Here is a 72,089-nt window from a genome sequence, read left to right on the forward strand (position 1 = left end):
AAAGTACTCGAGCGATCACCTAAATGCAGGAATAGTGATGATCCAAGATGCATTGAACAAAGAATTTAGATGGCCAAAATCATAAACGCAATCGATTATCGAGTTCAAGGAGATTGCGATGCTGCCTGGTGAAACCCCATGGGATCTAGATCAGAGATTGAAGAGTACAATCCGCGAGGCTAACATGACACTGACGGATGCATAGCACTGCACATGGTTTGTGGCATATTTAGCACCACATCTAAGGACGATGTTATCACAGCAAAGGATCTCAACCCACGCTGAAGCATTAGAGACAACAATGAGGTTGCATGAAACTCCAATACAGAATCCGGGGTTGGGAGTTTAGTAAATCCACACACAACTACAAAACCTATGCTTATAAATGCAAAGTTTGAAGCAAGAAAGGGCGTCTCGACCAGAGGCACGTACAGAAGTAGGGTGTGTCAAATGCAAAAGTCATGATCACGACAAGGACCACTGCCCTGTATTCACGAACTATCTCGTGGGAGGGGGGCCAGTGCCATTAAGGCTAGAGGTACAAGCAAGGCCAAGTGCGGCGCCCACACTCTGGTGTGCGATTTGTTAGGTAGGAGGAAAGCATGCCACAAACAACTGTCACCTGTTGCAGAAGTATACCTAGACTCCGTAGTAGTTGTATTGCAACTTCTATAGATCAGTGGGTCACAACGAGCGAACGTGTCAGAGCTACGAGCTAATGATGGAGAGGACCCCAGCCTATTGAATGCAGACTGAGGCACGGGGTTTCGACCCAGCTGCAAGGCCATATGGTGGATTCCAAGGGTGTGGGCAAGGAAGAGGAGGAATGGGGCCGGGACGAGGGCACGGATAGCTGATCTGTTATAATTGTGGAGGGTCGGGACACTACGGTCGTGACTATACTAACCCAATGAGAATATCTTGTCCATACTGTGATTAATTTGACCATGAAATGGTAGATTGTCTGGCATTGATTGCCCAAATGCGTGAAAAAGGGGTATTACAGTCGAATCCAGCCAAAAATATCCAAATGATGAGGTCTGAACCGCACGAAGAGGACCCCAATGTAAACATGGTACTGAGGAGTCGTGCAACTACAGGGGGAGATGTTAGGGAACAACCTGGGGAAACTGGGAAGGGTCACGATGGTCTTACAAAGGAACCTGACTTTAAGATGGAACAGGTGAAGGGGACATCTAAGGAAGCTTAGAAGAGCTTCACGGAGGTCTCTACTCCAGGTAGTAGGGATCCAACTGAGCCGGGAATGGATCCCTCTATGCTTACTACCTTTCTAGAGACATGTATGAAGTTGCTACATGAAAATAAGGCAGTTAAAGGACTGCAAGAGCTGATCACTAGGTGCGCAGGATCAGGGGAGCCGCACATAGTCCAGAAATTAGGAAAACATGCTCTATGCACTGGCGGGAGATGAAAATGACGGTGCAAATCAGCGAGTATGAGATGGATTAGGTCATCCTGGATTTATGATCGGATGCGAATGTGTTGCCTAAGAAAACTTGGGAACGCATGGGCAGGACTGCACTACAGTGGTCTCCTATTCAACTACAAATGGCCAACCAAAAAAGATCGTACCCATGGGAAGATTGCAAGGGGTGACAGTGGACATTGAAGGTGTAAGTACACAGACAGACTTTGAAGTAATAGAAATTGTTGATGACAGTAACCCATACCCTGTGTTGCTAGGAATAGATTGGGCCACGGACATGAATGGGGTCATCAATTTAAAAAGACGAAAGATGAAATTTGAGAAAAAGTCACTATGTGTTGTAGTTCCACTAGATCCAACCGAAGGAGCACGCTACACCAAACCAGTGCGCGACGAGGATAGTGACGAGGAACTAGACTGCATCTACCAGATAATAGCGCAAGACCAGGATTGGGTGAATCCCACAGCAGATGGGAGAATCTCATGGGAGTGCGATAGTTCCTGCACATTGGATTCAGATGAGGAAATCAAACGATGGCATAACCGATTGCACGAAGTCACAACACTCAACTGTAACATGATCATTAGATCACTGTGACGCGTGACAACTCAGGTACGGCAACGGCCAGTGGGCAATGGCACAACAAATTAGGAGGACTTCGTCAACCCCTGCGGAACTTCAATCATAGAGCAGATGCAATGAAAGAAGCGTTGTGCACGACAATCACCCCAGTGTGGCATGCACATAGGAAGATAAGGAGGAACAAGCATGAAGGTAGAAGGTGGTTGCGGGTACGAGTTGGAGGGCTTCCACGGCGAAAGCAGTCAGGGCAGCCATGACAAAGTAGTTCGGGCACCTATCTACATCGGAGGGCACAACTGTATGTTGTACAACCATCGACCCAACTGAATCCACGTGTAACAGGGGTTCATTGGGCCGATAAGACCATAAACAAAGCAGGGTGTGCGAAGATAACTCTATCCATGGTTGGACGCAATGAAATCAGAGAAGTGAAGAGAATTTCCTCGACCACTACCCCTACAATTCGACCTGAATGAGAAGATCTAGACAAGGGGATCCGACAGTTGCAGGAATCCATTCGGCGCGGCAGCGTGTGACTTCACCAATTAGAGGAAGTAGGGGCAAGGCTAAGGAGGAAAAGCGCGAAGCTGGACGAAGAAATTGACAAAATAAACTTAGAAGTCACACAAACGGGCCACGCGAATGTGCGAATAAGGGGACCAGACATGGCCGGCCCTCCTACGATACTAGAATGAGTTGTGACCCTGCTATCACGGTTGTGACTGCACCCTACTACACAAGGGAGCCCAGGTCGTGATGCGCTACTTGATTCAAGGGTATGCGAAGGGTGCCCGCAGCCTAGGCTAGTAGGGAAGAGGAAGGCTCGCACGAGGGGTGCGACCACCTGACTATATGTAGGAGGCCCAGTCCCAGTGCTCCACACAGTTGAAAGAGGGCCCGGGACTATAAAAAAATCTGCAAGAAGGCTGCATGATTCTGTTGTGGCACGCAGGGCCAGTCACAAGCATCGAACGCATCTGCGTAACAGGGACTCCGCTGCTGCGTGGGACGAATGGAGGGTGATCGTTGCAACTACTGTTCATGACAAGATGTCCCATTTAAGACACTAAGGAGTGAGTGGTGGACCATTAAGACACAGGGCCGAATGGATTTACTGCCAAAATCACATTAATACGCCACAAACGAGGAGCACGACTGAATTTAAAATTGAAAGGGTATATAAAGCACAGGTGGCTTGTTACCACACATCTATTAGCTCCTTGCATAGTAAGTTGTTCAGGCTTCAAATAAAGCGGCACATGATGAATGAGGCAGTCTTGAAAGGAAGCCCATGGTTTAAAGACCTACCGAAGGTAATACAGGAGTCCCTACTCAGGTCGATATCCAAAGCCAAGGAAATTATAGCCGAAATACTTAAATCACCAAGACGTCGCGGACCAAGAAGAACCCACAAGCAGCAGGACTGGTCTGGATGTCTCCTCAAAATCCACGATTCGAAAAATTATCGACGGAGGAAGAAAGCAAAACCGTTACTATTGAGAGCAATGAAGAGGACAAAGATCCTCTGACCTATGTAGAAGAAACAAAACCCAAAGAAGAAACGGAAGAAGATATCCAGCCAATAAAGCGACCCAAGCATGTTCCTCCAAGGAAAGGGAAGGCCAAGGTACCTGAAGATTTGGATGCCATTGACAACATACTCATCACCCCGTCTCTCCGTAAAGGGGTTCCATTCGAAGGAATGGTGTGTAGAAATTTTGAATAATATGACGCTTATTCACAGAGATTAACCCGATTATACACTATTGTGGAATGCATGCATAATACATAACCTCCTCTACATTGATCATCAATTTTGCAGAATTAAAAACAATGAAACATCAATCGCATGTGCACATTAACATAGTATGTAACTCGGGGAAAGCATAAAGCTGAAAACCCCACACTATCTGTATATTATATTGATTGAGAACATGTAACAATACTAGTACAATACTCCTCACAAGTACTAAGTACTATCCCCACCCGTTACACACAAACTAGCTCAGATCTGAATCAATCACAGGTTCAAATCTCCTCCGCCGCTTGCCTGCCTCCACTGCGCAATCCTGCATGAGAATGGATCACTCTATGAAATCGAATTCCTTTGGTTATACTACGCAAGCCTCATGGGAAATCTCCATCCATTGATTGTGCAAGATCTTATGCACAACTATAGTCACAACTGATAGCAATCTCAACCTCTAACACCTGTCTCCACTGAACTGTCCATGCACTGAGTTAATTGATGTATTCTTTAGTTGCTTTATGAGTTAATAACTAGTGAATTAATTTAACAATTACTTCACATCACTCATCACTAGTGTATTTTGCAGTTAGACTAAATACAACTAGTTTAACCAAGTCAAACTGAACACAACTCCTCAATCAACTCCACCAAACTCAACCACTTGAGTTCTAACTGAAGTCCATCATGCAATAGCTCAAGTGACCCATAAGAAAATCGTATTTCCTTCTGACAACTGCATGTACCACATCTGTAGCTCGAACTGAAGTGCTCCAAGAGGATAAGATAATGTTTATAGTCCAAATATTATTAAGAGCTAATAATATTTGACTGTTCTATATTTAGACTAGCAGTCTAAAAATAGACTCCGCCCATATGTCTAAAAATAGAAGTCCATCTATTTTTACCAACATGACCAATCATCCACAAATAGCATCCTGCAACTCATAGACCATGATCCATATGTCTAAAAATAGACATAGTATAAAAATAGACTTTGCACCAAAAATAGCCTGCGAGCCCACTTAGTGAAGGCGACCCCTTTTCACTAAGCTCCATCATCTTGTTGCATTTTCAACACTCCCTCTCAACAAGATATGGATTATCTGCAACCCCTATCCTGCAACTCTGGAATGTTCTGCATGCAACACATTTGCCCAGTCCACTTGCTCCAACAACACTTGGAACAAAAATACTCCCAACTGACCACTTTGTTGGGCTAGGAACATACTCTGATGCTGAAGCTCTACCTGCTACTGACAAGTGCTCCCTCTCTGACATCTGCGCTACTGCAACATCTCCATGCATCTCGCACCATTGCACACTTCTCTGTGCCACCTAGCACTGTGCAAAACACTTGTGCCTCTTGCATTGTTGTAGCCTGCTAGCTATGTGTTGTCCTGGGATTCCCTACACGGTCGCTCTCTCTGCCACTCCATCCGCATCTGTCTCTACCCAATTAGTCAGTTCCTGCTACTCCACATCGGGGCTCCCATAGCAAGGTCTCATCCAAGAGGTTGGGTACCTCAAGGATCCTGCCCCTCCTCCTTGAGACGATCACTCTATATCGCCCCACCTCCTATCTGGAGGTATGGCTGCATGTGATCCCTTAGCCCACCTGGCTCGAAGTTTCCCCCTACTGGAGGTCTCTGCATGAGTAGATGTCTCTACTCGATCTCCTCTCAGCTTCCCTTGTTGTGGTTGCTCCACAACCTCCTGAAGCTGCTGCACCAATAATGGCTCCTCCACAATCGTCTGAGACTTCTTCTGGCTCTGCATGTTGAGGGGTAATATACGCTCCCTCTCAACCACCAAGTCTCCATCAGCTGCCTTGCTGCTCAAGGCTTTGCATGCATCTTGAACCTCAAGAGCATACAGGTTCTTAACCCGTGAACCAATCTGCTTCACCTATCTAGTGATGATGTGTTAAATGAAAACCTTTCCCTTACTGAAGACTACATCATAGCCTCCGTCTTTTAGCATCGCCATCGACACCAAGTTTCTCTTCAGTCCTGGTACATACTTGACATCGGTCAAGGTAAGGCGAGCTCCATGCTCCCTCTGAAAAATAACTGTGCCTACACCTAAGACACTATACTTCTCATCATTACCCATCGCTATGAGTATCTGGAGATCTTTCTCCTCCAAAGTACTGAACAAACTTTTGTCACTGGTCATGTGGAAAGAAGCTCCACTGTCAAGAAACCAACCACTTCCCACCATGGATGAAACCATGCATGCGAAGAGTGTGAAATCCAACTCAAACTGTGAAGCAAGTGCCTCACCTTCAGATCCTTCCCTGGATCCCTTCTTGGATTTCCTCCGTGGACAATTTGTGGCATAATGGCCCACTTTTGATTTGTCAACCTTCTTCCCATCATTGGAAGAACTGGATTCAGAAAGAGAACCCTTCTCCTTCCCCTTCTTTGCTTTGGTAGCCAAAGCGCAATTTTCTTCATCAGATGCCTTTGATGAAGATCCATCCCTGGTATTCTGCCTGATCTCCTCTTGCACAAGATCCGACCAAAGTCTCTCCCATCTTGGCAATTTCTCCCGACCATTGATAGAGTCCTGATAGGAATGCCAACTCTTCGGAAGACCAAGGAGAGGTAAGCTCACCAAGTCCTCATCATCAACAGTTACCCCCACAGTTCCCAGCTCATCCCGGCATTGGGTGAACCTCGTGAGATACTTGGGCATACTGTCTCCATTCTCACACTTAATGTTTCTGAGTTTATACTTGAGTGCCAAATTCCTCTAGTCGCTCTTGCTTTGGAATAGATTTGTCAACGCTTTCCACATCAAGTATGGAGAAGCCTTTCCATGTAGGCTAGACACAATGTGATCCTTCACGCCGTCCAACAGAATCCTTCAACACTTTGCTGTCTTCTTTTTCCAAACCACAGCTTCAACAGCATCAGTAGGTTTTGGGACTTCAGCATCTATGAAATCCTTCAACCCATTTTCATCTAACACCGCCTCCATCATGTCTTTCCATGCAATATAATTTGAGCTGCTTTCAAGAGCATACTCCAATTGCAATCCATTGAAAGACATTTCAACTTTGACACCAAGAAAACACTGCTGCAAATTCGAATTCCACCAGCTCAAAATTGAACCGCTTCTGATCTAAAATTCGTGAGAACAGAGTATTTCTCGTATAGAGATTGACTGTATGGGCTTTTACTGGATATCTCACCTTCCAAAAGAAGGATGAATCTATAGGCTACCTGGCCTGATTACAGACTCTGCCTGAAGAAATAAAATGTAAACACTTTCTGAATAATAGATCTGATGATCAACTCTGCTCTGATACCATGTAGAAATTTTGAATAATATGACACTTATTCACAGAGATTATCCCGATTATACACTATTGCGGAATGCATGCATAATACATAACCTCCTCTATGTTGATCATCAATTTTTCGGAATTAAAAACAATGAAACATCAATCGCATGCGCACATTAACACAGTATGTAACCTGGGGAAAGCATACAACTGAAAACCCCACACTATCTGTATATTACATTGATTGAGAACATGTAACAATACATAGTACAATACTCCTCACAAGTACTCAATACTATCTCCACCTGTTACACACAAACTAGCTCAGATCTGAATCAATCACAGGTTCAAATCTCCTCCGCTGCTTGCCTGCCTCCACCGTGCAATCCTACATGAGAATGGATCACTCTTTGAAATCAAATTCCTTTGGTTATACTACGCAAGCCTCATGGGCAATCTCCATCCATTGATTGTGCAAGATCTCATGCACAACTATAGTCACAACTGATAGCAATCTCAACCTCTAACACCTGTCTCCACTGAACTGTCCATGCACTGAGTTAACTGATGTATTCTTTAGTTGCTTTATGAGTTAATAATTAGTGAATTAATTTAACAATTAATTCACATCACTCATCACTAGTGTATTCTGCAGTTAGACTAAATACAACTAGTTTAACCAAGTCAAACTGAACACAACTCCATCAACTCCTCAATCAACTCCACCAAACTCAACCACTTGAGTTCTAACTGAAGTCCATCATGCAATAGCTCAACTGACCCATAAGAAAAACGTATTTCCTTCTGACAGCTGCATGTGCCACATCTGTAGCTCGAACTGAAGTGCTCCAAGAGGATAAGATAATGTTTATAGTCCAAATATTATTAAGAGCTAATAATATTCGACTGTTCTATATTTAGACTGGTAGTCTAAAAATAGACTCCGCCCATATGTCTAAAAGTAGAAGTCCATCTATTTTTACCAACATGACCAATCATCCACAAATAGCATCCTGCAACTCATAGACCATGATCCATATGTCTAAAAATAGACATAGTCTAAAAATAGACTTTGCACCAAAAATAGCCTGCGGGCCCACTTAGTGAAGGCGACCCCTTTTCACTAAGCTCCATCATCTTGTTGCATTTTCAACACGGTGATCGACCGCATCTCTACTATGAAATTTGAAGACTGGGACCTTGTGAATACTGAGAAGTTTCCCCATTTTGAAACAAGAAAATTAATGGAGAAAAGCATGGAGGGGGTTGTTACGACCCTACAACTCCAAGAATGGCTGCGAAAGGTAAAAGAGGTTGGGCTACTCTGCCTCCTGTCAATTCCACACTTTCATCGCCCCCCCATTACAATATTGGTCATCAGGTAACTACTCTGCCTGGTACTCGATGGGTACTTATAGACAGACAAACCCATCCCCATCATGGTGAAGCTCATTCATAGGATCTCTCAGCTTCCCTATGAAGGCGGGGACTCCACGAAAATCGTTGATATGAGTGGCGATTTGTCGATGATGGAATCCCTGAAAAAGAAATAAAATTAGAGAACAAGCAGAGAGGGTATGCTATTGACAGTATTCCAGACAAAGTGGTCTGCATTGATACCCAGTTGTTGGTGGGAAAAGTGATGAGGAAATGCCGAGGCAACAAGGTCCCAGCAATAGTCGTCGCGCTAACTGAGGAATGCGTCGAAGGGGAACAATTTAATTGGGCACAGTTACTTTGTGACGAATTCCTGAGCAACTACAGGGAGGCCCAAGAGGAGGGTAAGACCTTCCACTATGTGTGGTTGTTGTTATCCATCCTTTTGGTTACAAGTGAATTACCCGAAGATAGTCAGTTTCCTTCTCTGGACCAGGATTGGCCAGAGGCTGCAAAATACGCATCGCTCTGGGTGACGAAGGATGCCGTAAGAATCCCGGAAGTCAAGATTTTCTGGATACTGATGGAAGCAAACATCCGACAGTGGATCAACCAGCAACCCTGTCTATCTACCGAGATCTATGACAGTGTGAAGAACATAGACAATTTTAAGTCGGATATGCACCATGTATACATCTGGATGCGCAAGGATCCATAACAGAAATGGACCACACTTCCCTTCATTGCCATTGACGAGGCTATTTTTGCAGTATTGGATACCTAGCCACCGGAGTGGCACAAACCTGATGCGGTAGGGCGCGATGAGACCACCATCCAAAAACATAAGGCTGAGACCAAGCGCTTAGCATAACAAAATCGGAACGAACAACACACTGCGGAAGTACGGGTGGCCCGAGAGGCAACACAGGCTTCTACAGGGAAGGTACCAGCAGGAGAGCCTGCTACAACAGAGGATGAAAGCGGCCTAAATGTGACCACAGAGCTGACCGCGGCCTAAATGTGACCACAGGGCTGACCGCGGATACAAGGACGGAAGGTATGGCGCCAACCACCACTGGTTTTCCCTTAAAATGACCACGGATGATGGAACAGTTAAAGCCATGGAAGAAGACCAAGGCATCTAAGTTGGATGGGGAACTTGTCACATTAACCAAAGGTGACCTGGGTGACATCGAGGATACAGGTCACGAAGTCACCTGGGAGGTGCTCAACGAGGCCATGACGGAGCAAAAAACTATGTTAGGGGCACTCCGTGCGCAGTCGTAGGAATTTGGAGCACAGGCCTCACAGTTGGGAACCATTGCTACCCATGGAGCTACAGGTATGTCAGCGACTGAGCAGCTGCTACAAACCAAAATGTCTAATACTATCATACTACCAGCAAGAGCAGTGACAGTAGAAAATGTGGTGGACAGAGCTGTGGTAGGCTGGCTTATGGGGCTTGGCTTAAATTTGGCTGCCCTCCCACGCGAGAGCTTATACCAGCTCTAGGACGACGCAACGATGGAGCTCCGCACTAGGTAAGGACATGCGGTACAGGTACTTAGTGAGCAGCAAATTAACATAGAATAGTTGAGCCTCCAACGTGATGAAGCAGTAGCTCAAAATCAATAGTTGGAGCAAATTGTGGAGGAAGCATGTTGTTGTACCTCTGAGCTAGAGATTGCAGCAGATTTACCTATCCGCATACAAATCCACAAGTTGGCCAGTGGGTTCCATGAAGCAAAGGAAGAAGCCGTGAGGATCCAGTTGGCCCTCAACTTGTAGCTCTCCAAACTGAAACTAAAATTACAGCCCTCTACACCACCGGAGGTCACAGAGCAGCGGAGAGGCATCATTCAATCTGGGCGGGAAATAATAGCACGAGCCATGTAGGTGTGTGCCGGCTTGTTGGATCAGTCACTTATAATGCTCACTTCACTACTAGAAGACCTCACCTTACAGTGCCTGGAAACAGAGGCAAGGGAACTACAACAAGCCTATGATAATGTCAGGGGGACCACGCAGACGGTTGCCATTACGCAGTGCTTGGCCAATATGAGGGAGGCCCAGGCTCTTAAGACACAAGCTGACGCCGCTCAGCAGAAGGAAGCAATGATTAAAGAACGTATCCAAACTTGGCTTGATGAGGCATTCATGATGTCCACCACCATTGAGCAAAATATGGCACACATGTAGCAGTATATGAACCCGGACAAGCAACTGAAACTGATATTGATGCCTCGGTGGCTCGAGTAGAATAGGTACAACAGATGGTAGAAGATTTTGTTGCAAGTGTAAGCGAAGCACAGAAGTTGTTGAATGACCTCCACGCGAAGATTGCTGCACCAGTCGAGTGACTCAGGACGAGTCACGATGATTGTGTTGGGGCCTGTTGGGTAGCGAAGGCCCTGCATAACAGTTTTGGGGCTCAAGGCCCACAATTTTGGGTAAAATTATGGTAAAGACTCCGCAAAGTACGTGGAGTGAAAATTGTAATGAGTCAAGTCAAAGGGTTGTCCGCCCGAAAATAATGTAAGGAAATAGAAAGTGAGTCGGTCTGCCCATGGTTCGCGGACCATGGAAATGTATAAATAGAGCAAGGCTCTATGGTGAGAAATCATTTTTGTTTTGGATCTTGAATGTTATGGGTTTAGGAAAGCAATAATTTCTCTGCGTCTGTAAGTCCGAGTCAAGGGTGTTGGTAGAAAGATAGAGGCTCTGCAGCTGTGTGCGTAGAGGCCTGGTAGAGTCTGCAACTGTGTGCGTGGACCCCTGCAGCTAAGTGCGCAGAGCAGATCTGGTTGTATTGATAGAAGATAAATAAAGATAAGAAGTTCTGAATATTGTGTGCTTTATTGGAATCTATCTGTTGCTTATGTTCTAAATTTATGCACTGTCTTATTTTTGTTAATGATGATTGTGCGCATTGGGTTTTATTGTTAAATGTTTGCTTAAAGACTGTAAGAAGAATAGAACTGTAACAAATTCATTAATAAAAAAGTGCATTTGTACATATCTATGCAATAGTAGTATAGAGTGGCGCAAGGCTGCAAAATGGTTGACGACCTCTCCAGACCACATCAAGACACCCTAAGGGTGCAGAAACATGGTTCCAGCACCCTCCCCTAACTTCAGTGAGCGCTCCGCGGATTGTTGCCGAAAGGGCTGGTAGTGGGATTTGTTTGGCTAATAACTCTTTCGAACCTGAGTCAGGCCCCAACAAGCCAACAATCCCTAACTTATCTTTCACCGTGCAATTTTCTTTCAGTAAATTAATATGATTTCTTTATCTTTTACCATGCAATTTTCTTTCAAGAAAGTAAAATTAATTTCTTTATATTTACCAATGTTCACATGCATTCTATGAAAACTAGTATGACTTCTTAAATCTTTTTGTTTGCAGGATTCACATGAATTCTCTTTTCAAGAATAACAACATCCGTGCAATATATTTTGTTAATAAAACAACATGTTTATTTGTTTTTAATATTTTTGTTTGTAGGATTCACATGCATTCTCTTTTCAAGAGTAACAACATCCTTGCAATATATTCTTTTTAATAAAACAACATGGTTTCTTTGTTTTTAATATGTAAATTTCTCATGCATGTTTTTAGAAAATTATTGCATAGAAGCCATGCAAAACCTTCCAATAAAATAATTAATTCTTTTACACAAAAATCCTTGCAACTTTCAAGAGTCTAGAGCAATATTTCCAATTAATAAAATAAGCTATCATTATTTGCAATAACCATGAAGCCCCATGTACATACCTCATGTTCAGGAATAGGAGCCACAACATTTCTCAGCAAAGTTGTGATGATGAATTCCTAGATACTTCACCTCATGAAATCTCCAGTTGATGAACATGAAAGTAGTTTTTCTAGTTTACTAATGAAATAAATAAAGAACATGTAAAACTTTTCTTTCTTCTTCTTCTTCTTCTTTTCTTTTTTGAATGGGTTATCATTTTCTTTATTTGATTCAAATTAGTTGTCAACTAAATCATAACGGTTTTCATTTTCAACCATTTCGTTAGACATGGTAAACATAATCTTTTCCATTGTGAATATTAATGTAAATGCAATTTATATAGATGCATTTATAGAGATATTACATCATTGTAGAATGCTTCCCTAAGCACAATAAATGGATCTGATATGTGTATGTTTTTTATTATTTATCTTTTTAAAATTAATATAAAATTATCTTATTTTACATGAATATCAAAATATTTTTTTTATATCTCTTTCCTCCTATTTTTGACATAATAAAAAAATATGATATTTCTATATGTGATATATTCATAATTAAATCATTCAAAATTAATTAATTATTAAATCAATATTTTAACTCATTTCCTTTTTAAAAAATATTTCATTTCCTTTTTAAAAAATATTTTATTTTATATATGTAAAATTTACCAATACAAATTTTTTTTTAAATGGTAAATAAATATTAAAACAAAATTTTATTCATATTTTCTTTTTCAGATTTTAAACCCTAAATTTAAATAATCATGATAGATAATTTGTTTATGTAAACAAATTCAGCTTTGAGATTTTATTTTTTTAATAAATATTTTAACGTCGTAGAAACATTTCGTAAATCCTTGACCTGAAATTATGATATAACAAATATTTTACCGCTGATATGGGAAAGTCTTTACCTAGAACCTTGCAGATATTGATATAACAAATACTTTACCGCTGATATAACAAAGTTTTCACCTAAAACCTTGCAAAAATTCAGCTATAGCCTTCCCAAACATGAAGTGACTTTCTACCTAAAATCTTACAAACATTCATCTGTTACCTTCCCAAACATCAAAATTGCAAACCATAATTATCAGAAGCCCGCAGGGCCTCTCAAAACAACTGGTCAACTAATATTTTTATTAATAAAATCTCTCTTTATATAAATTTTCAAGGATCAGTACTGGACAATGCGATGGAGCTGGGATCTGAATAAAACAAGTAAGATGGGAAATCAGAGGAAAAGGACAAGTATGTGAAGGGATATCAGTTGAGTTCAACTGGATCTTATATATATTCTAATAATAACGCCACACTAATTCCAACAAACACAGTAAAGAGAGAAACAGTATTTTAAATGCATGATGAGAGGAAGTGACAGTGCAGCTAGAAGAGGTGGTGATGCTTTTTGCCCTCCGCTTCTTTTTCTTCTTTTCTGGAAGCCTTCTTCTCGTGATGTTCGTGGAAGACGTAACCCCCTGCTCCCACCGCAGCTGCCGCAGCTATCTCCTCCTCAATCTTGTGCCTGTGAGCGTTCTCTGGATCTTTCTTGGCTTTGTGTTTTTCATGCTGCTCATCATTACATATATTTTAATAATAATTAAGTAGATTTGACAATTTCAGTAAAAGTGAATAATATTATTTCCAATAAATTTATGCTGATTACATATTTTAAAAATATTCTAAAATCTTATAAACAATAACAAAATCAAAATCAACCATCTAAAAAATAAAAAAGTTACCAATGCAAAAGCTCCAACAGCCACAGCTCCTAATCCACCCAATTCCTCCCTCTGCTTGTGATGCTTCTCCTCCTTCCTTGCCTTCTCATACTCATCAACATTACCAGCAGCATAGACATCTGTGCTCTCAATCACCTGCTCACCCCCATCTTCCTTGTGGTGGTGGTGTTTCTCCTCTGACATCTTACCCAAAGGAGAGACAATAATTCTTCTCAGGGTTGTTATAAAAAATGAATAGAAATGGCTTGATTGTGCAAATGAGATAGGTAGGTGCGGATTATATAACCGGCGCTGGATGCTGAAGAAGCGTTAATAGCGCGTGCAAAGCGCGCCTACGCGGTACGCTATGAGTGGCACCCCTCACACATCAACTCTCAAACCTTTCAGCATCTCTTTTCTCCGCCGTGGGAAGAGAAGGGTAGGTTTGACAAAGATGCCATAGTTATAAATATATATATATATATAATTTTTTTAATATTTTAATTTAATTGTTAAGGAGATAATAGAGATTTAATATAATAAAATATTTTTAATAATTTTTATAAGAGATTGAGATTTATGTTTTTTAATTTTCAATTTAATTAAAAACAATATTATATTTACAAATGTCATTGAAATATTTTTATTGCTTAGTGATTTTTCATTATATTTTTTCTTTTTACATATTATTTAAATATATATATATATAAAACTTGTATATTAATTTTTTTTTACGGTAATAATAATTTGAAATATATTATAATTTATTTATTTTTTATGTTTATTATTATAAAATAAATATCTCGATATGTATTATAAATTAATGTCTATTTACACTCATCAACTATTTTATTAAAATAAAATTTATATATATATTGTTTTCATGATGATGTTCCACATTGTCATTCACATCGTTTTCTTTTAATTTTTGGTGGTGAGTTTCGTCATTTTATCCGCGTTTTTTTTGGTTTGTTTAATTACGGTGTAATTCAAAGATAGATATGGATATAGATATTCATCATGAAAACAATATTCATATATATCTGGATAACCCATATACAACGGCATCATGATAGCGATATCCACATGTACCACATTAATTAAAGGTTAATTTTGTAAAAGTCGTGGGTGCACATCATCTGTTCATCAAGTCAATCGCTTAACAATAAAGCAACTAACTGCTTTTTATCGGGTGACGAAAACAATCGAAAGAACGTTGATCATGTAATGTTATGGGATCACTTCCTTCCAACAAATGAGTATGAATTAGGAATTTATTTATTTATTTATTTTATTTTTCTTTTTTTAAGGTGGCAAAACCTATTAAACCTAGGGGTCAAACCAACATGAGGGCAGCTATCTCTGGCTGCGAATGTTGGTTTACTCATCACTGTTATCAAGGAAAACCACACCACCTATAATAATCCGCTAGTGGTCTGTAAGGGAGCAGGCTTTCACTCTTGCCAGATGCCTATTAACCTGTTTCCTTACATCGGAGGAAGACGAGCTTTTAGCCAAGCAAAAACAATTTTACGGCATACTCCAGGCCGAATTAGGACTTTGTTTCCTTACATCGGAGGAAGACGAGCTCTTAGCCAAGAAAAAACAATTTTACGACATACTCCAGACCAAATTAGGACTTTTTAGTTACAAACTCAAGCATATAAAATTATTTGCCATTTTACTATTTTGGAAAAAAATAAAGTAATTTAAAAATTTGAAGATTATCCCACTCTTCCACGTTTTATGGTGCTCTTCACATTAGAGTCATGGTACAAACGATAAATGCAATGCTAAGTGGTTTGAAATTCTTCAAATCATTGACCTAATTGTATTAAAAGGTGCATATATTTGTAAGCCACTGCTTCTTTACCGAATGTTTGCTTTTGAAAATTAATGTGAAAAGTGGTGACAAAAAAAAAAAAAAATGTGAGTGCTTCTTCAGCGCAATAGATGTGAGAGGGTTCCCAAACCGTTGTATACACCAATGTCTTGGTATGTGAAGTAATGGTTTCTATGTAAAACTTTTTTTCTTTTCTTTTCTTTTTTTTTTGTGTAAAAATGTAAAGCTTTAGTGTAAGGGCTTTTATTAGAAAGGTATGTGACATTTTTGTCCAATTAGAATGGATGTCGTGGTAAGAAGACACCTGCAATTAGAATGGATGTCATGGTAAGAAGGCACCTGCCATTAGATAGGCTGTGCAATGAAACTATTAAGTTGGATGCGAGGGGAAGTCTTCGTTAAACAACCTAAGGAGGGGAACCAAGAGTGATATGGATGAGTACTCCACACTTGGAAATCAAAACAGATGAGCAAAGTTCCTTAAGGCATATGTCACCACAGATCCTGACTAATGGACACACCTACCATACATATGTCTTAGTCGCGTTATCCTTGGGCATATAGTGTATATGACTTGGGACATGGATGCATGAGGTTGACTTTCACATGGACAAGTTGGGGGTATGGAAAACCCAACAATAGGTGAGTTGGTGGACTTACCACAACTTGAGTAAGCTACAAGTAGAATAATGTGTGAGTTAGTAGAGCCATCACAACTTGAGTAAACCACATAGTGGAATGGTGGGTGAGTTGGTGGATTCATCACAACTTGAGTAAACCACAAGATGGAAGGACGGGTTGGCTTTGATTCAATTCCAAAGGGGTGCAACATTTCATCATATATTGGCACGAGTTCGATGAATTAATGAGGCACACAACACAACATCAAGCAAAAGGCACAAGGAGACAAGACACTCAACCAAACAAGGATTGAATAGCATGACTGAATATAATCGAGATATGTAATAGCTTTGATTAGGGTTGTGGACACCACATGTCAATGGATCGGGTTGGTATAACAACTAGGCATGCAGGAACAAAATGCATCAAGGGGTCATACAAAGACATGCACGTAAGTCGAGGAGACAACTTGGTCAAGATCTTGTATATCATTTTAATGAGCTATGACTCCCCTTTTGTAATTTTATTGTATTTGTAACATCATGTATCAATATTATTGTGTAGGTGTTAAGCAAGTCTTGATGCTACCGAAACATATAAGTTGTGCCATTATTTATGTGTTGTGTGTTTTATGTATACTTGTGTTTAATTTTATGCATGAACTGCTAAAACTTTTTAAGTATTGTTGCAAGGTAGGGCATGGATAGTCGTGCACCAAGATCACTTGACATAAAGTTGGAATGCATGACTCATCTTAGTTGTAGCTCAGGGATGAGTTTTGGTAACACCCTAAGTGAAAAGGCATAGTCCAAATGAAGTAATATCGTGTTGGTCTAGCCACTAAGTTTAAAACACTAGATGTTGCACGACCATAGGAATCGAACAACTTGGGCACTCCAAGTCAAGTGAAAAATATTAGAAAAGGGATCTTACAAGTGTAATATGGGTGATAGCCATTGAAAGAACATTTGAAAAAAAGACTAGGAAAAATCTTTCAAGTAATAGTAAGAGGAGAATTACAGTTAGTGAGATGAATGGTCTAAAGGGATGTTACATTATAGTGGGTAGTTCCATAGAGGGATGTTGGAAGTCCAGTGCACTTACAAGGACAACTGGTGAGAGGCTAGTCATAACTTTGAAGGTATGTGTCTGTATATTATTGTTCTTGAAAATATTAAAGGGTATTTCATATAAAAGATAAGTAACCATGCCTTTCAAGGGTATTTCTAGAGAAATATAAAGAGATCATACTAATGTATTGAAATAAACTTGTCTAGTAAAAGCTAAAGAAATCATATAACTTTCTTGAAAGAAAATTCCATGGTAGAAGACAAAGAAATCATATCTTTATTGAAAGAAAAAATTGCATGGTAAACGATAAAGAAATCATATTATTTTATTGAAAATATTGCAGGTAGTTGTGTGTGAAATGATAGGAAATCCATTTTGGATTTTCTTGAAACAATAGATCATATATATGCATGCATAAATATTAGTTAGTGAGTTAGTTTTCTTGTGAGGAAAGAAGTACATGTTTGCATGCAAAGAAATAGTTGTGCATTTAATTTCTTGGAAAAGAAAAATATATGTTTGCATGTAGGAGAAATAGAAGAATACATGAAACCCTGCATACAAGAAGATAAAAATGTTATGAACAACTCGCTATTGGTCAAATTTCTTGGAAAGTACAAGAATTTGTGCACATAACTAATAACTGTTATATTAATTTCTTGGAAAAGAATTTTTCACATAAATAATAACTAATTTATTATCTCTTGAAAAAGGAACATGTGTTTATTTATTTTAATTGTGTTAGAAATTCTTGGAAAATTGTCATGGTTCTTGTGTACTTGAGCATAGGTTAAATATATTTGTTTTCTTGAAAAGATTTGTTGTGCATTTCCTCGAAAAGTTTTCATGGCTTTTGTGTGGGAGAGAATTAAATTATCTAAGTCATTCCTTGAAAAGGGTTACATGTGAACCTTGCACAACAAAAGAATAACTAATTTTCTAGAGCTTTGGAAAAAGAAATGTGTATTTACATACACAAAAGATTAGTTGATTTTGGTAAATCTCTTTATGCACAAAACACTATAGCTAATGTGAAAGAAAGAATAAGAATATTTGTGCATAGAGACATTAGTTGTTGTGTTAGTTTCTTTTTGGAAAATATGTATTTGTTTACACAAAAGAATAGCTAATGATGGTAGGATTATGGAAAAAGAAATATGTGTTGCATGAAGAAAATAATAGTTTATTGAGATAGATTTCTTGAAAATAAATGCACTTTACATGCATGGAAAGGAAAAATTAAGATAGATTTCTTGGGAAGAAATTTAGTTTTAATGCATAGAAAAGATGGCTATCATGTTAAATTATTTTGGAAAAAAAATATGTTATATTAGTCCTTTTGGGAAAATATTAGGCAATTGCATGTATAAGAATAACACCTATTGTATTAATTCTTTTGGAAGAGATTACATAATTGCATATAAAAAAATCCACCAGGCATGGAAATATGCTCATCAACTAAACCTTCCCAGAAGATGGCACCCAGCTTGGCGGGAATACAGAGAGGCCCTGATTGAATCACATATAAGAATCATAGAGGGACCGGACGAGCTCATTTTGAACCAGGCTGAAAGTGGATATTACACACCCAAGGCAGGTTACAACCAGCTAATCATTCAAAAGAAACCTGAAGCCCTAGCTAGCTGGTGGCAGAGTATATGGAAACACTCCGCTTCGCCACGCTCCAAGCTCTTCACCTGGTGCATCTTGAGAAATAAAATACCCACAGGAGAACATCTAATGCATAGGGCACAGTATGGACCTACCTGGTGCGTATTATGCAAAGATGCCTCAGAATCAACAGAGCATATATTCATGAGATGTTGTACCACTCAGAACTTATGGAAAAATCTTAAGAATTTCACAAATTACACTGGAGAATGGAATGGAACAGACCTCATTAGTGCCTGGACCGAATGGGAAAGGAGACATAAAGGTTCGAAGAATATCAATCTGCCTATTATTGTTAACTGGTCCATATGGAAATCAAGGAATCGTTTAATCTTTGAGGACAAGCCGATACACTGGCCACTGATTGAGGCAGGTATCATCACTGCTTTAAGAGAGCTTCCGGACCCGCCCCCTCCAAAAACTCGACATCCAATTCCTCCCCCTCACATCGATCAAGGCACACCTTGGGCCTTCTTCGATGGAGCCGCAAACATGCAGAGCTGTGGGGGCGGCATCATCATCCATATATCAGAGCATCATATATTCAAAATAAAGGCGGGACTGGGTGCTGGAACCAACAATTATGCTGAACTTATCACACTGCGCCACTTACTTCATTTTGCATTGAGTCACCACTGCACTAGTATCAACATTTTCGGGGATTCTCAGATCATCATAAATTGGTTCAATGGCATATCCACCTGTCACATACACACACTCAGCATTATATTGAATGAAGTTCTCGAACTCAAAGCGGCATTTAACAATATCACTGTTTCTCACATCTACAAGGAATATAACAAAGGCGCTGATAAATTATCCAAGGAGGCCGCGCTGATGGACAAAGGCATCTGGGAGATCACTGAGGTCCAAGATCAACAGGAACGAAAATTTTATCACCGTCCATACATAGACCCGGGTTATCCAACAGCGGGTCATCTAACAGTTTAAATGAACTTGCATGTATATGACAGCAGTATATATTTTGACAAACTTTTATCTTTGTCTTCAGTTAGATAGATGTCGTAAAGGCACACTGTAAGCTGCTCAAACAGTAATACCCTGCGTGGTAAATCTGTACAGCAACTCATACCGATCTTTTTGCAAAAAGCACAGATGTACAAAATGACTACGGCGTATGCTTCAATGCATCTACACATGTAATTTTTCATATTAATGAAAGTTACGGATTTTTCCAGTGGAAAAAAATAATTGCATATAAAAATAAATAGCTAAGGAGCTAGTTTCACATGAATAAAGTTTATATAATTGCATGCATTAACTATGGAACTAGTTTTTCCTTTTTGAAAGGAGTATTTGTTTACACACTCTAAGTTGTTCGATTACTTCTCTTGAAATATTTTTATGCATTTTTCGTGCATAAGAATAGTATCTCTTTGTTAGCTTTCTTTTGGAAAAAATTATGCATTTACATACAAGATTATGTTCTTCTGGAAAGATTATGTTAGTTTCCTGTGAGAAAAGATTATGTATTTGTACGAAAGATTAACAACTATCGTGAAAATTTTATGCATTCACATGAAAAACCATAGCTCATGTGTAATTTTTCTTTTAGATTGATAAGGACAGTTGTGGCAATTTTCTTCGGAAAAGAATGTGGAATTATGTGCGATGCAAATAATAGTTAATGTGGTATTTATTTAAAGAGATGCTTTAATAGTTATATGTTTAAAATTAAAGCATGTACAGTGTTGTTAAAGAAAGCATGTCACAATATTTTATTTACAAATAATGTAAATTGTCAAACAAGAAATGTAAACTCAAAATAAGAACTCTAGACAAAAAATCTCAAAAAAACATGAAAAACAAACCGAAAACGAAAAATGGCGCTGGAATAACCTCCTCCTCCTCCTCCTCGTTCTTTTGTTTTTTTTACGGGGTAAATTTTTAATAATTTTTAAAAATGACAACAAAATCCAATAAAACCAATTTTTTTGTGCAAAAAACACTCTAAAAACAAAAAGTGTTAAAGGTTAAATAACATCTTTTTTCAGGGTAAATTTTCAACATTTTTTAAAAATGAAACTAAAAGCCAATAAAAAACAACCTTTTTCCTGCAAAAAACACCTTGAAAATAAAAAATGTTGATGCTGGAATAAAGCCTTTTTTTTTGAGGTAAATTTTCAGCATTTTTTAATAAAGAAAATAAAGAAAATGTTAAAAAATAAATAAAACATACAATAATAATAATAATAATAACAACAACGATATCCTTGAATATATATATATATATATAAGCCCCAAGGGTTAGCTCAGTTGGTCAAAATTAGTTTCTCGTCATCAGGAGGTCACAGGGTCCATTCTCCCCAAATCCCTTGGGGCTAGGTCTTGCAGTAGGCCGGGGGGTCAACCCAGATTTTTCTGTGGACGTAGCGTCACCTGTTGACCAGGGTGTCCGTGAATCACTCTCAAATATATATATATATATATCGAGAGAGAGAGAGAGAAAGAATAATGTTGAAAATTAAAAACATTAAAAAAAAATAAAAAATAAAAATAAAAACATACATTTAAAAAAATCAATTAACCAAAAAAAATATTAAAAAAAAAATTGTGGCCCCACAGGCCCTCGGTTGAAATCTAATTCCCAGAATGGGATTTCCTTGCCCAGAGCCCATGGGGCTAAACGAGGGGAGGGGAGCCCATATATATATATATATATATATATATATATATATATATATATATATATATATATATATATATATATATATATATATATATATATATATATATATTAAATTAAGTTGAAAAAAATATTATAATAAAATAAAAATAAAAACAAAGAAACATTACAAAAATAATTAAATTAAAAAAATTAAAAATAAATAAAACATTTTAAATTATAAAACAAAAAAGTGTCCCCACAAGCCCTCAGCGGGGAAATCTGATTCTAGGAATCATATTTCCCTACCCAGGGCCCCTAGGGTCGTGGAGTTGGGCGGGGGAAAGTCTGTGTGGCCTTACCTCGCCCAACCTCATGGCCCCTCGGGCCCTGGGTAGGGAAATATGATTACGGGAATCATATTTCCCTGCCTAGCCTCCACGCCCCATGACCCTGGGTGGGGAAGTCCAATTATGACCCCTATCGAATCCCACCACCCCACAGTCCTCGGCGGGGAAGTTTGATTCTTAGAATAAGACATCCTCGCCCAGGCTCGTGGAACGACAAGGTTGGGTGGGGTTGCTGCCATCCCTGCTGCCCCACGGACTTGGGAATCAGATTTCCCCACCAACGGCCCGTGGGGCCACAATTTTTATTTTTTTCAATTTTAATTTTTTTCTTATTTTTTATTTTTAATTTGGTTTTCTTATATTTTTAATTTATTTAATTTGTTTATTTAATTTATTTATTTAATTCTTTTAAATGTTTTTATTCATTTTAAACTTTGTTTTAATACATTATTTTGTTTAATTTTAATTTTAAATTTTTTAAATGTGTGTTTTTCTCTCAAATATTTATTTAATTATTTTTTATTTTTTATTTTTATTTTAATGTTTTTTTCTTAAATTATTTTAGTATACTTTTTTCAATTTTAATGTAATTTTTTATCATATTATTATTTTATATATTTTTAATTTTCAATGTTTTTTTTTTTTAATTTAATTGCATTTTGTTTTCAAGAATTTTGTTTTTTAAGTGTATGTTTTATTTATTTAAATTTTTTTTCGTTATTTTTATTTAAAATTTTATCCGAATCATTTTTTTTTTTTGAAAAAAAACTTCAAATATCATCATTTTTCAATATAAATTTCATAAAATTTTCAATTTTTCCAACTTCTTTTATTAATTTTTTTTATTTAACATGTCATTTTTAGCGAAAAGATCCTAAAATATGTATTTTCTTAATTGTATCTATATGTAGAATGTATATTTTTTGTTCACTGTTTAAAATTATTATTTTTAGTGACAATTATTTTATGTGTATTAAGGTATTAATTAACGATATATAAAAATAATATAAAGCCTTTGCCATGGTCTACCTCTTCATCTGGTCCTAATGATGAATGACACTTGTTGGTTCAAAATGCGTCGGCCAAATATTTCTCTTAAAAATAATATAAAGCCTTTGCCATGGTCTACCTCTTCATCTGGTCCTAATGATGAATGACACTTGTTGGTTCGAAATGCGTCGGCCAAATATTTCTCTTATGTGATTTCTACTGAAAGACTTTTCTTAATATTCGAGTTATTAATTTTTTAAATTTTTGCAAAAAAAAAATATTAAAAAAAATATTGCAAAGAAAAACAAAAAAAATGTGTTTGGAAAACCCTTAGAAAGCAAACATCTTAATATGAAAACAAAAACAAGAATAAAACAACTTGAAAAATGGTTAAATAATCCACATTTAAAAAAAAAAATGTGCATATTTAGCACATAAGGAAATTTGAAGTGTAAAAAATATGCCTTTAAACAAAATGTTGATGTTTTTCAAAATCCAGATGAAAATCACCAACATTTAAAAAAATTATTCACACTTAATACATTAGAAAATTTAAAGTGTCAAAAATAAACCCTATAAAAAAAAGGAGTTGATGTTGCATCAACACTTTTCAAAATCAATATGAAAATCACTAACATTTAAAAAAAAATGTTCATACTTGATACATAAAACAATTTTAAGTATCAAAAATATGCTCCAAAAAGAAAGTGTATTCTAAATCAACTCTTTTCAAAATCGGATTATTTTTTGCTACCTTAAAAAAACGGGTACTCGGTGGAAGCGTATAATTTGAACGTTGTTTCTTTAAACTTCAGTAAATCAAAACATAATTTAACTTATGTAAGTAATATATCTATTATTGAAAATGAATTGATGATTACAAGGCTACGGCGGTGCTCCATAAATAGGAGTTGACTGGCCATGCCTATTCAGAGAGACATGTCTGTTGGGGTTGTTGTCTCTTCATTTAGAACAACTAATTTAATGATTCAAAATTATTCATTTATTATTGCATTAATTAAAATAATATTAAAATATTTAATTGTTGTGAATTCTAAATTCATAACATTGCCTTCCCCTTAAAAATGTTTTGTCCTCAAAGCATGGGTAATGCCAAGTGTTGTTGAAGAAGGCGTTCTGACTCCCAGGAAGAATCTTCCTCTAGAAACTTATTCCATTTGACGAGGTACTCCTTTATTGTCTTGGACCATAGTACCTTCTCTCGAGTAGCGAGTATACCTTTTGGTTATAGGACAATTCTTCCTTGTTCATCAGTCTCTGATATTTTTGTTTGAGCTACCTGGTTTTCCCTAGTACTCTCTTCAGATTTGATACATGAAAGGTGTTATGGATTCGACAGTTGTCAGGTAACTTCAACTCATAATCCACGCTACTTATTTTTTTGATTATTTGATATGGACCATAATATTTAGGTGATAGTATATTCTTTCCTTGTTGTTTTAATGATAACTGCTTATATGGTTGAAGTCTAACAAAGACCCACTCTCATTCTTCAAACTCCCTTTCAGTACGATGTCTGTCAGCTTGTTGTTTCATTCTATTATGTGCCATCGTTACATTCTCTTTTAATAAGTTAACGATCCTTTGGTTCTCTTCTAGGTGGTTTTTGACTGCTGGAACCCTAGAATCGAGTAGTGCAAAATCCTTCCATTTAGGTGGTTCATAACCATAGAGAGCTTGGAAAGGTGTCATTTTAGATGACGTATGGTAGGTGGTGTTATACCACAATTCCGCCAAGTGTAGCCATTGATTCCACTTATTTTTTTTATCAGTGACGAAGTAACAAAGATATGTTTTCAAGCAATTTTTCACGACCTCAGTTTGACCATCTGTCTGGGCATGATATGTTGAACTCATGTTCAGGGATATTCCTGCTTGGTGGCATAATTCCTTCCAAAAATTTCCCTTGAACGTTGCATCTCTATCACTCATTATGACTTTGGGGAACCCATGCAAGTTGTAGTTGTTTTTACAAAACATATCCACAATTTGCTTAGTTGTGTCCGTTTTTTTTATGGCCATAAAATGGGCATATTTAGTGAGTATGTCAACTACAAAAAATATCTTGTCCTTACCGTCAGAAGCAGGTAGTCCTTCTATGAAATCCATCAAAATCTCTTCCAATTTCTGGTTGGGAATGTGTAGCGGGTGTAACAACCCTAGGGTTGGAATATTTTCACACTTATTCCTTTGACGAATATCACATTCTACAGCATATCTCTGAATTTACCTGCTCATGCCCTTCCAATAGAATGGTTGTCGAATGTTGTATTAAGTCTTGTAGAACCCGACATGTCCGACTGCAAGTGAATTGTGAGATTCTTTAAGAATTTTCAACTTAAATTTGGATGTTGGTGTTAGGTAAATTCTACCTTTGTACCACATTATGTCATTCTTCCACTCGAAATTGGTATGTTGATTGATATTCTTAATCATGGAATCACAATCCTCATCCTTGGAATACTCGGCTCGTATTTCATCCAACCATTCGGAACAACTATCATGGCAGCACATGTTGTGTTGTCGTCACCCTTACATGAGAGCGCATCAGCTACGACATTCTCCTTTGCTTTCTTGTGAAATATTTATAGGTCGAAAGCTGACAACTTCTCCATCCACTTCTGTTGTTTTGTTGATAATGTCTTTTGTTGAAGTAAGAGTTGAAGATTGTTGTGGTAAGTTCGAATTGAAAATTTACTCCCAAGCAAGTATTGATGCCACTTCGTTAAAGCATGTATGATGGCGAGCATCTCCTTTTGATATGTTGATTTTAAGTCTTCTCGTTTATTAAGTTTCCTGCTTTCAAATGTTATATGGTGGTTGTCCTACATTAATACAGATCCAATTCCGAATCCTGAAGCATCACATTCGACTACGAACAGTTTGGAGAAGTCAAGAGTCACTAGCACTGGTATGGTTTACATTACTTCTTTTAAATTCTCGAAACACTTGTCTGCTTGGTCATTCCACTGAAAAGCATTTTTCTTTAACAAATTGGTCAGGGGTTTTGTCATATGTGCATAATTTTTTATAAATATTTTGTAGTACCCAGTTATACCTAAAAATCCTCTTAGCTTGGATACATTCTTGTGTTTGGGCCATTCTTTGATTGCTTTGATTTTTTTGGGATCCACTTGGACTCCTTCCCTGGATATAACATGTCCTAGGTATTCAACTTCCTTTTGCCCAAATGTACACTTTGATAGCTTGGCGTAGAACTGGTTCTTCTCCAATACAAACAAGACTTCTTCCAGATGCTCGAGATGTTCCTTCCACGTCTTACTGTAAACCAGAATATCATCAAAGAAAACTAATACAAACTTCCACAAATATGGGTGAAAATGTTCATTCATGGTTGCTTGGAAGGTAGCTAATGCATTTGTTAATCCAAATGGCATAACTTTAAACTTGTAGTACCCTTCATGAGCTCTAAATGTTGTCTTTTCGACATCTTCTAGTCTTACTCGTATTTGGTAGTAACTTGATCTTAGATCTAATTTAGAGAAGTATTATGCACCGTGTAATTCATCTAGCATTTCATCAATGAACGAAATCGGAAACTTATGTTTGATAGTGATTTTGTTTAACCCTTTGTAATCTATACATAATTAGAAGGATCCATCCTTCTTCCTTACCAATACTACAGGTGCAACATAAGGACTTCTACTTTTCATAATGATTCCATGCTTCAACAAATCTTGTATTGATTTTTTTATTTATGTCTTGTGGTGATGGGGATAATGATACAGTTTAATGTTTATTGTCTAGTTTGACTTCGATGTTGTGCTCAATTTGCCTTTTAGGGGGTAATTTAATTAGAAGATCTTGAAAAACCTTCTCGTATTTCTGGATCAGGGATGAAATTTTTTATGGCTGGTGAGCCTCTTCTATCAATAAAAACTCCAACCTCTGACATTGTGCAACAAATTTTGGTGCTCCCTTGCAAATAAGTTTCTTCATCTGCCGAGGAGAGATGACTTGAGTTGGTGGAGCTTGAAACCCAAACAACTTATTGTTACACAGTAATTTGTCACTGCCTTCACCCCGGTCCTTCTACTGTGTCATGTATCTAGTAAAACATGCTCATATTGAACAAGTGCTCTCTTATGTTACCAATTGACCCACTTTTCCTAAGTTTTCTACCTCATCGCGATAATTAGCTAAATATACGTGATGGACAGCGGTCATAATCAGTACAGTTGCGCTTCCATCGCGAAAGTACATCTGATTCCCGCGACAATCGGATTTCATGCTCTAGCGCGAGTCTATTGGATATCTTTATCAACCTTTTGACTTATTACATTGCCTACTAGCGATGTCAGCACTAAATCTTAGTTATAAACTCGCGACGATCTAGATTGGGTGAATTCGTTCCAACAGTCGGCCTTTTGGATGTCTCTGGATCTGGTTGTTGGGTCAGTTTGGGTCGCCCTCTTCCCTCTGGTGTGGTAGTTCCATCTTTTTTGTTGCTTGTCTTGAGGATAAGCTCCCTCTCCCTCATTTCATGGAGACTCCTTGTCCTATAAAATCACTCACCATTGCTATCATCTGCTAGTTCTTTTGGTTGCATAGTGCTGCTGCTGTTTTTGAGTTTGATAGATAGTTGGTGCGAGTGTGACAAGTGTGGGATTGCTTTATAATTTTCAAGAAGGTGTGGAGTGCCCTTAATCTTGTGTAAAGCTTGTGAATGAGAGAGAGAGAGATATTGCTATTTGGGAGACCCATCTTTGAGAGTGCATGCTTGAAGAAACACATTGATTGGACCCTCTGAGAAGGCTTTCGACGTCAAGACTCAGTTGTAAGCTTACTCTTGCTTCATAATTAATACAATCAATGATGATTTCCTATGTCTTGTATGCAATTTACTTGATAGCTCATGAATTCTTGACTTTGTGAGTAAATAGATCATTTTTATTTCCTGGTCATGTGCTTTGTCATTGTCTTGTGTTGTTTCGGGTCAATTACTCTCTAAGGAGAAGGAAACGGAAGCTAGAGCAGCGCAACGGAACTTCATCAACCACCGGTTTGAGGTAGGCCTCCAACGATGACTATTTAAGGGAATCAATTGTTGTTTTGTCCTTGCTGTGACTAGACCCACTCTAGGGTTATAGGGGTTGCCTTTGTCCGTAGAGGGAACACTTTCCTGCATCACAAGTTGGTGACTCCACTGGGGAGTCCTTTGTATGTTGCTTCTCTTGTTTTCTCTTGATTTGATTTTGATTTGGTGTCTTTTGAATTTTGGGGATACACTATAAGTCTTTTGGGTTACCTGGGTTGATCTGGGAGATCCCTACATTGATTGAAGGATTGACTGGTTTTTGTTTGGGAGTTTTTGTTCGTTTATCATTGTTTTTTAGTATCATCGTGGAAAATAGCTTAATAGTCATGCCGACGTCGCCTTTACTCTTTTGTAAAGTCTTGTGCGTCGCTGAATCCCATCGCACAGTCGCAATGACTCTGAAATCGGTCTGTCACAGAAGAGACGTGTACTCTCGTGACAACGTCGCTCTGTTGCTACAGACATTGGCTTATCGCCGCTAGTTGCTTGTGTAGTACCCACGATGATTCCTGTAGAATTGTTTTTTCAATTCTACCTCCTCAATTTACCAGTCTTGTTGATCCCTCGCCTTCTTTCTCTTGCTCAGTAGATTGTTTTTGACTGTTTATGGTTAAGGCACTCTTTCTTTGGCTTTATTGAATGAATCTTTCATTTTTGCCCGTGTGACCTAGTTTGTTCTTTCAATCTCTTGAATCAATTGGCTTGGTTGCTGGTTTGCCCAAGGTTCATTTGCAACTTTCTTGTTGGTTTGTTTGAGCCTTCTCCATTGCTTGTTGCTGGTTGATTTTTTAGTGACAATTATTGAACCAATCTTTAGCATTGATTCAATTTCTTTTCACTATCGAACATAGATCACAACTATTTGGATCAACCAGTTTTTCCACACTTGCTTGTTTACTTGTTTGTTGCTCTTAAACTTAAAGTGATCAAAATCAAAAGACTGCATCCATTTAGTATATGAAAGTGAAAGTAAATTTGCATTTCTAGTTTGCATATTGGAAAGCAAATGCTAAAATCTATCATTAGTAGAATTCGTGCACTGTAGGGTTGATGTGTTTTTGCATTGTGTCTCTTGGTTTATCTTGGTTTTCTTGGTTTGGGAATGATCTCTCTACCCTCCTGTAAGTAGGTTTTCATTGAAGAAAAATGATATTTCATTCATTCTAGCTGCATCCTAGGTTTTGTTGTATACATATGGTAAGGCCTGAAAAGTGAAACATAATTCAAGATCAACTCTAAAATGAACTGAATGAACTTAACAACACATTGGAACATAACGCACATTATTTAGAGGTCTAGGCTAGAGACGTGCTCCGATGTCGTTAAACCTAGTCACTATTGTTTTCACTCAAGGTGGGGTGATTCCTCCTTCTGTGACTTAGTAGTGGTCTAGCATGGAATTGTGCTCCTAGTACCGTCGAGTATATGTTGGAAGACCCTAGTAGGTTATCATCCTATATCCCTAGGAAGCTGTGTCTACCGCCTTGCAAACCATAACACACTGAACACAACATTCGAGAAGATTGACTGTCATATGGAAAGTCCTTGGTTTTCATATGATCGCCAAGGTGTATATGCAGTTTTACAGGATGTTTGGTAAACCTTTCGCCTAGTTTCTCCAGAGCAGTCACTTTCGTTCCTTTTCGGACTCCTTAAAAGAAAAGCTCCATTTGAGCACTTGCCACTTCAGGCTCATTAAATACTCGAAGGTGACCAAAGTCATATTTTCGTCCTTTTCTCGACTCTTTAAAGATGAAAAGGTCAAGTTCTATTCGTGTGTCTTAAAATTTATTCGACCACGTTCACACTTACCTAGTTAGATCTTGCTGCATTTTAGTTTGTGTAGGGTTATTTCCCCTTAATTGATTAGTTATCCCTAGGGCTTTTGAGTTAAATCATCCTGGAGGAATCACCGATCCCGTCTCCCATTCCAAGCGACCAAGGATCCCCATCTTCTATCGCTCCTGAGGTACTAGTTGTTAGTGATACTCTCCCTGTTATTCTGAGTATCCAACCGCTTAACTCTCGTGCTCCAGAAGATGAGTCCTACGATATTCGTTGGAACCCCATTTGGGAGTCTTTCAAAGAATATTTTCCCCTTACTCCTCCTGGTGTTTTAGTCCCAATGTCTTCTTCTAACATGGAATACACATCCCCCATCACGAGTGAAGAGTCCTTGGTGGCGAGCGGTGAAATTCCTATCCCGACGGAACTTCACCCTTCCATGTCACCTCCCTTGGTATCATGTTGCCGTTACATTATAATGCTCTGGCTGATATCATGGGTTCTAGGTATCCCCTTACAAGTTCCATGTGGTCTCGTACTGTCACTCCGACTTCGGGATCTTTTACTCCCCAGATTCACAATGTGACGTCTGTCCTAACTATGCCAACCGTTTGTGTGGCCTCCACAGCCCCCGTTGTTAGTGCCGCCACTGCATCTTTAGTGGTGACCACTGTTGCTAGGCCTTTGGCAGGTCCTTCACACAGTGGCCCTGCAGCACCCATATTCGGGGTTGTTGACCCTAGCCTAAGTGCCCCACCTTCTTCTAGTTCCATTCCAGCAGGAGGGCATATGATCAATCTCCTCAAATTCCTTAGAGTCTGGATCCTCAAAATCCGTTTAATTATTATGATTCTTGGGCTCCAGACCCAATCCAGTCTTCAAATTCAGGTTGGATCCCAATCCCAACCTACTTATCAGATGCAACCTGGCTCCTAGGCTCAATTTGGGGCCCAGCCGCCTTATGGTTTTTAGCAATCCCAAGGGAAAACCCAATTTGCCCCATACCAAAATTATCAACAAATGCAGGTGAGTCCTTACCAGAGTTACAAGCAACCATATGTTTCTCCTGCAGGCCAAGTTGGTAATCAATGGAATGTTGGGGGACAGATCTAGGGTCAGCTGTCCAGTTACAGTTATAACCCCTATGGACAAAATCCCTACAGACAAAACCCTTATAGGCCAAATCCGTCTAGACAAAATCAGTGGGGGCAACAAGAAACTGGGTGGAATTCTGTTTCTACCTCCTACCCATGCCCTAAGATGTCCTTTAATCCTCAATTACCCTTTTTAGCAGAGTTGGAGTTACCGGAAGTGTCCAAACTGACAAATGATCCCATTCTTCATAATCCGTATTGGCTGCCGGTTCCAACTAAAATTCTCGATGATTGTCCCAACTTTGATGATAAAGCTGGAGAAGATCCCCAAGCCCATGTTATGACTTATCATCTATGGTTTTCGTCAAATTCATGTCTTGATGATTCAATCCGACTCCGTCTTTTTCAACAGACCCTCACTGGCTCTGCTGCTAAATGGTATATTGAGCTAGCTCGCGAATCTTTTTAGGACTTTAACTCATTGGCAATGGCATTTTTATCTCATTTTCAGTTGCTGATTCGATATGAGACGGGCACACATCTCCTGACATCCTTAAAACAAACCACGACCATTCACATCTTCGATCATATCCATGAATGGAGACGGCGTCGCCGTTTGATTAAGTTTTGGATTCCTGATCAACTTCTGACTGACTGGTTCACAACCTCGTTTGTTGGTCCAATAGCCTGGAACATTGCTATGGGGGCATGTGTAACTGAAGAGCAGGCTATTACGTGTGCTCAATACCTTGACTTGGTTTACTCCCAATCTAGTACACTATATGATTATTTTCCTGATGCTCTGAGGCTCAGAACTTCCAAAGCCCCGCCAACACCATCTATTGACGACGTCATTGGTTCTGTTAATACATCCTCTAATAAATCTTCCGCGAACCTTGGGAAGCAAAAGTCGAATGCTTCAAATGAAAACACTTCTCAGGCTGTATCCAATTATGTAACACTTCCGAGGTTAACGTCGTTCAGTCGACCACAGCGGACAAAGCCTCGAAAGGGAAAAAGAAGGGAAAAGGGAAGAATAAGGCTGATTAACCAAAGTAGGATTCCCCTAAACCTCCACCCAAGGAAGGTACCAAATGCAAGCCTAAGTATCCTTGCCTTATCTATGACAAGGATCACTATACCAAAGATTGCCCGAGGTGGTCTGAAGTTAGTCATTTGTTGAAAGGTGCCCCTGGGACTCCTACCATACTCAAAGAGCCTTTTCCCTCACAACAAATGCAAATGGTGGCCGATCCATCTCCTCTTCTCCCTTTGGCTCTCAAGAATTTATGGCTGGGACAATTCCCGTCCACATTAGTACTCGGGCAAAGGAGTATCCGTCGCCTACCAGGAAGGGGACTGAGGTCCCCTCTAGTGCTCCTCCATCCAGTTCTGGTCCCCTTCATATTGAGCGACCTAGCACTGAAGCGGTCATCTGGCCTCCTCCTAAGGGCATGGACCAGAAGTCTTCTTACAACCCTAATTCCCGTGTTGCTCAGCACTACAACATCATTGAGGACATAGCCCAGGCTCCATCAGCTATGCCCGCATTAGAAGTCCCCCGAGCTGCCCCTCTCAGAGGAAGTCCTTGCTATCAGCTATCGGTGGCATTGACCCGGTCGACTCAAACCTGATCACTTTTGACCTAGACAGTCATATACCGAGACTGCCTCACCAAATTGCCTTCCTTATCTAGGTCATCATCAATTCTAAGGCAATTCATTGTACAACCAGTGATGAAGGTGCTTCTACTTGCATCATGTCTATTGCCTGTTGGAAGGCTATTGGTTCTCCGACCCTGAGCTAGTCTCCTATGACCTTGGAAGCCTTTGATGGGAGAGAGTCTCGTCCTTATGGTATCCTCCAACGCTTGCCTATTATGCTGGAAGGGAAGATGGTCGAAGTGGAGGTCGAAGTTGTTGATGCCAATTTAACTTACAACCTCCTTTTAGGATGAAGTTGGACATATGCCATGCGAGTAGTGGCTTCATCTCTATTTCGTGTTATTCATTTTCCTCATCAGGGGAAGATCGTCATAGTAGACCAGCTGTCCTTATTCACCTCTTCCTCCTCTGATGGCAACGTGCCTTTTGTGGAGCATACCTCCATTCCGTGTGAGAGTGTGGGTGCTGGTCTCTTTAAAGATCCTACCATTATGGGTGTTTTTTCACTCCCAGCTCCCAACATTGCCCCCATTAATATGATTTATGTTCGCTCTGATCCTTGGGTTCTTCCCCCTGCTGATCAGATAGAATCCTAGGGCGATGAGATGCCGTTGAGTCCTGCCGAGCTCAACTATGTCGAAATTGTTTCTGCATCGGCTCCATCCTCTGAATCTGCTCCTTCGAGTAGAGCTCTTGAATCGTTCATTCAATCCCCTTGGCTTGGAGATGGCTCTTCTTCAGACCCTTTAAAGGAAATTTTTCCTTTTGATGAAGCGATTATTGAGACCATGTCTTTCGAGGAACCCCCTTGGTCTGATCATCACCATCGTTCCTCGTTTCTCCCTGTCCATTAGGAAATGCTTACTTGTCTCGAGCGGTTTGCTCCTTGTATCCCATCTCAACCCCTTCAGACACCCATCCAAGTTCATTAAGTATCTTCCGAAGGGAATATGGGAAACATTACGCAAACTCAGCCAATCAACATTTATGTTAAACCAGGGATTGTCGAGCACATCCATGTTGGAGTAACTTGTACTCCAGAAGAGATTCAGCTTTATACTGATCTTTTTCACGAATTTCGTGATGTGTTTGCTTGGTCTTACGAAGAGATGCCCGGCATTGATCCTAGCATCGTGGTGCATGAGATACCTACATATCAGGGTGCCAAACCTGTTCGACAATGTTTATGCCCCATGCACCCCCGAAAGGCTGCAACTATTAAAGTGGAAGTTGAAAATCTTCTTAAAGCACGCTTCATTTACCCCATCCCACTTACAAATTGGGTTTCTAACATTGTCCCTATGGCTAAAAAATAGGGCACTATTAGGGTATGTGTTGATTATCATGATATTAACCGTGCCTGTCCCAAAGATAACTACCCTACACCCTTCATTGACCAGCTCATTGATGAGTGTTCCAGGAGTGAGATATATTCATTTATGGACGGCTTTTCTGGTTATAACCAGATTAATATTTTGCTTGTGGATCAACACAAGACCGCCTTTATCTGTCCGTGGGGCACTTTCGCTTATAAAAATCTCCCCTTCGATTTAAAAAATGTTGGTGCCATCTTCCAGCATGCAATGTCTTATGTGTTTCATGATATTCGACACATTGTGTAGCCTTACCTGGATGATCTTCCGGTTCATTCAGCAAAGCGCCGGACCATCCAACTCACCTTCGCGAAATTTTCCTCTACTGTCGACACTATCGTATCCAGCTTAATCTGCATAAGTGTGTCTTTTGCTTTGAGTCAGGCAGACTTCTCGGGTTCATCGTCTCCCTGGAGGGTATCCGTATCTATCCCCTTAAAGTTGAAGCCATCCTGAATCTCCCTCCCCCTGCTTCTTTGCAGCAATTGCAGAGTTTGCAGGGTAAAGAAATTTTTTTACGACGATTCATCCCAAATTATGCCGAAGTGGCCAAAGGCTATACGTGGTTATTAAAGCGGGATACCCATTTTCTTTGGTATGCTACTGCACAAGAGTCATTCGAGCGCCTCAAGGCCCTCCTTGTTTCTGCTCTGTTGTTGTGTCCCCCTTATTATCACCGTGACTACACTCTGTATTTAGTCATTGCTGATACCACTATTGGCATGGTTCTAGTTCAAGATCATGATGATGGCACTGAGCATGTAGTTTACTATCTCAGCTGCCATTTACTAGATACGGAAACTTGATACACCTATGTTGAGAAGTTGGCTTTGGCCGCTGTTTGCACCGTCCAACGTTTCCACCACTATATATTATTGCGTACCACGACAGTGATTTCTGATTGCAACCCAATGACATACATCCTATCACGTCAGTTACTGGGGGGCACATACTCAAAGTGGATTGTCATCCTCCAAGAGTTCGACTTGGAGTTCACCACTGCCAAGTCTAAGAAGTCCCTCATCTTTGTTGAGTTGCTTTGCTCTCTGCCATCTATTACCACGCCCTCTCGGTTAGAGGACCATATTCTAGATGAAACTCTATTCTTGATCAACACCCTCGATTCTTGTTATGGAGATATTATTGTCTATCTTCAGACATCCTTCTTTCATCCTGTTTTGTCCAAGGATGCTCGGCGACGGATTCGCCATCATTCTCAACCTTATCGAATTATTGGGGACACCCTGTACCATCTTAGCACCGACTCTAATCTCTACCGATGCTTAACATTCGAGGAAGCCGAATGAGTTCTAAATGACTGCCATTCTGGCGCCTGTGGTGGTCATATGTCCGAGTATGCTACTGCTTAGAAGATCCTTCATGTTGGTTAGTTTTGGCCCTATATCTTCAAGGATTGCATTCTTTCCGTTCGTTCTTGTCATGAGTGCCAAATCTACCAACAGAAGATGCGTGCGCCCCCCGTTCCATTGCACCCTGTCATTATCGTCGGCCCTTTTGCCAAATGGGGCATTGATTATATGACTTGTAACCCTCAATCGGCTGAAGGGCATGGGTATATCATCGTTTCTGTTGATTATTTCACAAAATGGGCCGAGGCGATGCCTACACTATCTGAAGACGGTCACACAGCGGTGCAATTTTTATTTAATCATGTCATCTCACGGTTCAGAGTCCCTCAGGCTATCATCACTGATCACGACAAACATTTTCGTAATCATATGATGACTGAGTTAATGACCCAGCTAGGCTTGCGGCATGATAGCTCGACACCATACTATCCCCAGGCCAATGGCCAAGTGGAAGCCATCAACAAAGTTCTAGTTACGATGCTTCAACGCACCATCGGCATGCACAAGTCCAACTGACACTTGATGTTGTTCTCCACATTATGGGCCTACCAAACTTCAGTAAAGGATGCCACCAGGTTCACTATGTTCCAATTGGTTTACGGTTTGGAGGCTACCCTTCCCATTGAATGTGAGATCCCTTCTCTGAAATTAGCCATCGAATTACTCCCCAACACTACTCCGGTAGAAGAACGTCTTCTCTACCTAGAGCGGCTGGACGAGACTCGTCGACTAGCCTCTCTAGCTATTGAAGCACAAAAGAAGAGAGTGAAAACTCACTTCGATCATACTGTCCATCCCCATTCTTTCGTTGAAGGAGATTTATTCCTGCTTTATGATCAAGCAAATGATAAGCTGTGAGCAAGCAAATTTGAGCCTATGTGGCATGGGCCATATTGTAAAACGAGTTTTACAAAAAGGGGCCTATGAGCTGATTGATTATGGAGGGAACCCTCTAGATAAGCCTTGAAATGGGCTTTATTTGAAAAAATATTATGCATGAACCCCATGCATTTTTTATTTGTACATACGTGTGTTTTCAGCAGATGTGTTGTGTGCTTGTTTTCATGTCTGGCTTGGTGTGTAGGCGTAATTGCCGCTTATTGTGTCTTTTTGCTTCATGTGCAGATGTCTGATACACCCTACGTTGGTTTCGCTGATGGTGCCTACCGCAGTACTCGGAATCTTTCTTCTGCGGCATGGGTGATCTATGATCCTCACAGTGAGTTAGTAGACCTTCAAGGTGTTTGTCTAGGTTGCACCACAAACAATGTCACTGAATATAGTGTTGTTATTGAATTATTGACCAAGGATATCAACCTTGGTATTCGTACATTGGTTGTGAATCTGGATTCTCAGCTTGTTGTCCACCAGCTTAATGGGCGTTATTCCGTCAGAGACCATCAGATTTTAAGGTTGTATTTACGTGTTAAATTGTTAGAAAGAGATTTTGATTTTATTACATATCAAAACATTCCAAGAAGATTAAACACGTTAACTGATGCATTAGCAAACCAAGTATTAAACAGACATTTGCGCAACATGTAATTAAAACAACATATAGAAGCATCCAAAACACAATAATAAACCATAGAGTTTGTGCTCTCCATACATCCGAGACACATGTCTCTCAAAAAATCAGCAGGAAATAAAACCTAGGCGTCTACTATAGTCGGTTATGCTCCCTATAGCACACCACCGCTCGTGCAACTCGCCTCAAAAGTCGGTGTACCCTAGGTATCACCCCTACTGTATGTATATGGTACTCTATGGGGACCTCCTCGATCCCCCTGTAATCAGGGATCCCCTCTGTCAGGCCCTCAAGATTTTGGGCCACCGTCTTCACTGAACTGCCAACTGGGGGAGCCAAGGCCAGCTCTATGATGCCCTGTGGATCCCTCCGTGCCTCTGGAGCTAGCCCCACAGGCCTCTATAGTCCCACGTCTGTAAGTACCATAGAATACATCATTATGACATATGCATAAAAAAAAAATCTAAAAAACATCATAAAAGACAAAATACAAAATAGTGTGATCAAGTGTTTTGCCGCCATCATCCCACTACTCAACAGCGGGCAGCTGCATGTCGGGGTCTCCACAAAAGTCCATACCAGCATATGGCCAGTCCTCGATGAAGATCGTCTGGCGATCCATCCACTCACGGAATAGTGTCCCACATGATACTGGTCATCTGCCACCCCCTCGTGGCATAACATGCGCCCACCATGTGATCCTGGTCTCTTGCGGTCTGGGCTTGTCCAAGTCCATATCCTGCAACTAGAGTATTGGCACCCTCTCCAGCATGAGCAGGTCAAGATAGACCCATAGCCAAACTGCTTCACCTCTCCGCGATGACCGAGAGGCAGATTCAGATTTGAAAATCTGCCTACTCCCACCTACCTAGCACTAAATTACATGAAAAAACTACTAAAATGTAGCGCAAGGGGAAATGTACTTACTTGGCAAAGGTTTCAAGATGAACCGTGGACAGATGAGGCCGGAATCAGCTTGAGAAGATTTCTCAAGTTAGTGCTCCAAATGCTCAAAGGTAAAATGAACAGTACAAATGGTAAAAACAAATGAATTACCCCCCCCCCCCCCCCCCCCCTTATAGTAATTTTTTGAAAAATTAAAAAATCATGCCTTAAAATGTGGGTTTTCTCATTTTCATTGCATGGTTAATAAGGGGTTTTGTATTTTTAACTGTATTTCCACATATATTAATCATTTATGTCAAATGGGTTTTACGTTTGACGTGTTTTTGTGCAGAGCTACAGGTGGCGAGGCTATGACATACTTTGTACGCACTTGATCCATAAATTCTTCCTTAACACTCCTTTCCGACTTAAAAGACGAAAAGATAGCCGAGTTATTCCTTTTGACTCGTTAAATGAAATAAGAGGCGGTCTGCTTTAAGCTCTTTTCCAACTGTATAAACACGAAAAGATTGCCGAGCTTTTGTCGTTTCGGGTTCGTTATTGGTTACGAAATGACGTGGTTTCGATCGCTTTTCTACTTTTTCGGATCGAGGTCACTAATCACGAAAAGTACTCCTTGATCGTAATGGTCAAGCGGTTCTCTCGGGTATTGTTTTATACTTTTTCGAGCTCGAGAGACACAAATCTACGAAAAAGGCCCCCCCTGGAGTTTTCTTTTTCATGTCTTTTTCAAACTCTCTAAACATGAAAAAGACTCCAAGTTTTTCCTATGTCAAACTTGTTAAACACTGACGACATTGGACTCGTCACCATGACGAGACTCGAGCTTCTACTCCCTAGGGCTCCTTAAACTATTACTAGGTTGGATTTAGCCTAAGGTCGAACTTATATTACAAGCATATGCTATCCCTTTCAAGATTGTTTACAAAAATAATTGGGGTACTCGCAAGCAATGGTGGGGGAAAATTTGAAAGTTGTCATTGATTACCAGTGGTAGCTAGTCACTCTTGAACATCGACACTTTTGCTTCTTGTCAGGTTGGGATATCCATACATCGTCATTTGGCCTTTTGGGGTTTTGGGTTGTCATTTAGCCTTATTCCATCTAATCTACGATGTCTCCATCAAGCCTTCGATCCCTTGGTACCTGAATGCTGCCACCCTCTGGAGTCGTGTCGCCAACATGTTCAAGATTATAATCCTTATGTAGTTCACATCCTTACCTCTTCTTCTAACACTCTATTTTTCCATCTACCACTTGTTCCTTATCTCGTTTCATTGATGGGGGAAACATTATGGCCCTCCTGTGATGGATCGTCTCTTGTCGACATCAACTCATTATCCAGGAGACTGATCTAGAGATCCCCTTTGGTACCTTGGAGCTTGCATGCCTCAATGGCAAGTTCTTCGTGCCTGACGATCGACTTTCATCATTGGTCGTCGATTGGGTGATTCCACGAGTGTTCAACTTCAACTCATTCTTCACACTTCGTGGATTGTACTGGACAGTACCTTGAGAGCCATTGGCATTATTGGTGGTTTCTCTCGCGCTTGTTAACGGTTTTCCTCATTGACCGGTAATCAAGCAACTTTCTATCATGCTCGACTTCAGCACATCTATTCGCATGCTAGAATTTGTACTATGATTGGTTGGGTTTCAAGACCCCGAACTAAGATTACGCATGTTCAGGATGTGTAGATTGGTTCGTGATTAAATGACTCATTGATGGATTGTTGTGACCATACCTGAGTCTTCATGGATGATTGCAACCATACCTTTATCATTATTATGGTCTTACTAGCTGGATGGCTACATCCATACCACAAACCTAGTTCGTATGTCTTTTGGATGGTTGTTCCCATGCCTAGACTACATGTATTTCAATACCAGAGATCTTAGTGGTACTTACGTCTGCAGGTACTTCATGATGGTGTTCCAACTCAGACAGTTTTGTAAAGCATTTCACCCCTCCCACTCTCTCGGGCTTCATACTTTAGGGGGCACCTGTTACACAGTAATTTGTCACTACCTTCACCCCAGTCCTTCTACTCTGTCATGTATCCAATAAAACATGCTCATATTGAACAAGTGCTCTCTTATGTTTCCAATTGACCCACTTTTCCCAAGTTTTCTGCCTCATCGTGATAATTAGCTAAATATGCACGATGGACAACGGTCATAATCAGTACAGTCGTGCTTCCATCGCGGGAGTACATCTGATTCCCACGACGATCGGATTTCATGCTCCAGCGCGAGTCTATTTGATATCTTTATTGATGTTTTGACTGATTACATTGCCTACTAGTGATGTCAGCTGTAAATCTTGGGCGAATTCGTTCCAACAGTCGCCCTTCTAGATGTCTTTGGATCTGGTTGTTGGGTTAGTTTGGGTCGCCCTCCTCCCTCTGGCATGGTAGTTCCATCTTTCGTGTTGCTTGTCTTGAGGATAAGCTCCCTCTCCCTCATTTCATGGAGACTCCTTCTCCTATAAAATCACTCACCATTGCTATCATCTGCTAGTTCTTTTGGTTGCACAGTGCTGCTGCTATTTTGGAGTTTGATAGATAGTTGGTGTGAGTGTGACAAGTGTGGGATTGATTTATAGTTTGCAAGAAGGTGTGGAGTGCCCTTAATCTTATGTAAAGCTTGTGAATGTGAGAGAGAGAGAGATATTGCTATTTGGGAGACCCATATTTGAGAGTGAATGCTTCAAGAAACACACTGGTTGGACCCTCTGAGAAGGCTTGCGACGTCAAGACTCGGTTGTAAGCTTACTCTTGTTTCATTATTAATACAATCAATGATGATTTCCTATGTCTTGTATGCAATTTACTTGATAGCTCATGACTTCTTAACTTTGTGAGTAAATAGATCATTGTTGTTTCCTGGTTATGTGCTTTTTCATTGTCTTGTGTTGTTTCAGGTCAATTACTCTCTAAGGAGAAGGAAATGGATGCTGGAGTAGCGCAACGGAACTTCATCAACCACCAGTTTGAGGTAGGCCTCCAACGATGACTATTTAAGGGAATCAATTGTTGTTTTGTCCTTTTTGTGACTAGACCCACTCTAGGGCTAGAGGGGTTGCCTCTATCTACAGAGGGAACACTTTTCTTCATCACACTTATATTTCCTTTGAACTAATTTGAATTTAATGAACTACTTTTTGTGATTTGTTGAATACGTGCCTAGTGTTTGTAACCATTGTATCCTTAAAACAACATTTACTCCTCCTAGAGGGACTGTATAAAAACTAGATTCCATTTCACATTCACTTAGTTGTGACTTGACTTCATGGCACTTTCCTACTCCATCTATACGTTTTCCATTTGCTACCATAACTTTTAAATCTACTACAAGGTAAGAAAAAATGTGCAGTCTTTTTGCAACATTGACATCTACAGAGTTGTGTGTACTCCCTGAGACTGTTAGAACGATAACATTTTTCTTCTTGATGTGACCTTTAAACTTTAGTGTCTGTGGCTGAGGTATCCCTGTGATGGCTGCCAAAGAAATTCGTGGCATATCTTCTTCTGATTCTGGACTAGGGTTTTCATTTTCTTCATTGTTCTCTTCGTCAAAGCTATCTTCTGAAGATTCTTCTTCTTTTTCAGCTTCGCAGTTGTACATTTGTGTCCTGCATAATACTTGTCTTCACATTTCCAGCATTTCCCGTCTTTTTTCCTTTCAACACTAGACTATTGTTTCCCTTCATTGTGCATTAGTGGTGGAACGTACTTGCTAGTGTTCTCCAATGATAGTTTACTTGAATTCCCCTTCAAATAGATGTTAGTTCTCTCGTTACTAGCATATGGCGCCTTGTGGAGTTTATATTTCTGCTCGATAATTATAGCTGCGTGTTTGGCCTCCTCAATGGTTTTGGGTTTATGCAATTATAATTCTTCGCAAATGTAATCTTTAAGGCCACAACAATACATTTTTAACAGCTCTTCATCTGAGAACCCTCTCTACCTTACAACTAATACTTCCCATTCGTAATTGTATTGACTCACTGATCCTTTTTGTTTCAGGTGAACGAATCTCTCGTAGACATCGTCCTCCTCCTCGCCATGAAACCTTTTTAGCAGGGCGTTTTAAATTTTTTCCAATTGAACGAGCAACCTGTACATTTAGATGACCACCACAAAAACCAATCATATGCTTCTGCTTCTAGGTAGTTGGATGCAATCATGACCCTTTCTTGCTCGCTGAGTGGGAGGATTGATAAGAAAATGACATCCATCTTATTTACCCATACGACGATGCCTTTATATTTCTTACCATCGTACTTAGGTAATTCAATTTTTATTTTAAGATGGTTCCTTTCGGAAGGTTTGGTATAGTATTGGCTTCCTTCAATGTGTATTTGCAGAATTCACAACTTTTCGTGCATCCGTAACTCCTAATCTGGCAAATTTTCTCCTTCCGGGGTTCAAGGACTTTGCGTGGCTAAATGTGGGTTGGCTCCTTTATTATATTGTCTCACCATGTCTTTTATGTCTCAGATATTATGTGCCATCTCATTTTGAGTCTTCCCAAAATTGTCTTGCTTCCTTTTGACATTGTCAAGGCGTTTCTGCAGCCTGTCGAGTTCTTCTTGAATTTTTTTTGAGTTATCATCGTAACCCATTTTGTTCTTTTTCTTCCTACTGGACCCAATTTTTAATAATAATATATATTTTAAATAATAAAATAATTATATATATTATATAATTATAATTTATATATATTATAAAATTATAATTATATAAAACTTATATATATCTTTTAACTATGTTATGAACCCACTCATATGATCGATTAAAAGTCACGATGTATGAGTTGGCAATTGACCGGACTGTGAAAAAGGAATCTCTCGGTCGACCTAGAACCTGAACAACAGTGGCCAACTGTTCCACGCCACATAGCACAGGGAACCCACAAACGCCCGACTGTTCCACACCCGACACGACTGTTCCTCCATGCCACAAAGCTAGGGAACATGCAGACACATGAATGTTCTGAGAGCAGTGCTTTGCAGCATCGAAACCGAGTGCTTGAGGATGGGAGGCACGTAGGGCCTAACGGGCAGTAGGGAGATGTGGGATGTCACTAGAATAATTCTGGCTCTGATACCACTGAAGCATATAATCTGAATGTTGTTTCTGCAGACTTCAGTAAATCAAAACATAATTTAACTTATGTAAGTAATATATATATATATATATATATATATATATATATTGAAAATAAATTGATGATTATAAGGTTATGGCAGTGCTCCATAAATAGGAGTTGATTGGTCATGCCTATTCAAAGAGACATTTCTATTGGGGTTGTTGTCTCTTCATTTAGAACAAATAATTTAATGATTCAAAATTTTTCATTTATTATTGCATTAATTAAAATAATATTAAAATATCTAATTGTTGTGAATTTTAAATTCATAACATCGGTACAATTCTCATTTAATAGTTTACATTGTTTACATTTCATGAATGCACATGAATAGATGATGAAACATCACTAGTATATAATTATTTTTGGTTTGATTAAAACTTGATCTAATCATGATATCAAAGGTTGTTGATAGTGCCAGTTGCAAGGAAAAACTACAACATATGCAAAAGATGGATTATGTTTAACATTATGACAAACAATAAGTTAGTGGTCGATGCAGATTGAAGTAATTTCAGTTGCATGATAATCCACTAACAGGAAGAACCAAACCCCATAGACATAATGCTCAAGGGTTTATGAGTAAATGATATCATGGTAATTGCAATAGCTTATGGCTAGTTATGTTGTTTTTAAGACGAATGACAATGATCAAGGGATGGACTCTCTTATATAACCATTGAGTGAGAGGTGAACACCCTCACGAGCGTTTAGTAAAAAAATTAAATGTTTGTTGGTTTTTACCCTACGAGGTTTCCAGGGTATATCAGTGTCTAATGATGTGGTTACTTGTTGTGTCATTTTTATGATGTTGATTCATTGCATGATGTGACACTTATATTATCAAGAATGTGATTAACCAACTGAGTTAAAAAAGAATAATGGAATTGATGCAAGGTTACATTAGGAAATTTAAGTTAATACCCTACAACAATGGCAGTTAATGGTTGGATAACTCACTATTCCTTTACTAAAGATTACTCTATGTAATAATGATGGTTTTTCTAATGGTCATTGAAGGAATATGGAAAGTAATTTAGAAATTTACACGTTGGCTAATGTTGTAAAAAATTTCCAAACCCATGCATTTTCACGCGAGGTTACTGAGCAATATTACAACCTTGTATATTGAAATCCACGGGGTCTTGGATAGAAAGTGATCGCGCTTAAGGCACTCCTAGATGTTAAGTCACCAATTCAATTCCCCATCCTATTTGGTGTTATTCTTGGACATGACCATGATGTAACATCACCAATAATGAATTTCAAAAAAAAAAAAAAACTTATTTTCATTTATAAACTGCATTGAATATTTTTATTATTCTTAATATTTTAAATGAAATATATTAATTTTATATTAAACATTTGAATGAATTAAACATATCCTTTTTAGTATTCTTAATATTTTAAATGAATATGTTAATTTTATATTAAACATTTGAATGAATTAAACATCTCCTTTTTAGTATTCTTAATATTTTATTATGGTAAACATTATATATATACACATTCTTTCTCTTCATATATATATACATACATATATATATACAGAGGTCATAGGGTCCATTCTCCTTGAAGCCCTTGGGGTCAAGTCTAGCTAGTGGGCCATGGGGCTAGATTCCCTTCGGTGCTGATCAACGATATTTTTAATAAAATATAAGAATTATACATTTTCAACTTTTATTTTTTATTTTTAATTACTATCAACATATTTTAGTTAGGAGTGAAAGTGACTTTTTTTTGCATCTATTTCATAGTGGTTTGTAACATCAACCCAATATAGATCCATGTTAACCACAAATCCAGCAAGAGTTAGTGGCATCAAATCTCTTGACGTGCAAACTTTTTTTTAGAGTGCAAAAAATTGAGAAAAGATTTCCACCTCTCTATATATATATATATAATTTAAATTAAATCCCCATTTATTGTGTAATCCTCATTTATTATGTAGTCTACAAAGATCAAATACATGTTTAAACTTGCAATTCCAAACAAATATTTACTCGATTTCATAAAAATTTAACACAAAAGTATACTTAAAAAGAAGAAGATTTTATATAATATATACACAATTTTTATTTAACCATATATATAATCGATATTAAATGCCACATATTGATTTTATATTAAGAATTAAATGAATTATACATCTCCTTCCTATTACGTTGATTAGAAAGTACTAGATTTGTTTTTCTCATTAAGGTGCTTGACCTTTGGGATAAGGCTTCACCCATCTTCACTTTCTCTCTCTATATATGAAATTTATATGGATGTAATTTGTAAATAAATTAGTTAGTATAAATATTCAAATAGTTTATTCAAGTGTTGTTTTGAAATATTTAAAAATATATATATAAGAGTTATACAACTTACTAAAATGTTTATGCTATTTTATATGCACATTGAAATATTTTTACCATATCTCCTTCATATCAAATATGTCCATTCATATTTGTTTTTTATTATAATTTACATTTTTCTAATTATGCCGCAAGGCGTTTCCCTCTTAAATGAACTGCCCTAGATGCCTTTCTGTCCTAATCGTAGGCGTTAGATCTTTTGTTAGACGATTGAACAAAAATCAACTGTTTGATTTAATAAAAAATGTTTTAAAACATTAGAAAACCTTAAAAAAACGTTTCACTTTCTACTTGACATCTGTGCGCCGAGCTTCCAGTGATTCCAGTGTCGTCTGGACTGCATATTCTTGCAAGAATTACTCGTGCCTCATTCAGAGAAAATACCAAACTGCAAAGACTGCTTCGATCTTCAAGGCCAGGAGAAAACCAGGTGGGTAAATGGCGGTGGCTCCATGGATTACTCTGTCGACGAGGTCTTGAATCTGAAGAAGAAGACAATTCGAATTGGGTTGGACATCGGAGGAGGAACAGGAACTTTCATCGTGAGAATGAGGGAGCGGAATGTAACAATTATTACGACTTCCATGAACTTGAACGGGCCCTTCAACAGTTTCATTGCCTCCAGAGGGGTTATTCCCATGTATATCACTATAACATAGAGGCTGCCATTCTTTGAAAATACTTTGGACATTGTTCATTTTATGCATGTCTTGAGCAATTGGATTCCCACACAGCTACTGGAATTTGTACTCTAGGATATCTATAGGATTCTGAGGCCTGGAGGCCTGTTCTGGCTAGATCATTTTTTCTGCATAAAGGATCAGCTGAAGATCTATGTGCCCATGATTGAGCAGCTAGGGTATAAGAAGCTGAAATGGTCTATTGCCCCTAAGTTGGATAGAGGGCCCGAGCTCAAAGAAATGTATATCTCTGCTATCTTGGAGAAGCCACTTAAGAGGCAATGAGCAGGCTACTTGTAGATGCAGTTTTAAGTTTCATGGGCTTAAGGTCCCTTAACTTAAAACAAATAGACATTTCTCTCTGTAATGTATTTTAATTTTCAATTATGGGAATATATATGATGCCCTTGCCTACTTTTAAGATATTTGCCACTTTCAGTGTATGGTTCATGTATCTGGGTTTGATTTAGGGCTCCAAGATTTTCATATTCATATTAATATATAAAATAGATTTGCAATTTTAATTTCTAGATTTTCTACCGTGCCATGGTTTTCATTGATTTTTGAAAAAATGTGGATGGTTCGTCTGTAATGGTCAAGGGCTGAAATTCAATGGCCATGTTTAGTAGGTTTTGATTGTAATGGTGAAACTGCAAAGTATATGGAAGTCATCAAGATTGAATTATGAATGGAATAACAAGCAGATACAATATATAGTAAAATCACGTTTTTTTTATGGCTGTGAAATGTAGAATTTGTGTACTGTTTCCAAACTCTTTGTTAGGTGAGGGTTCTGATAAGAACCTGTAGAAACATGTGAGAGATCTGAAATTGATACACTTTTGATTTTGTTTATCAGGGAAACTTTTCAAAGATGCTCTGAAGGTAGATTGATACACTTTTGATTTTGTTTATCAAAAGTACCTAAAAAAATTAAATTACTGCATTAAATGGGTAATATGCATTAAATTACCCAATCCATGATGAGGAGGGGTCCTCCGCATCCAGGCATCCATATTCATAAGACCGTCTTTCATAAGATCCTGGCTCAACGCATCAAAGTGCCCAATGACCTAATCAAGATGCCAAAATCAGGGTCCTCACAGTTCCCTCTACTCATCGTGCTCGCCAAGACATAGGATCAACCATGCACATCCTTCTTCCAATGTGTTCTTCATGAGGCACCTTGAGAGATACCATACCTCTAATTTTATGTTCATACAGGCTGCTACAAGGGTCTGCTCCAAAGTGCCTCGCACTTCTTCTATTTTCCAGACTTCCAAGGGTATTGTTACCCTTATCCAATGGTGCCAACACAAAGGAGCTGCATACTTTTCTTGGATGAACTTCCTTTGCTTCAGCTGCTAGACAAAAATAGGATCACATGGAGGGCTGCCACTAAACCTTCTCAACAAAATCACATCAACTGCTAGATAATGACATTATAGAGGGCTTTTACTATTCTTCAAAAATCATTTTCAGATTGATGTATAAAGGGACCATCCCTTCTCATAACTACATCCTCTATTTTTATTGGCTTCAGGACACCTCTTATGAAGGTTTCAAAGACATGAATATATATTCCTTATTGATTTGCAAGTTGGCTTGAATGGAACAGGCTTTTAACACTTGTATATATATAGATATATATATATATATATATATATATATATATATATATATATATATATGCGCTCAGACATCTGTGCGCCGAGCTTCCAGTGATTCCAGTGTCGTCTGGACTTCATATTCTTGCAAGAATTACTCGTGCCTCATTCAGAGAAAATACTAGATTGCAAAGAATGCTTCGATCTTCAAGGCCGGGAGAAAACCAGGTGGGTAAATGGCGGTGGCTCCATGGATTACTCTGTCGACGAGGTCTTGAATCTGAAGAAGAAGACAATTCGAATTGGGTTGGACATCGGAGGAGGAACAGGAACTTTCACCGTGAGAATGAGGGAGCGGAATGTAACAATTATTACGACTTCCATGAACTTGAACGGGCCCTTCAACAGTTTCATTGCCTCCAGAGGGGTTATTCCCATGTATATCACTATAACACAGAGGCTACCATTCTTTGAAAATACTTTGGACATTTTTCATTCTATGCATGTCTTGAGCAATTGGATTCCCACACAGCTGCTGGAATTTGTACTCTATGATATCTACAGGATTCTGAGGCCTGGAGGCCTGTTCTGGCTAGATCACTTTTTCTGCATAAAGGATCAGCTGAAGATCTATGTGCCCATGATTGAGCAGCTAGGGTATAAGAAGCTGAAATGGTCTGTTGCCCCTATGTTGGATAGAGGGCCCGAGCTCAAAGAAATGTATATCTCTATTGTCTTGGAGAAGCCACTTAAGAGGCAGTGAGCAGGCTACTTGTAGATGAAGTTTTAAGTTTCATGGGCTTAAGGTCCCTTAACTTAAAACAAATAAACATTTCTCTCTGTAATGTATTTTAATTTTCAATTATGGGAATATATATGATGCCCTTGCGTGTTTTTAAGATATTTACCACTTTCAGTGTATGGTTCAGGTATCTGGGTTTGATTTAGGGCTCCAAGATTTTCATATTCATATTAATATATAAAACAGATCTGCAATTTGAATTTCTGGATTTTCTAGTGTGCCATGGTTTTCATTGATTTTTGAAAAAATGTGGATGGTTCGTCTGTAATGGTCAAGGGCTGAAATTCAATGGCCATGTTTAGTAGGTTTTGACTACAATGGAGAAACTGCAAATTATCTGGAATTCATCGAGATTGAATTACAGATGGAATAACAAGCAGATACGGTATATAGTAAAATCGTGTTATTTTTATGGCTGTGAAATGTAGAATTTGTGTACTGTCTCCAAACTCTTTGTTAGGTGAGGGTTCTGAGAAGAACCTGCAAAAACATGTGAGAGATTTGAAATTGATACACTTTTGATTTTGTTTATCATTTCAAAGATGATCAGAAGGTAAATTGATACACTTTTGATTTTATTTATCAAAAGTACCTAAAAAAAATTAAATTACTACATTAAATGGGTAATATGAATTAAATTACCCAATCCATGATGAGGAGGGGTCCTTCGCATCCAGGCATCCATATTCATAAGACCATCTTTCATAAGATCTTGGCTCAACGCATCAAAGTTCCCAATGACCTAATCAAGATGCCAAAATCAGGGTCCTCACAGTTCCCTCTGCTCATCGTGCTCACCAAGACATAGGATCAGCCATGCACATCCTTCTTCCAATGTGTTCTTCATGAGGCACCTTGAGAGATACCATACCTCTAATTTTATGTTCGTACAGGCTGCTACAGGGGTCTGCTCCAAAGTGCCTCGCACTTCTTCTATCTTCCAGACTTCCAAGGGTATTGTCACCCTTATCCAATGGTGCCAACACAAAGGAGCTACATACTTTTCTTGGATGAACTTCCTTTGCTTCAGCTGCTAGACAAAAATAGGATCACATGGAGGGCTGCCACTAAACCTTCTCAACAAAATCACATCAACTTCTAGATAATGACAGTATGGAGGGCTTTTACTATTCTTCAAAAATCATTTTCAGATTGATGTTTGAAGGGACCATCCCTTCTCATAACTGCATCCTCTATTTTTATTGGCTTCAGGGCACCTCTTATGAAGGTTTCAAAGACATGAATATATATTCCTTATTGATTTGCAAGTTGGCTTGAATGGAACGGGTTTTTAACACTTGTATATATATATATATATATATATATATATATATATATATATATATATATATATATATATATATATATAGATATATATATGCATATATATGCACTTGTAACAGTGATAAGGACTTGGCCTCTTCTTCAATACACAAAATAGGGTTCCTTGATTTTACTAATATAGATGACATAGGATGCCCACTGATTATCTTATCAAGGCTTGGAAATATATGCATACAAAATCTTGACTTCCTTAAATTATGAAGGGCCTTAGAACCGTCCTTTAAAAGATTCTCCGCTTCCTTACAAATATGTGGAATTAGAAGTCCACCACCTTTATTCTTTTATAGCCCGGAGATCAAGAAATCACAGCCCCGATGACCTATACTGGTCGGCCAAATTCACAGAGCATGATAGTATATAGCAGTGCTTTATGTGACATAGGCTTCTTGGCCTTATTACAAGCACAAGGAATAAGTAAGCATCTTCTTAGATAAAACAATCGACATTAACAAAACTGTTTCTCTTCAATAACTCAGAGAACAAAGAGGCATGAATAGGTCGGATTCACTGTCTGAATTGAAGAGCGAGAGAGAATATAAGACAGATTTCACCGAGCCATAACATTTCTGCCTCCATACCACAAGATCGAGAACAGAGTAATCCTCTCTCCAAGGTTGGCTTCATTTAATGACCTTTGGCATATTCTTGTGTTCTTGCACTTTTCTTGGCCTCTTAGGAGAATAAATTTCTTTTCAAAAGACTTATCCAAAAGCATACTTATGCCCAGAATGTAAAAGAGAGATAACTCCATTGCATAGCAGGCCTTTATTGTTTCTTGTGCTCAGAACAATAGGAACACTTGGCTCCTTCTTAATGGTTCAGAGAACTAGGCCAACAACTCGTTTCTTCATTGCTCCATAGGACTCTCTTTACTTCATTGATCAAATCCAAATAAATATATGTATCCCTAGAGTCACTTATTTGATCCTCAACAAATTTGCTTGTTGGACATCCTTGTTTACAAGACTTGAATTTATGTGAGCACAGGTGACTGGATGGAAGGACTGCTAGCTTCATAATTCTGATGCAGAGGTGCCAAAGGGATCAGATCTTCAAACATATTGTTGACTGCTTTATCCAATGAGAAGATTGGACTCAAATCAACAAATTCTTAAAACAAAACTCTTCATTGACTTCTTATCATGACACATGGTTTAGCTACTGAAGGAGGACTTTCCTATTGTAAGAAAATTGAATTATTACCTCCGTAAATAGCATATCAAAAGTACCTAAAAAAATTAAATTACTACATTAAATGAGTATTATGCATTAAATTACCCAATCCATGATGAGGAGGGGTCCTTCGCATCCAGGCATCCATATTCATAAGACCGTCTTTCATAAGATCCTGGCTCAACGCATCAAAGTGCCCAATGACCTAATAAAGATGCCAAAATCAAGGTCCTCACTGTTCCCTCTGCTCATTGTGCTCGCCAAGACATAGGATCAGCCATGCACATCCTTCTTCCAATGTGTTCTTCATGAGGCACCTTGAGAGATACCATACCTCTGATTTTATGTTCATACAGGCTGCTACAGGGGTCTGCTCCAAAGTGCCTCGCACTTCTTTTGATTTTGTTTATCAAAAGTACCTAAAAAAATTAAATTACTGCATTAAATGGGTAATATGCATTAAATTACCCAATCCATGATGAGGAGGGGTCCTTCGCATCCAGGCATCCATATTCATAAGACCGTCTTTCATAAGATCCTGGCTCAATGCATCAAAGTACCTAATGACCTAATCAAGATGCCAAAATCAGGGTCCTCACAGTTCCCTCTTCTCATCGTGCTCGCCAAGACATAGGATCAGCCATACACATCCTTCTTCCAATGTGTTCTTCATGAGGCACCTTGAGAGATACCAGACGTCTAATTTTATGTTCATACAGGTTGCTACAGGGCTCTGCTCCAAAGTGCCTCGCACTTCTTCTATCTTCCAGACTTCCAAGGGAACTGTCACCCTTATCCAATGGTGCCAACACAAAGGAGCTGCATACTTTTCTTGGATGAACTTCCTTTGCTCCAGCTGCTAGACAAAAATAGGATCACATGGAGTGCTGCCACTAAACCTTCTCAACAAAATCACATCAACTGCTAGATAATGACATTATGGAGGGCTTTTACTATTCTTCAAAAATCATTTTCAGATTGATGTCTAAAGGGACCATCCCTTCTCATAACTGCATCCTTTATTTTTATTGGCTTCAGGGCACCTCTTATGAAGGTTTCAAAGACATGAATATATATTCCTTATTGATTTGCAAGTTGGTTAGAATGGAACAGGATTTTAACACTTGTATATATATATATATATATATATATATATATATATATATATATATATATATATATATATATATATATATATATAGAAAGAGAGAGAGAGAGAGAGAGAGAGAGAGAGAGAGAGAGATATGCGCTTGTAACAGTGATAAGGACTTGGCCTCTTCTTCAATACACAAAATAGGGTTCCTTGATTTTACTATTATAGATGACATAGGATACCCACTGATTGTCTTTTCAAGGCTTGCAAATATATGCATACAAAATCTTGCCTTCCTTAAACTATGAAGGGCCCTAGAACTGTCCTTTAAAACATTCTCCGCTTCCTTACAAATATGTGGAATGAGAAGTCCACCACCTTTCTTCTTTTACAGCCCGGAGATCAAGAAATCACAACCCCAATGACCTATACTGGTCAGCCAAATTCACAGAGCATAATAGTATATAGTAGTTCTTTATGTGACATAGGCTTCTTGGCCTTATTACAAGCACAAGGAATAAGTAGGCATCTTCTTAGATAAAACAATCAACATTAACAAAACTTTTTCTCTTCAATAACTCAGAGAACAAAGAGGCATGAATAGGTCGGATTCACTGTCTGAATTGAAGAGCGAGAGAGAATATAAGACAGATTTCACTGAGCCATAACATTTCTGCCTCCATACCACAATATCGAGAACAGAGTAATCCTTTCCCCAAGGTTGGCTTCATGAAATGACCTTTGGCATATTCTTGTGTTCTTGCACTTTTCTTGGCCTCTTAGGAGAATAAAGTTCCTTTCAAAAGACTTATCCAAAAGCATACTTATGGCGAGAATGTAAAAGAGAGATAGCTCCATTGCATAGCAAGCCTTTATTGTTTCTTGTGCTCAGAACAATAGGAACACTTGGCTCCTTCTTAATGGTTCAGAGAACTAGGCCAACAACTCAGTTCCTCATTGATCCATAGGACTCTCTTTAATTCATTGATCAAATCCAAATAAATATATGTATCCCTAGAGTCACTTATTTGATCCTCAACAAATTTGCTTGTTGGACATCCTTGTTTACAAGACTTGAATTTATGTGAGCACAGGTGACTGGATGGAAGGACTGCTAGCTTCAGAATTCTAATGCAGAGGTGCCAAAGGGATCAGATCTTCAAACATACTATTGACTGCTTTATCCAATGAGAAGATTGGACTCAGATCAACAAATTCTTAAAACAAAACTCTTCATTGACTTCTTATCATGACACGTGGTTTAGCTACTGAAGGAGGACTTTCCTATTGTAAGAACATTGAAATATTACCTCCGCAAATAGCATATCAGAAGTACCTAAAAAAATTAAATTACTGCATTAAATGGGTAATATGCATTAAATTACCCAATGCATGATGAGGAGGGGTCCTTCGCATCCAGGCATCCATATTCATAAGACCATCTTTCATAAGATCCTGGCTCAACGCATCAAAGTACCCAATGACCTAATAAAGATGCCAAAATCAGGGTCCTCACAGTTCCTCTGCTCATCGTGCTCGCCAAGACATAGGATCAACCATGGACATCCTTCTTCCAATGTGTTCTTCATGAGGCACCTTGAGAGATACCATACCTCTGATTTTATGTTCATACAGGCTGCTACAGAGGTCTGCTCCAAAGTGCCTCGCACTTCTTTTGATTTTTTTTATAAAAAGTACCTAAAAAAAATAAATTACTGCATTAAATGGGTAATATGCATTAAATTACCCAATCCATGATGAGGAGGGGTCCCTCGCATCCAGGCATCCATATTCATAAGACCGTCTTTCATAAGATCCTAGATCAACGCATCAAAGTGCCCAATGACCTAATCAAGATGCCAAAATCAGGGTCCTCACAGTTCCCTCTGCTCATCGTGCTCGCCAAGAAATAGAATCAGCCATGCACATCCTTCTTCCAATGTGTTCTTCATGAGGCACCTTGAGAGATACAATACCTCTGATTTTATGTTCATACAGGCTGCTACAGGGGTCTACTCCAAAGTGCCTCGCATTTCTTCTATCTTCCAGACTTCCAATGGTACTGTCGCCCTTATCCAATGGTGCCAACACAAAGGAGCTGCATACTTTTCTTGGATGAACTTCCTTTGCTCCAGCTACTAAACAAAAATAGGATCACATGGAGTGCTGCCACTAAACCTTCTCAACAAAATCACATCAACTGCTAGATAATGACATTATGGAGGGCTTTTACTATTCTTCAAAAATCATTTTCAGATTGATGTCTAAAGGGACCATCCCTTCTCATAACTGCATCCTCTATTTTTAATGGCTTCAGGGCACCTCTTATGAAGGTTTCAACGACATGAATATATATTCCTTATTGATTTCCAAGTTGGCTTGAATGGAACAGGCTTTTAACACTTGTATATGTATATGTATATATATATATATATATATATATATATATATATATATATATATATATATATATATATATATGCGCTTGTAACAGTGATAAGGACTTGGCCTCTTCTTCAATACACAAAATAGGGTTCCTTGATTTTACTAATATAGATGACATAGGATGCCCACTGATTGTCTTTTCAAGGCTTGCAAATATATGCATACAAAATCTTGACTTCCTTAAATTATGAAGGGCCTTAGAACTGTCCTTTAAAAGATTCTTCGCTTCCTTACAAATATGTGGAATCAGAAGTCCACCACCTTTCTTCTTTTATAGCCCGGAGATCAAGAAATCACAGCCCCGATGACCTATACTGGTTGGCCAAATTCACAGAGCATGATAGTATATAGCAGTGCTTTATGTGACATAGGCTTCTTGGCCTTATTACAAGCACAAGGAATAAGTAGGCATCTTCTTAGATAAAACAATCGACATTAACAAAACTGTTTCTCTTCAATAACTCAGAGAACAAAGAGGCATGAATAGGTCGGATTCACTGTTTGAATTGAAGAGCGAGAGAAAATATAAGACAGAGTTCACCGAGCCATAACATTTCTGCCTCCATACCACAAGATCGAGAACAGAGTAATCCTTTCTCCACGGTTGGCTTCATGAAATGACCTTTGGCATATTCTTGTGTTCTTGCACTTTTTTGGCCTCTTAGGAGAATAAAGTTCTTTTCAAAAGACTTATCCAAAAGCATACTTATGCCGAGAATGTACAAGAGAGATAGCTCCATTGCATAGCAGACCTTTATTGTTTCTTGTGCTCAGAACAATAGGAACACTTGGCTCCTTCTTAATGGTTCAGAGAACTAGGCCAACAACTCGGTTCTTCATTGCTCCATAGGACTCTCTTTAATTCATTGATCAAATCCAAATAAATATATGTATCCCTAGAGTCACTTATTCGATCCTCAACAAATTTGCTTGTTGGACATCTTTGTTTACAAGACTTGAATTTATGTGAGCACAGGTGACTGGATGGAAGGACTGCTAGCTTCAGAATTTTGATGCAGAGGTGCCAAAGGGATCAGATCTTCAAACATACTGTTGACTGCTTTATCCAATGAGAAGATTGGACTCATATCAACAAATTCTTAAAACAAAACTCTTCATTGACTTCTTATCATGACACGTGGTTTAGCTGTTGAAGGAGGACTTTCCTATTGTAAGAACATTGAAATATTACCTCCGAAAATAGCATATCAAAAGTACCTAATAAAAATAAATTACTGCATTAAATGGGTAATATGCATTAAATTACCCAATCCATGATGAGGAGGGGTCCTTCGCATCCAGGCATCCATATTCATAAGGCTGTCTTTCATAAGATCCTGGCTCAACGCATCAAAGTGCCCAATGACCTAATAAAGATGCCAAAATCAGGGTCCTCGCAGTTCCCTCTGCTCATCGTGCTCGCCAAGACATAGGATCAGCCATGCACATCCTTCTTCCAATGTTTTCTTCATGAGGCACCTTGAGAGATACCATACCTCTGATTTTATGTTCGTACAGGCTACTACAGGGGTCTGCTCCAAAGTACCTCGCACTTCTTCTATCTTCCAGACTTCCAAGGGTACTTTCACCCTTATCCAATGGTGCCAACACAAAGGAGCTGCATATTTTTCTTGGATGAACTTCCTATGCTTCAGCTGCTAGAAAAAAATAGGATCACATGGAGCGCTGCCACTAAACTTTCTCAACAAAATCACATCAACTTCTAGATAATGACATTATGGAGGGCTTTTACTATTCTTCAAAAATCATTTTCAGATTGATGTCTAAAGAGACCATCGCTTCTCATAACTACATCGTCTATTTTTATTGGCTTCAGGGCACCTCTTATAAAGGTTTCAAAGACATGAATATATATTCCTTATTGATTTGCAAGTTGGCTTGAATGGAACAGGCTTTTAACACTAGTATATGTATATATATATATATATATATATATGCGCTTGTAACAGTGATAAGGACTTGGCCTCTTCTTCAATACACAAAATAGGGTTCCTTGATTTTACTAATATAGATGACATAGGATGCCCACTGATTGTCTTTTCAAGGCTTGCAAATATATTCATACAAAATCTCGACTTCCTTAAATTATGAAGGGCTTTAGAACTGTCCTTTAAAATATTCTCTGCTTCCTTACAAATATGTGGAATGAGAAGTCCACCACCTTTCTTCTTTTATAGCCCAGAGATCAAGAAATCACAGCCCCAATGACCTATATTGGTCGGCCAAATTCACAGAGCATGATAGTATATAGCAATGCTTTATGTGACATAGGCTTCTTGGCCTTGTTACAAGCACAAGGAATAAGTAGGCATCTTCTTAGATAAAACAATCGACATTAACAAAACTTTTTCTCTTCAATAACTCAGAGAACAAAGAGGCATGAATAGGTCGGATTCACTGTCTGAATTGAAGAGCGAGAGAGAATATAAGACAGAGTTCACCAAGCCATAACATTTCTGCCTCCATACCACAAGATCGAGAACAGAGTAATCCTTTCTCCAAGGTTGGCTTCATGAAATGACCTTTGGCATATTCTTGTGTTCTTGCACTTTTCTTGGCCTCTTAGGAGAATAAAGTTCTTTTCAAAAGACTTATCCAAAAGCATACTTATGCCCTTAATTCATTGATCAAATCAAAATAAATATATGTATCCCTAGAGTCACTTATTTGATTCTCAACAAATTTGCTTGTTGGACATCTTTGTTTACAAGACTTGAATTTATGTGAGCACAGGTGACTGGATGGAAGGACTGCTAGCTTCAGAATTCTGATGTAGAGGTGCCAAAGGGATCAGATGTTCAAACATACTGTTGACTGCTTTCTCCAATGAGAAGATTGGACTCAAATCAACAAATTCTTAAAACAAAACTCTTCATTGGCTTCTTATCATGAAACGTGGTTTAGTTGCTGAAGGAGGACTTTCCTATTGTAAGAACATTGAAATATTACCTCCGCAAATAGCATATCAAAAGTACCTAAAAAAATTAAATTACTGCATTAAATGGGTAATATGCATTAAATTACCCAATCCATGATGAGGAGGGGTCCTTCGCATCCAGGCATCCATATTCATAAGACCGTCTTTCATAAGATCCTGGCTCAACGCATCAAAGTGCCCAATGACCTAATCAAGATGTCAAAATCAAGGTCCTCACAGTTCCCTCTGCTCATCGTGCTCGCCAAGACATAGGATCAGCCATGCACATCCTTCTTCCAATGTGTTCTTCATGAGGCACCTTGAGAGATACCATAACTCTGATTTTATGTTCATACAGACTGCTACAGGGGTCTGCTCCAAAATGCCTCACACTTCTTATACCTTCCAGACTTCCAAGGGTACTGTCACCCTTATCCAATGGTGCCAACACAAAGGAGCTGCATATTTTTCTTGGATGAACTTCCTTTTCTTCAGCTGCTAGAAAAAAATAGGATCACATGGAGGGCTGCCACTGAACCTTCTCAACAAAATCACATCAACTGCTAGATAATGACATTATGGAGGGCTCTTACTATTCTTCAAAAATCATTTTCAGATAGATTTCTAAAGGGACCATCCCTTCTCATAACTGCATCCTCTATTTTTATTGGCTTCAGAGCACGTCTTATGAAGGTTTCAAAGAAATGAATATATATTCCTTATTGATTTGCAAGTTGGCTTGAATGGAACAGGCTTTTAACACTTGTATATATATATATATATATATATATATATATATATATATATATATATATATATATATATATATATATATATATATATATATATATATATATATATATATATATATATATATAGATATATATATATAGATATATATATATATATATATAGATATATATATATAGATATATATATATATAGATGCGCTTGTAATAGTGATAAGGACTTGGCCTCTTCTTCAATACACAAAATAGGGTTCCTTGATTTTACTAATATAGATGACATAGGATGCCCACTGATTGTCTTTTCAAGGCTTGCAAATATATGCATACAAAATCTCGACTTCCTTAAATTATGAAGGGCCTTAGAACTGTCCTTTAAAATATTCTCCACTTCCTTACAAATATGTGGAATGAGAAGTCATCCACCTTTCTTCTTTTATAGCCCGGAGATCAAGAAATCACAGCCCCAATGACCTATACTGGTCAGCCAAATTCACAGAGCATGATAGTATATAGCAGTGCTTTATCTGACATAGGCTTCTTGGCCTTATTACAAGCACAAGGAATAAGTAGGCATCTTCTTAGATAAAACAATCGACACTAACAAAACTTTTTCTCTTCAATAACTCAGAGAACAAAGAGGCATGAATAGGTCAGATTCACTGTCTGAATTGAAGAGCGACAAAGAATATAAGACAGAGTTCACCGAGCCATAACATTTCTGCCTCCATACCACAAGATCGAGAACAGAGTAATCCTTTCTCCAAGGTTGGCTTCATGAAATGACCTTTGGCATATTCTTGTGTACTTGCACTTTTCTTGGCCTCTTAGGAGAATAAAATTCTTTTCAAAAGACTTATCCAAAAGCATACTTATGCCGAGAATGTAAAAGAGAGATAGCTCCATTGCATAGCAGGCCTTTATTATTTCTTGTGCTCAGAACAATAGGAACACTTGGCTCCTTCTTAATGGTTCAGAGAACTAGGCCAACAACTCAATTCTTCATTGCTCCATAGGACTCTCTTTAATTCATTGATCAAATCCAAATAAATATATGTATCCCTAGAGTCACTTATTTGATCCTCAACAAATTTTCTTGTTGGACATCTTTGTTTACAAGACTTGAATTTATCTGAGCACAGGTGACTGGATGGAAGCACTACTAGCTTCAGAATTTTTATGTAGAGGTGCCAAAGGGATCAGATCTTCAAACATACTGTTGACTACTTTATCCAATGAGAAGACTGGACTCGGATCAACAAATTCTTAAAACAAAACTCTTCATTGACTTCTTATCATGACATGTGGTTTAGCTGCTGAAGGAGGACTTTAGCATCTTCAGATTTGATTAATGGCCTTCATGAGCTATTTAGCCCAACTCTTGCATATACCTAGACTTGTATTATTTTTCGAGACCTCTCATGTTTTCTAAGGCTTGCAACAAGATACTTCAAACACATTAACAGTCCACTGCTTCATCTCTTGAGATTGCATTCCTCCTCTTGCTTGGGCTTGACCTCAGCTAGCTCTAATACAATGTTAATTTTTGAGTTAACATGTTCTTTGCTTAGGTCAGAGGTCAGTTACTTCATTAATCCATTAGCCCATTATTAATTTCCTTAAACCATTAGCAATCGCGTTGACCATTATCACATGACAATAACTAATGAAAAAACATCAAACATAAATGCAAAAGACAAGCCATGACAAGAGGACACCATGATTTAGACTTAAAGCCAAGGCAAAACCCGACAAGGGGGAAAACCCACAGATCTTTTCTTCTTGATAATATCAAATGTTCACAGAGAGAGAAATCCATAAGTACAATGATACATTAGTCAAACTCAATATATTGACTTGCCATAGATGATCCCAATCAAATGTCCAAAAGTCAAAGTCACATATGCAGGAGTCAACAATAGTCAAAGCTATCCTAACCAGTCAGTAGTCAACGGTTAACAGCTCAGTCAAAATCAGCCCAATTTATTCAGTAAAAGAAGAGAGAAATTCACCCTCTCTAGGTAGTCAAAATGCAGTCAAGGCAACCTTCAAAAGTCTGGTCAAAACTTGATCAATAGTTTGCGGTTAAACCTGCCTTAGACCTGTGGTCAAACACCTCATTTTGTGCTCAGTTCCTCTTCTCACAAGTGCGGCCTAGCTGGCAGAGTAATAATCCATCAAAGTTGCGGTCAAACAGTTGGTCAAAGTGCCTAGTCAATGCTACTCTGTGTACTGGAAAAGTCAACCGCAGAAAATCACAGGAAATCCGTCCTCCAAAAATTTTCATGTATGGGAGAGAGATAGTTTCTCAAAGAAAGTCGAATCCATCATGAGAGGAAAGACAAAATCATATGTGATGATGCCAAAATGGAGTGAACTCATCTTATATTTATACAATTCAATGTGGGTCAAAGGTTATGTCTTTTGGGCTTCATGAGCCTACATGACTGTGGGGCTGACCTTGACCAAAACAACATTATGGGCTTGACTTCAAATATACATTTGATCCGGATTTAAACAGGAATGCAATAAAATACATAGGTAACCATAAAGACAAATATGCAGCGGAAATAATACTTCATTTCATTACTATAAAACACGGAAATATGCTTACAAATAGAAATGGAAATAACCCAACTAGGGCGATGGTAGCTTATCTTTGAGAAGAGATGTGTCGGCTACATGCCTCTGAACTGTTCTCCAAAAACTGTGTTACAATGAGGCTCGAGGGCCTATTTATTGTTGAGAAACAATGGAAAACCGTTCACATTCCAAAACCTAACCCTAGAAGATGAAACGCCAAATTGTGGGCCCCGTTTTTGGGTAAGTTGGTACATCAACTTCCCGGGGTCGCGAATTGGTCATACTATCTCCGTTTGACGCGCATGATAGCCCGTTGGAAAGATCTCTCCGAGGACTACGACGAAAAAGATGATTTTGGCGGTGGATTTCCAAAAAAACGTCGTTTAGGGCCTCAAAACGGCTCCGGAAGTTTAGGACCCGAAAAACTGCTAAAAATAGTAAACTGTGCTATAATTAAGGAAACAGAAAAACTGAAAGAGACAGTTGTGGGGGTCCAAATGGGATAGGTGGGTGGCCACCAACATCCACTTGGATCAACATTTCTGCCTGTCAGAATCCATCGTGCTTTAGGTCAAAATTGGTCCTCTCGAGAAGAGGAATCCAATGCCATCATCATCTCTTACAAAGGAGCCGTCCATAGTGGAATTTGACCTTAGTTGACCATTTTTAACAATTGCCTATACAGAACATCTAGTTAAAAGACTAATTTTACTCTCAATAAACATTAGACAAAAACTTCTCTCGATCCAGTTTGAATCTGGTAGTATCAAACAAAATTTTCATTCCATAGATGAAACAACTTTTGTATTGAACAAGAGTTCAGTTTTTTTGTGGAGAGGTATGTTCATGCCACCTCACTTACAAACTGGTTTGTTGTAAAGTTCATCTTAACAATGATTGAGTCACTCAAACGAAATAAAGTGGGCAATAGATCCACATACACATCCTACACGCATGGACACATACATAAATATTGTGGGAAGGACAGGAAGATGTGTTGACCTGACTTGAAAAAGAAATTGTTTCAAACCAATGTTGTCAGACTTGGACTCTTCTAAGACTTGGCTGGGCTGTGACTCAGGAAGACTCAGCAGAATCTTTCAGACTTGGCAAAGAGAAAAAAAAATACTCAGAATTTGTGTTGGCAAGTTTCAGAGGAGTCTGGCAAGTGGGGATTATGATAGAAGAGTGTCTAGGAGTTACTCTTTTCAGCAGAGACTCAGTGGACTTGGCAAGATTCAGGAGTCCGAAAACAGTCTGACAACATTGTTTTGAACAAGCATCAGTCACAGTCGAAAAGAAAATGAACAGACAAAAATCAGCACTCTTAATAGAAAGGATACATGTGTAGAGTTCTATTTAAGAGTTCAAGGCTAGACTCCAGTATAAAAGTAAATTCTGTTTGCTGTTGGAAACTGTAAAGTAGACAAACAACAAGCTAAGTATTTTATTTAGCTGAATCTGAAATGCTTTGAAAATGCTCAAACGTTAAAATCAATCAAATTCCTGCCATTTATCTTGGACCTAATTTCATACACAAGCATGCTAGGAAACCACACTACTCTATAAAAATATACAAGTTGTAAGACGATTATATAAACAATCATAGATTGAAACAATTTCGAGCAAAGGAAATGTTATTTCAATATATTGGCCCTGTTCAAGTTTTGAATGATTTAGAAATTAGCAGATCTGTTAGATAGTGGAGGCAGGAAATTTGCACTTCTTTTTCTGTCAAACTTGGTAGCTGATAAAAGATGAGAAACAACTTAATTACACACCTGTTGGTAAAGACCTACTACTAAGAAGGCAGGTAGAAGTGGATGATTAAGATTGTTTATAGGTTTAGACAACATTTTTATTGGTAACATGCTTAGTTTGAACTTTTGGTGATATTGTTTCATCGCATAGGCTGACTATGGTTTGGTGAATTGTTACTGGAAATATACTTAAATCAAGATAAAATATAGGTGGTAATACCTAGTTGAATGGAGAGTCCCAGTATATTGGCCCTTTTGAGGATTATTACTTGACCAATTTGTTGCCTTAGTCTGCCAACAACGATCTATAAGCATGCCATAGTATTATGTCTCTGCATATTCACAATAGTGATTCCACTGTCATATTATTATTCCCCACTTGGATAGAGTGATGCCACAAGGGGTTTCTACATGTTGACCAACCATGTGAATTGGATCTTATAAATTAAAATTCTTGTTTTCTAGCCTTCTATTTCTGTAGATATCAATTGTGTAGTTGATGGCATACTTTTTAAATTCTTCCACAAACTATTATTATTTACAAAATATTCATTTTCAAAATACACATAACTAACTATTGCAATTGTAACTCATTATCATCCACCCTTGCTTTCAACAATGTCCATTCATATGTCCCTATTCTTCCCCACTGTATGCTATTCTTCCCCACTCTATACATGTCTCTATTCTTCCCCACTCTATGCCTTACGACGTTTCCTTTGCAACATAAGGTGCAAATGCTAGTTTAACATAGTTAAAATCGATAACAAGTGCAAAACACGCTGACTTGCAACACTAAGAGTGTGGGACCCCTGACATATCGACTGTCAAAACTTTCATGATGTCTGTCCTCGAGAATGGTAGGTTTGACCAAATGTTGCACGCCATGAGTTGTGAAAATATGGAGTAATAACCAGTGATGATATGGATAGAGGAGATGTGAATAAATGGGTCCGTTTCTCATAATGTGTCTAGCAAGAGACCATGTAGGTCGTTTACCTAGCTTTTAAATTTATAGATGTGTTTTGATCGTCATTTTTTTTAAAGAATGAATGAGTTTTTTATGCCGAAAACATTATTAAAAACCCAGATACTCAAAATTTTGAGGGGTTGTTGGCTTTCTCGCACCCCGCCCGCAATCGATTCCCGTTAATGTGATTTTGCACGATTATCAAAGTGCAACTATATATCGGAGTAAATGTGACTGATGTGACTGTTGATGTATATATAAATATTGTACAATTGGACTTAATATAAAACTTCTTCGGCGGACTAGCCCCCTAAAAAATAAATAAATAAAAACTTAAATTTACAAAAATTCTTACTAAATTTTATTAAAATCTTGCAAAAGTTTCCATGAACTTATAAACAAATTTGAGAACTGAGTAGACCACGGCTTATATTTATGTGAAGCACATGGTGTCATGGATAATACGGTATATCCGTGACTCAAAGCGCTCCCTTTTTTAATTAAGTTATTAAGTTATAATATTGAGTTTTGTTTTTTTCAAAACATTCAATCGTTTTGTTATTCTTTGTTTCAAAAGTAAGTTGGAAGTTACATTTTAATTTTTAAGAATTTTGTATATAAAATTTCATTTTGAATTTTATTTTACGTTAATAGATGTGTTTATTCAAAAATAGTATTTTTAAAGTTTATTTCAATTATCCAGTGGACGGTAAAGATTTAATTTAGATTGAATAATTTTAGTAATAATTACGATTAAAAAAAAGTTTGAGATTTATATTTATATTTTTTATTTAATTAAAAAAATTTGAATTGTCTAGAATTTATTTTCTCAATCTAATTTGTCTAGAATCTTATAATGATTCATTGAAATTACAAGTTTGACTTGTGAATTTTTCACAATCCAAGTGCCCCAATGGTTTTCAAGGTGCTTAATCCATATATGTAGTCAAAAACTCAGTTTAAACAACACAAATCCATAATTTTTCTCTAGATTTTGGCCACAAATCCACTGGAAACTCCAAAAAGTCTCACTTATAGACAACTCCAAAAAAAATTTCAGTACACAAATATAGCTTAGTCTAACTAGACTTCAAATTTTCCCAAACAATAGAAATTCTCACATAATTTTGTTAAAAACAAGCGAAGTTTTTTGGAAATCCAAGTTACAATTGTCAAGCTTCAAGATTTTCGGTGCCCATGGGATTTTGATAGTTTTGAATCCATTTCTACTGTTAAAAAGAAGATTTAAGCGCTCCTCAATTTTTTCGAGGAAAAAGTGGCAAGATTCTAGAGACTTTTGACCATCAAATTTCAGGCCCACAAGTATCATTATGTATTCGCCTTATTATGTTTTTTCTTGTTACATGTATTTCTACTTTTAACTGTATAAATATATAATTTATATATTAATTCTATTTATAATTATTAATAATAATAATTAAGTTGATAGGGCTAAGTATGGTGAGTTGTAAGCTCCCATAGGAATTTGTATTTGCCCAGTTGTGGTAGTTATCCTTAACCGATAACTTTTTTGGGACTCGTTTTTGAAGGGTTCTTTGGGTTTTTCTCATTAAGATGCTCAACCTTTGGGGCGAACACTTCACCCATCTTCACTTTCTCTCTCTCTCTCTATATATATATATGAAATTTATTATATATATGGAATTGATTTGGAAATAAATTAGTTAGTATAAATATTCAAATAGTTTATTTAAGTGTATTGAAATATTAAAAAGTATATATATAAGAGTTATACATCTTACTAAAATGTAAGGTTTTTTTATTACTCTTTCTTTAAAGTTAATATACAATTATGTTACTTTATATGGATATTACAATATGTGTTTCCTTCTTAAAAATGGTTAGGCCAACCATTGTCTACCCTTTTGCTTTTGCGTTGACATCTCTCCTGTTGTCTAAAAATGAAACCTACCCTTTATCAAGATCCTCATCAGCGCACAGGTCAACCGAGTTTTACTCTGTCATGATTCATAATCCACTGGATCAACTGTTTGATTGGATGAATTGTTTAGTGTCAATTGAATTGATCAACTATTTAATGTCAACTTAATTATCAAACAACATATTTTAATTTGAGGGTTCCATCTTTCCCTCAAATTATCTTCGTAATTTCTCTCGTTTGGTTTCCACTGCTACTAAGACTTCATGATACCTCCTAAACAATTGTTGCCATATTATAGTTGTGCTTTCTAATGCGAGTAAGAATTGCAAGGCGCATGGACTTTGGTGACTGAATATGTTGTGTAAGTGTGTTTGCAACCCTTGTGTAATGAAGTTTTGCAAAGAAGGAATAAAGGAGATTATTTTTGGCCCCTATTTCATTTTGAGTTCTAATGTATCTTATGGTTTATAGGTTTTTTGTCTTGTTATGTAACATGCTTTGTTATTAACTGTTACTATATTTGCCCAACTGTGCAATGAATAAGCTTTGTGTTTATGTAATACATGCATGAATGAATTTGGCTATGTATAAACAGAGTTTGTTTACCCCTTTCTGCTGTGAGGTTTGTGGTGGTGCTCTCTCATGCATTTGTAAATCTGATTGATACCGGTTCAAAACCCTCCCTAACATTGATTTCTTACTTTGTTGCACGTTAAGTTTTGATACAAAGATTTCCATTTCTTGAAGTGTTGTTAACCATAGCTTCGTAGGACAACGTATTACAATTGTGCATTGGTAGTTATCTATTACGAGAAAGAATTGCAAGGCGTCAAGATCAACCCGAACATGAAAGGTAGTTCCTCTGAGCTACTAACTATGTCTCGTATACTGCATTATAAAGATAGCGAGATTTCCCTGTGTGATGCTCTGATGCCTTGTTCTATCATTATTGTGCTCTAATTCCTTGTTATATATTTTATTTTTAGTTGACTTCCTTTCCATGTATCATTAGGTTTCATCTTGAATGAAGCAATTTTCTTGCAAACATTTACCTATGGAACAGATTTGAACCATGTTTCTAATGCTTATTAAGTTGTGAGTTTAAGTCATTCTAAGTAAAAATTTCTAAAACTGTTGTTCTCTCACAAGAATTGGTACTTAGTATTCAGAAAAGAAACTCCTAGTCTAACAAGTCCCCTTATGATCTATCCTGCCTTGCCAGGTATTAGGAACTTTTGGAATACTATGTTACTATCTCCCGAGAACATTTGATTTAGTTTCACGGATCCTGTGGTTTGTTGTCTGTGAGATGTGGGGTTGTACATAACTTGGGAACTCATAATCTAACCATAGCATGAACATACTTTTATAATTACGCGTGATTTAAACTCCTAATATGAAACGTTCCATTTTCACCTATTTTGTTTCCTTGTTCTGTTGTTGCCATGCTCTGATGCCTTGTTCTATATTTTATTTTTAGTTGATTTCCTTTCCATGTATCATTAGGTTTCAACTTAAATGAAGCAACTTGCTTGCAAAAATTTACCTATGGAAAAGATTTGAACCATGGTTTTAATGCTTATTAAGTTGTGAGTTTAAGTTACTCTAAGTAATTTTTTCTAAAACTAATGTTCTCTCACAAGAATTGGTTCTTTTTTTCCAGGCCTCTTAGTATTTAGTAAAGAAACTCCTAGTCTAACATGTTCCCTTATGATCCGTCCTATTTTTTCAGGTATTAGGAACTTTTGGAACACTATGTTATTATCTCCCCAGAACGTTTGATTTTGTTTTGGGTATCCTCTAGTTTATTTTCTGTGAGATGTGGGGTTGTACATACCTTGGGAAGTCATAATCTAACCATTTATAAATTATGCATGATTTAAACTCCTAATCTGAAACGCTACATTTTTTTCCTATTATGTTGCCTTGTTCTATTGCTGCTATGCTCTGATGACTTGCTTTATCTTTTATTTTTAGTTGATTTCCTTTCCATGTATCATTAGTTTTCACCTTCAATGAAGCAATTTAGGTTTCACCCTCAATGAAGCAATTTTCTTGCAAACATTTACCTGTGGAACAGATTTGAACCATGGTTCTAATGCTTATTAAGTTGTGAGTTTAAGTTATTCTAAGTAAACTTTTCTAAAACTAATGTTCTCTCACAAGAATTAGTTCTTTTGTTCGAGGCCTCTCAATATGCAAGAAAGAATCTCCTAGTCTAACATGTTCCCTAATGATCTGTCATGTCTTGTCAAGTATTAGGAACTTTTGGAATACTATGTTACTATCTCCCCAGAATATTTGATTTTGTTTCGAGTATCTTATGGTTTTTTGTCTGTGAGATATGGGGTTGTACATACCTTGGGAACTCATAATCTAACCTTAGCAAGGACATACTTTTATAAATTACCCATGATTTAAACTCTTGATCTGAAACGTTCCCTTTTGACTTGTTCTATCCAGTTAGGTTTTAAGAACTTTTTGAATACTATGTTACTATCTCTCCCCAAAACATTCCTTTTTGTTTTTTTTATGTTTTTTCTTCAGTCTATGACTTTTAGGGTTCTATTTTTGGGGAATGTAATGACTGCAAGCTACAAAATCCTTGGATACAGTGAGAATGCCCTTGACATATTTTATAAAATGCAGAAGGTGGGAACAGAGCCAGATTATGTGACCTTCATTGCAATCCTGTTTGCATGAAGCCATGCAGGTCTAGTTGATGAAGGGTTGCAATTCTTTTCTTCTATAGGCCACTAGATATTAATATCATATAATGCCCAAATTAGAGCATTAAGCATGCTTGGTTAACATTCTTGGATGAGATGGAAAATTGGATGATGTGTATGAATTGATAAAAATTATGTCATTTAACCCTGATGCTGGTGTGTGGGGGGGCTTGCTTAGTGCTTGCAAAATACATCACAACATTGAGCTAGGAGAAATAGTTGTAGAACATCTGCTTGAGATAGAACCTGAAAATTTTGGATATTATATACTTTTTCAGATATATATGTTGCATCTGGAAGGTGGAGTGGTTTTGAAAAAGTGAGAACAATGATGAAAGAGAGGGGAGTGAATAACACTCCTGGATGGATCTGGATTGAGGGGAAGAACAAGACTCGTGCTTTTTTTGTAGGAGATAAATCACACCCACAATCAAAAGAAATTTATGTAATTCTTGGAAAGTTACAAGAATAGATGAAGGAAGCAAGTTATATTATTGACACAAAATTTGTGTTGCATGATATCCAGGAGGGAGAGAAGATAAGTGTCCTTTGCAGCGATAGCGATAGTTTGGAGATTTCTTTTTGGATTCTCAACGTAGACCCTAAAACAACCATAAGAATAACAAAAAATATTCATGTCTGTGGTGATTGCAACCATGTGTCAATTCAATTTCCAAGCTTTTGGGTAGAGAAATTATTGTGAGGGATGCAATCTGTTTCCATCATTTCGTGGAAGGAAATGTTCTTGCAAAGATTATTGGTGATGCTAAACAGCATAGAGTCATTGAATTTCAAGTTTTGAGGATGAAATATTTTCCATTCATTCTGTCTTGCCTTGATTCATTAACATTTGAGAACAAAATGCTTATCCTTACTTTGTTTGCCTTGAGGTCCAATAATTGGATCTTTAGTACCTTAAGGACTTTCTGGGGTTTGCAATACATATGCAACGAGCTTTCCTTTATGATATCCATTTAGACTCATTGGAATTGTGAGACCATAAAAGAATTAGGATAAGATCGTCTTGTTTTTGTTGCATTTTCAATTTTTGACGTTGTTCTATGATCTTGATTACAAGGTATTCTCTTTAGGATTCAAAGGAAGTTGTGGAAGAATTATGCATTCCTGGTTTCTATTTAAATATATCAAAGTTTGTAGACTTCAATTCAATTTTTCACCACACATTATTTTGTTTTACTATAAAGAATACATGATCTAGCCTTTCCTATCCCACTCCTAAGCTTGTCCAAATTTTCCCTGCTCTAAAAATGGTTATCCCTTCTTTGTACTGTTGACCTATTTGAGATAACTCTTTTTCTACTTTCGAATTGGTGTGTCCATTTTTATTATAATTTGGTTCATGATTATGATGCTAAAAGACAAAACGACACCCTAAGATAAAGAATAATCTATTTTTTATTTTTAGTTTATTTCCTTTCCATGTATCATTAGGTCTCAGCCTGAATGAAACAATTTTCTTGCAAACATTTACCTGTGGAACATATTTGAACCATGGCTCTAATGCTTATTAAGTTGTGAGTTTAAGTTATTCTAAGTAAAATTATCTAACACTAGTATTCTCTCATAAGAATTGGCTCTCAATATTCATAAAAGAAACTCCTAGTCTAACATGTTCCATTGTGATCTATCTTGATTTGTCAGGTATTAGAAAAAATTTGGAATACTATGTTACTATCTCCCCAGAACGTTTTATTTTGTTTCAGTGTCTTTTGGTTTGATGTTTGTGAGATGTGGGGCTATACATACCTTGGGAAACCAAAATTTAACCATATCATGAACATAATTTTATAATTTGTACATGATTTAAACTCCTAATCTGAAATGTTCCCTTTTGTCCTATTATGTTGCCTTGTTCTGCTGCTTCTATGCTCTGATGCCTTGTTCTATCTTTTATTTTTAGTTGATTTCCTTTCCATGTATCATTAGGTTTCACCCTCAATGAAGCAATTTTCTTGCATACATTTACCTGTGGAATGAATGTGAACCATGGTTCTAATTCTTATTAAGTTGTGAGTGTAAGTTATTCTAAGTAAACTTTTCTAAAACTAAATTTCTCTCTCAAGAATTGGTTCTTTTTTCCGAGGCCTCTCAACTTGCAAAAAGGAAATCCCTAGTCTAACATGTTCCCTAAGGATCTATGCTGTCTTGTCAAGTATTAGGAGCTTTTGGAAAACTATCTTACTATCTCCGCAAAATGCTTAATTTTGTTTATGGTATCTTATTGTTTGTTGTATATGAGATGTGGGGTTGTACATACCTTGGGAACTCATAATATAACCATATCATGAAAATACTTTTTTAAATTACGCATGATTTAAACTCCTAATATGAAACGTTCCCTTTTGACCTGCTCTGTTCAGACAAGTTTTAGGAACTTTTTGGTGTTTGTGTTGATTGCCACCATGCCTCCAAGTTCATTTCCAAGCTTGTCAGGTGAGAAATTATTGTAAGCAATGCAATCCATTTCCATCATTTCATGGATGGAATGAGTTCTTGCAAAGATTATTGGTGATGTAAAGCAACAAAGAGTCATTGAATTTCAAGTTTTGAACATAAAATATTTTCCATTCGATCGTCTTGCCTTGAGTCATTGACTTTTGAAAACAAAATGCTTATCCTTACTTTGTCTGCCTCGAGGTCCAATAATTGGATTTTTAGTACCTTAAGGAATTTTCAGGGTTTGATGTATATATGCTTCCTTTATGATATCCATTTAGACTCATTGGATTGTGGGACTAGAAAGTATTAGGATAATGACCATCTTTTTTTGGTTTCCTTTTCAATTTTTGACGTTGTTCTATGGTCTTGATTACAAGGTATTCTCTTTAGGATTCAAAGGATGTCGTGGAAGAATTATGAATTCCCTATTTCTATTTAAAGATATCAAAGTTTTTAGGATTCAATTCAAATTTTCACCACACTTTCTTTAGTTTTACTATAAATAATACATGATCTAGCCTTTCTTGTTTCACTCCTAAGCTTGTCCAAATTTTCCCTACTCTAAAAATGGTTATCCATTCTTTGTACAGTTGACCTATTTGATATAACTATGTTTTTATACTTTCAAATTTTTGTGTCATTTGTATTATAATTTGGTTCATGCTTATGATCTTGAAAGACTAGACAACACCCTAATATGAAGAAGAATCTACTTTTAATTTTTAGTTGATTTCCTTTCCATGTATCATTAGGTTTTAGCCTGAATGAATCAATTTGTTAGGAAACATTTACCCATGGAACATATTTGAACCATGGTTCTAATGCTTATTAAGTTGTGAGTTTAATTTATTCTAGGTAAAATTTTCTAAAATTGATGTTCTCTCACAAGAATTGGTTCTCAGTATTCAAAAAAGAAACTCCCAGTCTAACACGTTCCCTTATGATACATCCTATCTTTCTAGATATGAGGAACATTATGAATATTGTGTTACTATCTCCCAAGAACATTTTATTTTGTTTCAGATATCCTGTGGTTGGTTGTCTGTGAGATGTGGGATTGTGCATACCTTGGGAGCTCATAATCTAGCCATAGCATGAACATACTTTTATAAATTACGCATGATTTAAAATCCTAATCGGAAACATTCTTTTTTGACCTTTCCTGTTGCCTTGTTCTATTGTTGCCATGCTTTGATGCTTTGTTCTATCTTTTATTTTTAGTTTATTTCCTTTCCATGTATCATTAGGTTTTAGCTTGAATGAAATTATCTACTTGTAAACATTTACCTATGGAACAGATTTGAACCATGGTGATAATGCTTATTAAGCTGTGAATTTAAGTTATTCTAAGTAAAAAAAATTAAAGCTATTGTTCTCTCACAAGAATTAGTTCTTAGTATTCATAAAAGAAACTCCTAGTCTAACATGTTCCCTTATGATCTGTCC

The 72,089-nt window shown here is 37.8% G+C and overlaps 1 protein-coding gene and 1 pseudogene across 1 annotated transcript; one reads left to right on the forward strand and one right to left on the reverse strand.

Moving 5' to 3' along the window:
• Window positions 1-13,326: 13,326 nt before the first annotated feature.
• Window positions 13,327-14,197, reverse strand: LOC149180168 (uncharacterized). The gene is made up of 2 exons (XM_089418139.1): window positions 13,946-14,197; window positions 13,327-13,772 (listed from the first exon to the last, which is right to left on the reverse strand). Exons 1-2 carry the CDS (start codon window positions 14,126-14,128, stop codon window positions 13,590-13,592), a joined length of 366 nt encoding a protein of 121 aa, XP_089274265.1. The 5' UTR covers window positions 14,129-14,197; the 3' UTR covers window positions 13,327-13,589.
• A 31,665-nt stretch (window positions 14,198-45,862) lies between these two features.
• LOC149180169 (putative methyltransferase At1g29790) lies at window positions 45,863-48,460 on the forward strand (annotated as a pseudogene).
• Window positions 48,461-72,089: the final 23,629 nt, after the last annotated feature.

Source organism: Pinus tabuliformis, chromosome 3_2 (genome assembly GCF_031772625.1).
Source record: "Pinus tabuliformis cultivar Carrire ecotype Pingquan chromosome 3_2, CPIR1, whole genome shotgun sequence".
NCBI classification, from domain to species: domain Eukaryota; kingdom Viridiplantae; phylum Streptophyta; class Pinopsida; order Pinales; family Pinaceae; genus Pinus; species Pinus tabuliformis.

Coding starts and splice junctions, on each gene's coding strand:
- LOC149180168 (XM_089418139.1), bottom strand. CDS start 14,128: ATGTCAGAGGAGAAACACCACCACCACAAGGAAGATGGGGGTGAGCAG. Junction 13,773..13,945: donor CTGTTGGAGCTTTTGCATTG/GTAACTTTTTTA, acceptor AATGATGAGCAG/CATGAAAAACACAAAGCCAA.